General features: G+C 37.7%; 1 protein-coding gene and 1 pseudogene across 14 annotated transcripts; one reads left to right on the plus strand and one right to left on the minus strand.

The window, feature by feature from the left end:
• Positions 1-22,376: 22,376 nt before the first annotated feature.
• On the minus strand, positions 22,377-25,104 carry LOC145807852 (pyruvate kinase, cytosolic isozyme pseudogene; annotated as a pseudogene).
• A 1,718-nt stretch (positions 25,105-26,822) lies between these two features.
• Positions 26,823-51,827, plus strand: LOC145807462 (glutathione gamma-glutamylcysteinyltransferase 3-like). Of its 14 annotated transcripts, none has more exons than XM_082905680.1 (10): positions 26,823-26,900; positions 28,656-28,711; positions 31,696-31,878; positions 36,629-36,781; positions 47,020-47,071; positions 48,637-48,858; positions 49,004-49,492; positions 50,910-50,981; positions 51,107-51,166; positions 51,310-51,827. In XM_082905680.1, the coding sequence occupies exons 4-7, from the start codon at positions 36,681-36,683 to the stop codon at positions 49,118-49,120; spliced, it is 492 nt and encodes a 163-aa protein (XP_082761806.1). In that variant the 5' UTR covers positions 26,823-26,900; positions 28,656-28,711; positions 31,696-31,878; positions 36,629-36,680; the 3' UTR covers positions 49,121-49,492; positions 50,910-50,981; positions 51,107-51,166; positions 51,310-51,827. The 14 variants fall into 14 exon arrangements, with proteins under 14 accessions (XP_082761806.1, XP_082761804.1, XP_082761799.1 ...); XM_082905678.1 differs by having other exon boundaries at positions 50,926-50,981; XM_082905673.1 differs by having other exon boundaries at positions 51,107-51,827.
• The last annotated feature ends 20,262 nt before the right edge of the window (positions 51,828-72,089 follow it).

Here is a 72,089-nt window from a genome sequence, read left to right on the forward strand (position 1 = left end):
AAATGGGCTGTTAAGCACTGAAAGTGGCATTCGGCCACGAAGTGGGTTTCTCAGACCCCAGTGTCCCTCAAAAGGGAGAAAATAGGAAGTATGCCAAAAACCAGAGCAATAGGAGATGGTTAAGCGGTCCCGAACCGAGGCACACGGCCTACGGTCCCGAAAACCGGGAACCGGACTCCGAAATGGGCAAAATGGCCTACGGCCACAAAATGTAGCCTACGGACATTGAGAGATGGTCTACGGGACCTCTCCCTCCCCTCAGGAAAAGAAACAGAGAAAACTGAGTCTGGTTCGCAAACCGAGACAAGGCACAGAAGAGGGTTCGGAAGTCCGGAGGCAGGGCTTACGGCCGCGACTCTAAAACTTCTGAACGAGCACATTATGCAACATCACCAAGCGCTCAATCGGTGACGTCTGAGTCTTAAGGTCGGTCAAAAATGGGGTGTCTACACCTACCAAAAATCATATTAATCGGATATCAACAACTATATGATCAATAACCAAAAATATAAATAATAAATTTTTCTTTTGAGAAATAGCATAAACAATATGCTATTCGATCATATAGTTATTGATATCCGATTAATATGATTTTTTGTAGGCATAAAGTACTCAACAAACCCTACAAAATGAACGGTTTAGATCATAAAAATAAGGCCATAATACACTTCAAACGGAAGCACCACGGTCACTGCTGTGCTTTAAGCATAGCAGAGACCCCTGTTCCCTATCCTAGACCTTCACAATTAACATTGAGTGATTCATGGTGAGAGACTTGTGGGAGTGTATGGTTCATGGCGGAAAATGATTACAGTAGATAAAAAAAGAGGCAACGAGAGGGAATGATAGATGAGAGAGGTGGCATTGGTGATAGAGGATGGTTGTGGCATTTTAGAAATAGGGTTTGAGTAGAAGAAAATGAGGGTATTATGGTATTTTTATTCTAGGACAAAATTATATTAATGAAAATTTTCATTAAGTGTGTGAATTGAATGGAACTAGTGTATGGAAATAGAATTACTCATTTATTCATAAGGATAAACCCGTATAAAATGACTAAACTACCCATATATATATATATATATGCCATATACGTATACACTGATGCCCCTATCTCTCGAGTTAAGATCCTCTAGAGTAATACCCTACAATGATTTCCTTAGTGAAAGAGAGACAGTCGACACATGGCCCACTCACCAACCATGGGCTGAGATTTAAAATCACCAAAACAATGTCGTTTTGGTGAGTAAATTGAAAAAAAAAATTTCAAATTTCTTTTGTTCTGGGTTTTACTTTTATCACCGACCCCCTCTCTAAACCTAACCCCACTCCGGCACAGCCTTCCTCGCTGGCAATCTTTCCGTTATCACCCGTCCATCTTCAACGATCTGTCGCCTCTTTCGTCCTCGTTGTCTGTGTTAGCTTTTGATAAAACTCTCTTTAGAATGAACTATATTTTGTATTGATTTTTTCTAACTTATTGATTCATATCTTTTGCCCAAAGGCTTACATCTTTTTATATAAAGAAGGTTATACATAAGTTCAATGAATAAGATCCATGAACCTAAACAACATTGTAATTAACTAGGTACATGAATATAATCTAGACAATGTACTTAATAAATATAAAATACATGAATATAAAAATACATGAATACAAAGAATGTATGAACTCAATGTATCCAATGCATGCAATGTATCCAATGTATCTAATGTAAATATGGCATTAATTTTAACACTCCCCGTTAATGCCATACTGTGTGACACCCAACATTTCTCTTAAAAATTCAAATTTGTCCCTTGGTAGAGCTTTGGTGAAGATGTCTGCAACTTGATCTTCAGTCTTGCAATGCTTGATTTGAATCTCATCATCTTCCACAGCTTCTCTAATGAAATAATGTTTGATAGCAATGTGTTTGGTACGAGAATGGTAGACAGGATTCTTTGTCATAGCAATAGTAGATTTATTATCACACATAATTGGAGTAGCTTCACCTTGCTTCTCACCAAAATCATCCAAAATTCTTCTTAGCCAAATTGCTTGTGCAGTTGCCAATGATGTTGAAATATATTCGGTTTCAGCAGATGATTGTGCCACAATTTGTTGTTTCTTGGATGACCATGAAATTATGCCCGATCCAAGAAAAAATGCATACCAAGAAGTGCTTCTCATATCATCAACACATCCGGCCCAATCACTATCACAAAATCCAATTAACTTTGCATCAAGCAATTTCTCATAAAAAAATCCATAATCAAGTGCACCTTGAATGTATCTTAACACTCTTTTTGCAACCCCAAAATGAATTTGGCTTGGACTGTGCATGAACCGAGACAATAAACTTGTAGCATATATGATGTCCGGTCTTGTAGCAGTTAAATACAACAAACTTCCAACCAAACTTCTATAACAAGATGCTTCAGCTTCTTTGCTTCCAACTTCCTTTGACAACTTTTCATTCACAATCAAGGGAGTAGCAAATGCTTTGCAATTCTTCATTTTAAATTTCTCAAGAAGTGTTTGAGCATACTTCTTTTAGCAAAGAAAAACACCACCATTGTTTTGGAAAATTTTAATGCCTAAAAAATGATGCAATAGTCCCAAATCACTCATTTCATATTTCTTCATCATCTCCCTTTTAAAATCTTCAATCAATTTTTCATCACTTCCGGTAAAAACCAAATCATCAACATAAAGTGAAACAATGACAATACCGGTTGTACCTTGCCTCTTGATGTACAAAGTTGGCTCACTTTTGCTTCTTTGAAAACCCTTTTCATTGAAGTAAGCATCAATTTCACTATACCATGCCCGGGGTGCTTACTTTAGGCCATATAAAGCCTACTTCAACTTGTATACTTTATCTTCTTTGCCTTTGACAACAAATCCTTGAGGTTGATCAACATACACCTCTTCTTCTAATTTTCCATTTAAAAATGCTGATTTACATCAAGTTGGTGCAAGAACCAACCCTTTTGAGCTGCCAAAGCAATGATAGCTCTAATTGTATCAAGTCGAGCCACAAGAGCAAAAGTTTCTTGGAAATCAATTCCAAGTTCTTGTGAATACCCTTTTGCCACAAGTCTTGCTTTGTTCTTTTAAATAGAGCCATCCGAATTGAACTTTGTTTTGAAAATCCACTTCACTTTTTTTGGGTGAATAAGACATAAAAAAAATCCACTTCACACCAATTATTTGAAAATCCACTTCACACCAATTATTTCTTTTTCTTTCGATTTCTCCACTAACTCCCAAGTCTTGTTCTTCTCAATCACATGAATTTCATCTTCCATGCTTCATCTTTAATTGCCGCTTCAAAATTTTCAGGTTCAACAATGCATAAATTGCATCTTGCATACATATCACTAAGACTCCTTATATTTCTTGGAGTTGAACTTGGAGATGAAGAACTTGAACTTGAACTTGAACTTGAATTTGGAGAAAATTGTGAACTAGCAATTGGTGACAATCTTTGTGGAGATTCAAGAGTTGCAACATCTTCAACCTGTAGACTTTCTGATTCTTCATTGAAAGAAATGCTTTGATCTTGGACTTTCTTTTCCTTCCAATCAAAAGACGCCTTCTCATCAAAGAGAACATCTCTACAAATAATCACCTTTTTTTGATCCAAACTGAAGAGTCTATAGCCTTTGGATTTTGAGCTATAACCCACAAAGATGCACTTCTTACTATTTTCATCAAGCTTGTGCCTCACTTCTTTTGGAACATGAGCATAACAAATGCAACCAAACACCTTCAAGTGATTCACCGATGGTTTCCTTCCACTCCAAGCTTCAACTGGAGTTTTGTCCTTAAGAGCTTTTGTAGGACATCTATTCATCAAGTAAACTGCTGTATACACGGCCTCACTCTTTTGGGTAGCCCCTTCTCATGTAGCATAGACTTGGACATCTCCTCTATGGTTCTATTCTTTCTTTCCGCCACACCATTTTGTTGTGGAGTGTACTCAACAGTCAATTGCCTTTCCATTTCAATATCTTCACAAAATTTCATAAACTCATTTGAGTTGTATTCTCCGCCTCTATCACTTCTCATCAAACAACCACTTTGTCTTTCAACAAGATTTTGAAATTTCTTAAAGATAGAAAAAACTTCACTCTTTTGTCTCATGAAATACACCCAAGTCATTCTAGTAAAATCATTAACAAAGATAATGAAGTACTTGTTACCCCCATGAATTGGTATATCTATAGGTCCGCACACATCGGTATGGACAAGCTCCAATGGTGCTTTAGCTCTCCATGCTTTCTCTTTTGGAAATGATTCCCGGTGATGCTTTCCAAGTGCACAACCTTCACAAATATGTTGCACTTCATGAATGGTTGGCAACCCAAAAACCATATTGTTTTGTTGTAGATGCTTCAAGCTTTGAAAATTCAAGTGCCCAAATCTTCTATGCCAAAGCCATAAATTATCAATCACATCCATCTTCAAAGCCGCATTTTTGCTATACCGGAAAATGAAAGGAAAACTTCTATTTTTCTCCATCTTGATTTTTGCTACAACTTGGCTTTTCCCCCATTTGTCAAAAATTTTGCAAAAATCGTCTTCAAAGTGAACAAGATATCCATGCTCCATAAGTTGTCCAACACATAGCAAATTTTGCTCCAAGTCTAGAACTAAGAGAACATCAGAAATGAATCTTGTACCCATCTTGATTTCTATAGCAATAATACATTTTCCTTTTGTTTGGACTAAGGCACCATTCCCCATTTTTACTTGAGAACTGGAGGAAGCATCCATTTTCACAAAAATGCTTTCATCTCCTGCCATGTGATTGCTACATCCGCTACTGAGAAACCATACATCCTTGGTTTGATCCGATGCCTTGTGACAAGCATAGAACATGTGCCCTTCACTTTCTTGCTCCTTGGAAAAATTAGCTTGTTGAGTGCTCTTGACCAGGCAATCCTTCTTGACATGCCCAAATTTGTTGCAATTGTCACATTTTAGCTTTCCTCGAAACCAACAATCTTTATCAGCATGATTGCTTCGGTTGCAAATTCCACACTTTTGTTGAGTGGACTCTTCATTTTCCTTTCTTTGAAAATTTGACCTTCATTTTCCTCTTGCATTTCTTGCTCTTCCGGTTGCATTTCTTCCTCCTCCTCTTTCTCTTCCTTAGGAATTAGAGGTACTAACATTAAGCTTGGATTGAAAGGCACTTTCAATTGACTTTTCAGATTGCCTACTCAACCTTTGCTCAAATGCTTTAATTGAACCCATCAATTCTTCAATACTCAAATCAGCAAGATCTTTAGTTTCTTCAATGATAGCAACAATGGGATTGTATTTCTCCGGTAAACTTATCAAAATTTTCTCAATAACTCTTTGATTAGTAATATTATCCCCATAAATTTTCATTTGGTTTACAAGTTCCGTAACCCTAGAAAAATAATCCTTCAACAATTCCATTTCCTTCATCTTTAAATTTTCAAAATCTCTTTTCAATGATTGAAGTTTGATGGTTCTTACCTTCAAGTTGCCTCTATACTCTTTCTGAAGAATATCTCATGCCTTCTTCGCTTTTGTCGCATTGATAATTCTTGGAAAGATTGCTTCTGAAACTCCTTGTTGAATCAAAGAGAGAGCCTTTGAATCTTTCTTCCTTTGCTATTTTAATTGGTTCTTTTGGGGATTTGTCAAACTTCCTTCATCTTCAGGTTCCTCGAACCCATTCTCAACAAGATCCCAAAGCTCTGTATAGACAAAAATAGTTCTCATTTTCACATACCAAAAATCAAAATTTTCATCATTAAAGATAGGAGTAGATACATTTTGGTTGTGAGGATTCGCTATGGACGTCGGTTTGTTCTTCTTCGAGGCTTGTTTTCCCGTATCCGATCTCTACGCCTCGCTTGCTCTTGACCCAACCAAAGCTCTGATACCACATATGTTAGCTTTTGATAAAACTCTCTTTAGAATGAACTATATTTTGTATTGAATTTTTCTCACTTATTGATTCATATCTTTTGCCCAAAGGCTTACAGCCTTTTATATAGAGAAGGTTATACATAAGTTCAATGAATAAGATCCATGAACCTAAACAACCTTGTAATTAACTAGGTACATGAATATGATCTAGACAATGTACTTAATAAATATAAAATACATGAATATAAAAATACATGAATACAAAGAATGTATGAACTCAATGTATTCAATACATGTAATGTATCCAATGTATCTAATGTAAATATGGCATTAATTTTAACAGTTTGCCACCCACATTGTTTCTCTCTTCCTCATTTTCGTTCTCCTCCCCTTAGAGCAATGGTGCCTTTTGCGGTATAGCAGAAAGAAGGAAGGGACTTGGATTCTCTGCCAGCATCGCCGGATTCCTCCCTCTCAGACGCCGAAGCCATCTCCAGCTTCTTCTTCTCCTTCTCCTTCTTCCACTAACTGTCGCCCCACCTTCCTCCACCAAAAAATCTTCAACTTCAAACCATCTCTTAATTACACACCACCAGTTTGGTTCAATCCTTTTAAAACATTGATTTCTGACTCTTTTCAAACACCGAAAATGAAAAACTTTGTGAAATACCCAAATCAAATTTCTGAACATTCCACGTATATCATTCACAAATCCAGAAAAACAAAAGAAAATAAAATTTGTCAAATAGAAACTATTTTCTCAGTGAGTATCCAAGAAACAAAAATTTGACAGATCCTGAAACACTCAAAACCTCTACACCCAAAACCTCTACACCCAAAATAAAAATTCTGAAACTTTTTTTGATAGCTTTGTAGGTAAGGTGAAGGATGGTGGTTGGGAAACAGGCGAGGATGGTGGTTTTGGATTGCGGATGGAGGGCTGACGACGTGGGGGTGCCGTCCGAGACTATGACGGTGGAATGGAGGGACAGGGTCTGTGATGGAAGTGCAATTTGTTCGTCCGTTTGGCTGGTTTGGTTTTTGATTTTTTTTTAAAAACGATGTTGTTTTTCTATTTTTAATCTCAGCCATTGGATGCAATAGAGAGATGACTCTAAAGGGTATTACTCTAGAAGATCCACACGCCTCTCTCTCTCGAGCAAGGATCTTCCCCTTCATCTCTCTCCTTCGTTCCCTCCTTGCAGGGGCCTTCGGGTCCACTTTGAGACCCAATTTTGATAATCTGAACCGTTCATATTTTAATATTTATTCAGTATATCATACCTGTAAAAAATCAAGTTGATCGGATATTAGAAAGTATGCGTTCAGAAAATTGGGACTACAAACTATTTTTTAATAAACAGTTTTCCGAACACATACTTTCTGATATCCGATCAACTTGATTTTTTACAGGTATGATATACTGAATAAATCTTAAAATATGAACGGTTCAGATTATCAAAATTGAGCCTCAAAGTGGGCTCGAAAACCCTGTAAGGAGGGAATAAAGGAGAGAGATGAAGGGGAGGATCCCAATTCCTCTCTCTTTTCCCTCTATTCTCTCTCTACCTCACTGTTCGTGGCCAACTTTTCGTGCACTTCTCCGAGTTCAAAAATCTCCTCCGTCTATCGTCGGCGACGCCTCTCCTCCGTTCACCACAGGAGACGCCTCTCCTCCGAGCTTAAGAGTAGAAACTTTTGTAGAGAAGACCATTGATGCGATGAAGAAAAGCATCAATCTCATTCAAACAACTGCCGCCGATTCAACGGCGGTTTTGGAGACCACCAACGCTGCCACCGCACATCTGATCACGAATGTCGCGCCGTCGCCTCTTCACCTCCTCTCCAGATCTGATCGGTCGGCTTCTCTCTCTCTGTTCTAGATACGTTGCTGATCCACAGCCACTCTCACTTCGTCAGTGTGCGCAAGCTTTGTCGTCCAGACCCACTTCCAATTTGACTCTCCATAGCCTTCGTCGCTCCTCTGATAAAATCTAATGGCTGGATTTCATGGGCCATAAACCCTACTGCCACTGGAATGGTTGGCTGTCAGGCTCTCATCGCCTTCAAAGACTCGAACAGTGCGATGACTGTGAAGACCTTCAATATCAGTTCCTACAGGTTCATCGTGCCTTCGAACCTTTTTTTTGCTGTTACGGCTATATCTGTCGATTCATCAGGAGGTATGATGAGGATTTTTGCAATGTTGACTTTGTCAAACAAGACGTCGACGACTCCGAACCAAGTCCGGCAGGTCAAGCCTGCGGTTACTGATGGTTTTCCGAACAAGCATGATTTTCAGCCTACAAATCTCAACTCTAAGGAACATGAACCTCGCGACCATGCATTTCGATTCAGGAACCGGAGATTGATGAGGATTCACAAAATCCTCGGCATTGCCATCGATGAGGCTCGTGAAGAACGAGCTTAGCGCCAAACCTTACTGCATGAGGCTAGAGTTTTGTTGATTCTGCTGCTCATTTTGATTTTTATGATGATGATGATACATATCTGAATTCATGAACTCTCTTGGGAATCAATCTTTTGGAATCAATCTTATCAAAAAATCATAAGTAAAACATGTATTTTTATAGATACATGTATTACCTTTATATATGCACCAATTAATTCACACACATTGATGGTCATGGAAACTTGTTGAGGTTTTGGTTTCAGATGTACTGCATTTGCTGAAAATTTGGTTTCTACAACGATCTAATTTAGTTATATATTCTTTTTGTCTGTTTGCTGAGAAAATTATACAAATAAATTTGTACAAATAAAAATTGCACAAATATAAAAATTGGTCTAGAAAAATTTGGATAGAAAATTTGTATAGATAAAAACATGAACAGATAGAAAATTTACATAGAAAAAAATTGAATAAATACACAAAAAATGAACAGATAGACAAAAAATTTGAATAGATAAGTATAAATTTGAACAAATAGTTAACGAAAAGCCAAACAAATAAAAAAAAGGTCAAGGGATATAATTAAAAATAAAATGTCTTCTAAAACTTCTCACCAAACTATTTCACAAATGATGGACAAAAAAAAAAAAAAAAAACCACTGGACGTAATGCCTTAGACAATTGTTAGAGTGGATTTTCCCCTAATTTTTTCTAAAATTTTCTTAAATTATAATTTGTAAAATTTTTAACTTATTTAAAACCCCTAAATAAATATAGACAAAATAATTGATTGAGGCCGAATTGTGTAACACTGAGGCTGATAATTAAGATCTCTTAATCCTACGTGCCTGCCAAATTATATATTTTATGCATATTTGATGTCAATCAGACTAGACACCATGGAAGCATAAAATGAGCAAAAATAGAGAAATTGGAGAGAAAAATGTTTCTCACACGTGCGGTCTTTTCATCACAACTAAACAGAGCCTGAAAAAATTGTACGTGTAGAGGCCCATTCCTACACGTGCGGAACCCTCTCTACACGTGTAGTGGAATTTTCCACATGTGCAGGCATATCTCGAAAAGCATGCCCGATGTTTTGAATGTGAGAAAAATAGCAGAGGTATAAAAAGACAAAGAAAAGGCTGGATTAGGGTTTTGAAAATTTCAAAAGAGATAAGAAGCTAGAGTTTGGAAAAAAAGGATTCTCAAACTTCAAGGTAATTTTCATGGAGGGTTCTTCTTCTTTTACTTCTTCACACTCCTTCATAAGTGGCTAGGCTCCTATTTCTAGGGTTTTAATGAAACTCTAGCCAAGTAAATAGGTTTTCTTTTTGGTTTTCTTTTATGTAATGGTTTGAATAGTTGTATCGTTCTCAAAAAGTTTTTTAATATATTTTCCATTATTTCTTCAAGTATTTTGCTTTCTGTGATTGTTGAATACTTTCCATACAATGGTGTTCTATTGTTTCATGTTCAAGATATGAGACGAGCCATACTACAAGGGACAAGTCGTGTTACTACCCTAATTTAGAGCGAATGACTCGTACTACTTGAGATGGTTCATGCCTATACACTGAACGTGTTGATTCTCTTGATAATGCTTCGAGCTTGTAGTTGTGAAGTATTATTTAGTTCGAACCGTAACATAATTAAGTCTCAAATTGAAGCCTTATTTATGTAACTGGTGGTGAATGCATTACTCTAGGTTTTTTTCAAAATCAGTAAATTCCAATTTTACTTTTAATTGCTTAGTTTAATCTCTTAGTTTATTTTAGTTATTACTAGTTTATGAATCATCATCTTTTTAATCAAATTGAATTAGGAATTTAACAATTAAATTAGTTTAATTTCCTATTTGTCTCTGTGGATCGATACCTAGACTTACCATTATTCTAAGGAATTTGGTACAGTTTAGTGTTTATTTTTGGTGTGTGAAATAACCCATCAAGAATCTCATTTTTTTTTTTTGTCTTAATTATAATTTTTGAGGACATATTGGATATTTGTATTATGTGACAACTTATTTAATTAAACAAGTTCAACTTTTTTAGAAATTATGAAAAATTACATCAAATAGATTTAAAACTTATTTAAATTTTTTTGAGCTAATAATTCGAAAAGTTTCAATCATAAAGCCAATTTAAGTGATATCAAATTGACTAACACATAATTTTTTAGGGCATATTGGATATTTGTATTATGTGGCAACTTATTCAATTAGAGTGATTCTACTTACACCATTATTTTTCATCTTTACACTCTCAATCTCATTATACCATTAAAAAAAAATATGTGATTCTTATTACACTTATTATATTACCAAAATTAATCCTAAAGTAGATTCCTTAAGACATTTTTATCTCTTTACACCAATAGTTTTTTGAGGGAATAAGAGAATAGAGAAAGATGCAGGGAATACAGTGAGTGAAACCCACAACGAAGTGTCTGTTCTCACATAGTGCCAAACAATTACATTCCTCCGGTGTTATGTTGTCGGAAAAAATATATTTCTCTAACTTTTTGTTGCTATACATTTACAAGTCACTTTCTTCCAAACAATGATTTTTAAATTTGTACCAGGCTTGTTCGGTAATATAATGCTAATGAATTTAAATTAACCAAGTACCATGTTACCAGACAAACTTTTTTTTTTTCCAGCAATATGTTGCCGTTCAATTGGATGATAACAAGAATTTAATTCGGAGCCACTTGTGAAGTGCCTGTTCAGTGATACATTGCTGTACAAATTAAATTATTTTAGTGTTATGTTGCCAAATTATAGTAAATTTATCTAGCCACCTGTCGCTGAACGTTAAAAGATTTATTTTTTCCTTCAAACATCCATAAAAAATCCATAAATCAATACGCATCCATAAAATCATATATGAAAAAGTATCCATAAAAATATTCATAAAAATATCAAGTATACGAACATTCATAAAAATATTAATAAAATCTGCCATTATTTACATCCATCAATCAAACATGTTATCACAATTTGTCTATATTGATAGTTTCGATAGTTACTACATCGGGGTTGACAAGCGTACGAAATTGATGAATACGGGTAGTATATGTTTTCTCCTATCCATTAGTACACGGGTAATGAAAATAAATCCAATTATTTGCCATATGATGTCTTTATAACAATGAAAAATTCAGTCTTCTTCTTAACGTCAGAAGCGCATTTAATTAATGCTTGACGACTACTAAAAATCTAAAGATAATAAATACATTTATACATCAAATTAATAAAACTCAATACAAATTAAAAATAAGAAAAAATCGGATTCAAAAAAAAACTTAACAAATCTCGTTTGTAATGAATTCATGGGAGTCCACTAATAATGCAATACTTGCATTGTTGCAATGAGTAGACGCATAATCCTTCCAAGCAAAAATATATATAAAATATAAAAAAATGAAACTAAAAATATATGGTAATGAGTAACCGAACAAATTAAAAACATCCGGCCTAGGGTTACTAGAAATATATCTTTTAGTCGACAGTTGGTTACAAATATATATATTTTACTCGACAATGTAATATTAGACTATTTTATTTTGTTCGATTTCGAAACATCAAACAAAAGTCGAAGAACAATTTAGAAAAACGAAACAAAAACCTATCAAACAAATAAAAAACCACATAATTTCACTTCTTCTTTTTTTATGGTTTTTCACTACCATTTTTTCATTCATTCCTTTTTCTATGATTAAAATATTATATTCTCACTTTTTGAAAAGAGATTTGTAAGAGAGAAGAAAAATTGAGAAAGAAAAAAGAGGAGTAGGGATTAAAAACTAAGGGGTGTAAAGAGATAATAAAATATATTTAATTTTAGTGTTTTGTCTTAAAGGTAATTTCACACATGGATAAAATTGGAAAAAAAAAAAAAGAAAACCTCATATAAGGGTGTAAAAAGATAAAGTAGTAATGTAAATAGAATCACTCTTTAGTTAAACAAGTTCAACTTTTTTTAGAAATTACGAAAAATTACATCAAACAGGTTTAAAACTTATTTAAATTTTTTTGAACTAATAATTCGAAAAGTTTGAATTATAAAGTTAATTTAAGTGACATCAAGACACCTCCATTTTATTTTTAGGAAACAAACAACCCATGGATTATTTTAATTAAAAGTTAAAAAATTATTAAAAATGTCAAAAAGATTTAGTTCATACAAAAAAAAAAAGTATAAGATTTTTTTCTATTCACTTTACTTTTTGTGCAATTTTTGTAAAAGGTAAAAAAATTATTTTCAAATATCTTGTTTAGTTTGGAATTTTCAAAAATAGTTTACTAAATTTTTAGTTAGTATTTATATATTTTTAATAATTTTTAAAGCATCGAAAAGATTAATAAATCTCAGTATGTGAAGTGATTAATCATTTGTAATGTGATGTCAAAACATAGAAGCACTTACTATTTAGCAATTAAAAAAGTAATTCAAGTAATAAATTCAAACTTCAGAGGCTTTTCGAGAATTTTTTATTTAATATAATTAGCCGAAAAATAAATCTTCTAACTGTTCTCTTATACAATAATAAAATTATTTGAATTAATTGAAATAAATTTTTGATATTATTAAAAACTGTTAATTGATTTAATGATTTATTAATAAAAATGGACTATTTGTTATAAAATTAGAAACTTTAAGGGACATGATGTAATTTTTAAAATTATAGAAGGCAATTCGTATTTTAAGTAAACATTAACAGGGTGTATTTGTAATTTATCCTAAAAAAATACAAAAAATAAAAATTCAATTTTTTTTAAAAATAAGTTAAACCTAATTTTTAAAATTTGAATTCTCTCAATTTGACTATCTTAACTTCAGTGACCGTTTGAACTTATTGGCCTATTTTGAAACCAATCTCAGGTGATCTTAACCATTTCAATTTTTAAAATTCAGTGAGTAGAATATTCCTAAAAAAAGCAAGATGATCGAACGTTAATAACTATATGTTTAAATCATATTTATATTATAAAAAATAAATAAATATTCTTAAAATTATATTTATCATCTATTTTTTAAAAAAATAAATATGATTCCAACATATATCCAATATTTTGATTTTTTACATTTATATTATACTTAATGAGTTCTAAAAAATAAATATTTTATAATATGAAAATTAGTCCCAAAATAGGCGCACTAAATATAAACATTCCTTTAAATGGAATGACTAACTTGGAGAATCAATCCTAATTTTTTTCACTCCATATTTTTTTAAAAAAAAGAATAAATTACAAATATACCCCTGAAATTTATTTAAATTATAAATTATCCTTGTGGTTTTAGAAATTATATTATGCTCCCTAAAATTTCTAATTTCATAACAAATATGTCATTTTATTAATAAATTATCAAATTAATTAACAGTTTTTAATAATGTTAAAATTTTATTTCAATTAATAATTCAGATAATTTTATTATTGCATAGGTGAACAGTTAAAATTTTTACTTTTTCAATTAATTCTGTTAAATAAAAAATTCTGACAAGAAAATATTTGTAATTTTTCAAATCACAAAAGATAATTCATATTTTAAGTAAAACTCCAAAAGTGTATTTATAATTTTTTTTTTTAAAAAAAGAAAAAGTACTTAAAAAAAGTCACCTATCAAACAGATAATAATTTTTACATTTTCCATAATTTTGGCTTTTCCCCTAATTTGAAACCCTTTAAATAATGACGAGGAGGTGAGGGAATTTGAAAAGGGAATTAAAAAGGAAAAGTAAAAATATAAGTAAATTATTTTATTTATATTTTACTTAATTTCATATATATATATATATATTTTTTTTTTCAAATTATTTCATAAATCCTTTCACCGAACACAGGATTAAGACGTCAAAAAAAAACCAGAGGGGTGACGCTCTTGCGACTGTGATTCTCCGGTCTGGTAATAAGCGAGTGCTGCTGCTGGTAATTTTTGTTTTCACCCTCCGTTTGGTTGCCTAGAAAACCAAAAGAAAAGAAGCGAACTTTTCAATTATATTATATGATTTATTTCTGAATAAACACCGTCTAGAATCAGGGAAATGTATTTCTGCATCTTCTTGCACATGTTGTGATTGATGCCTATATCTATCTGTCTATATATATGTGAGCGACTGAGATGACGTGACAAATTTTTCTATCCTATATTCGAAAGTGTGAGCAGAATTTGAACCCAATCCTTAGATTTCATTAAACACTTCTACCATTTACACTATATATATATATAGGGAAATGATTTGGAGCCCTAAAAAAGCTCCCCTTAATTCCCAAAACGACGTCATTTTGGGGATATTTTATTTATTATTATTATTTTTTTTTTGCCTTGGTCTCAATTTTCGGGGGATTAGGGCTCCCCAAATTAGGAGATGTAGCACGGCCCATATATATATTATAATATTAATTTTTTTATTATTTATTTTTATACTTTTTGAATTACACACGCATCCCATGTCACCAGGTAATATATATACACACACATTTTATGTTGTGATTGTGCCTTAATTTAAAATACATAACAACCTTAACAATTAAAACAATTTTATTTATTCTAATTTTTATTTCTTTGCTTGACCCAAATCATCTAATATCCCTAACCTTTGCAATCAAAACAATTTTGATAATCAATAAATCAAATTATATAAGATTTCATACTTTTGTAGAAAACAAAAACACAATATACTAGAAAATGAAATAAATGTACTTGTTATAATTTGATAACCAAGGACGATTTCTTTGTAGACGAGATGATATTTTTACTGCAAAGGAAGAAAAGGGAGAGGGATGCAATCAAATGAGTTGTTTTGTTTTGATCTGCTTGATATACTGACAAAGTGAAGTGCACATTGCTTTTGATTTATTTTGACGCGAAAGAGAAAAAAAAGAGTTATATAAAGAGAATTTTTTTTTTTTTTTTTTTGTTGATATGACTAAGACAGTTTTGATGAGCTTTTATTTAATGGTAGAGACACTTTATGAGTACAACATAGAGAGATGGAAAGAGAGTTATATAATGAGAGAGTTTTTATTTATTTTGTAATGTAGAGAGAGAACCTGCTAAGAGAGTGGTATAAAGAGGGCTTGTTTTGTCTTGACGAAGAGAACGAAATAAGTGTAAATATAATGATGAGACCCTTTTTGTATCTGATGATAGGTTGTTTTGCTTTATTTTTTATTTGATGAAGAGACTAGTATACCTGATGAAGTGTGGTATTCTGTTTTGATAATTTAAGATTTGACCATTTTCATTTATTTACAAAAAGTTTTTTCACTACTTCTTTGGTTTTTAATAATTATTTTGATTGATGGTTTCTTTTTGGGAGTTGTTATTCGCACTTCACTTTTTGTTATTTGTACTGCACATTGTGTCTTTGAAAAAATGGAGTGTATGCAACAAAATAGTTGAGTGTGAATAATAATTCCATTTCTTTTGTGTATATACACATTCAATTTCTTTTTGTGTATATACACATTGTAAAGTGAAGATATAATACGTAAGGTCTCCTTTACTTGGGGCCTTAGGCAAGCACCAAAGCTGCTTAGCCCTTGAGTTGCTACTGCTAGCAAAGCTGATTTTCAAGGGTGAGTTCTATCCATGGGTTGTATCATTTGGTGTCAAAGCAAACCACTACGGAGGGGGAGACCTATAGGCTAGATTAAAGAACCTTAAGCCTTGTTTGGGGTGTACTAATAAGTATACACTTTTTATCTTTTTTCCATCATATCACCTTTCTATTTTTCTGCACATCTTTTCGTACAAAGTCAAAAAATGCACTTATTTAGATCATTCCAAACCACCCCTTAGTATTATGTATGGACATGGTACTATAATTTAGGAGACTGTGATGGGATAAGTAGTTGGATAAGAATAACATGCTACGTAATTTAAGTTCTTCATTTTTCTGATTGCATTAGGGGATAATCATAAGACAATGTTTCACCAAATTTGGAGCAACCTAAGCTGTGTATAGGAATTTAGCAAGTGTGGACTGTAGCGTACTTTGTTATTAGAAGTTAACAAAGGATGTGATGCGAATGATGTGGATATATAAAGGGTGTGATCTTAATCTTGTCACTATGTATTTTGTTTTTTTCCTTATCCTTTCAGCGATGAAAAAGAGAACCCTTCATATAATTCTTTGATCGTGTAGTTTAAAATTGCGGGCATTTATGTTAGTGGTTAATGTAAAAATAAATTGATGTATATTATTGATTGATTGATTTAATTTCTGTATATTACAATTCCTATATATAGAGGAGAAGATGGTAGTGGAGTGTGTGATAGTGGAGGTGGATGGTAGTGGAGTGTGTGATAGTGGAGGTGGTAGGTGTGGAGAAAGATAGTGGAGGTGGTAGGTGTGGAGAAATTCTAACAGCCCCCCGCAAACTCAAGGAGGATAGAAACTAACCAACTTGAGTTTGGAGAGAGTAACAAAACAAGAAAATACATAAAAATAAAAAAGGAGAGGTGACACTGTATGGTCGTGTCAGACCATTGGTGAAGACACTGGATGGTGGTGTCATAATGGTGTAGAGGACACTGTATGGGGGTGTCATAACGTTGTAGAGGACACTGTATGGTGGTGTCATACCAATGTAGAAGACAGTTTATGGGGTCATGTTGGACCGTTGTAGCAGACAATGTTGTGACAGTTGTTGTGACAGTTTACAGAGTCTTGCTGGACCCTTGTAGAAACTAACCGGAATCAATGTCGGAACAGTTTACAGAGTCTTGTCGGACCCTTGTAGAAACTAACCGGAATCAATGTCGGGACAGTTTACAGAGTCTTGGCGGACCCTTGTAGAAACTAACCGGAATCTGTGTCGGGACAGTTTACAGAGTCTTGTCGGACCCATAAAGGAGCTAACCGGAATTAATGTCGGGACAGTTTACAGAGTCTTGTCGGACCCATAAAGGAGCTAACCGGAATCAATGTCGGGACAGTTTATGGGGTCATGTCGGACCGTTGTAAAAGTTGCACCCTCAAAAGATGTGCCCAATTTTTCAAAAGGCGTGCCATCAAAAGGCGTGCCCAATTCATCAAAAGGGGTGCCGGACATGATGGCGAGGCACGTGGGCGCCTTGGCGTGCGTGCCCGTTTGTCGGCTGTCAGCAAGTGGCGCGCGATGCGCGGATCGGCCCTGGCTATTTAACCAAGGGTGAGGCAGAGGCTGTGCAAACCAGTTTGAAACCTCTGAATTTTGGCAGTCTGAAACACTCTGTAAACCCTGCTCTGAAACACTTAGCAACCCAAAATATGGCCTCTTCTTCCCGTCCAGCTACCCAGAACCTGCTCACGCTCTTTCCAGAACTGAACGAGCCCACAGGAGAAATAACTGGTGCGGTGGCCAGTGAACCTCAACCAAACACCTCTGGTTTTGCTCCATTGAACTTTCCGATGCGGTCGGTGGAGCAAAAAATGGCGGTGCAAACTGATATTGAGGCCAATCAGTATACTCTGAAGTCATGTGTGGAAACCATGACTGCGGTCACAAACTTGTCGCACCGGCTGCAGAGCAGGACAAATGAGCTGCAACAGTTAAACTCCCAGCTGGCTCTGCTCCAACGCATGTATAAGGATGCGCGAGCAGAGATAAGTGTGCTAAAGACAGAAAACAAGGAGCTGAAGCGGAAGGCCACCGTGATGTTCTGATTTGGAGGTCCACCATATGCTGTAGTGGAGGAGCAGGGAGGAGGAAACTTGCTTGGTGGTTTGGGAAACACGGAGGCAGCACCGGCAAGGGCCGCCCAGGACGGAGGCAAGAAGAAAAGACCGGCGGAATAGGCGAAGAAAAATCCCACTGTTCCGATATGTGTTGGTTTTGTTTTGTTGTGTTTTTTTTTTGTTTTTTTTTGTTTTTATTTTTATTTTTATTTTTTTTTTTTGTGGTGTAAAATGGTGATCGGGGTGAACCCCGACATGAATAAAAGAAGTTTGATGTGCAGTTCTTCTGCTTCCGATTTTTTTTTTTTTTTTTTTTTTTTTTTGAAATGAGAAGTGGTTGGAATGGACATATATATAGAGATATATAGAAAATAAAAGATAATGGATGAGATGGATGAATAAAATATGGTTGGATGTGCAAATTTGTAAATTGGTTGTAATGGGGTTTGGTATTTTTTGTTTGTGGTTTTTTTTTTTTTTTTTTTTTTTAATAAGAATAATAATAATAATAATAATAATAATAATAATAATAATAAAAATAAAAAAATAGGTATCATGGAGTGGACGGTGGGAAAAATATGAGTTAGAAAAAAAAAAAAAAAAAAAAAAGGAGGTGGTGGAATGATGGGTCAAAAAGTAGAATAAAAGAAAACAAAAAAAAAAGTTGCACATGGGTTGGTATGTGGAATAGCTCCTGGACCTACAGGGATGTCAAAAAGGTGCACATGAGTTGTAAAGTAAGGGGAAAAGTGGGTGCAAAAGGGGAAGTGGCTGCAGAAGAAAAATAAAAAAAGAGAGGTATGGGGGAGAATAGAATAAACATATACAAAGAGAGAGAGAGTAAAAGAAAAGAAAGGTAAGGGAAGCATCAGAGGACTGGACCAGGAAGGGCCAAGTGGAAATATATTTGAGTCTTTTGGAGTATTTGGCGGGACATTGTTATTCGCACCGAGGATTTTCATTCATGTGAAAGAGGATAAGGACTGCTTGTTGAGGATGGACCTGAAATGTCCTTTGCAAATACTAGTGGCGTCTGAAATCCATAAACACCCTCTTACATTCCGTAATAAGGCACCTACTCAAGTTATTGATTGCAGCATTTGTGGTCGACAGATCGAGTACCCCTTTCTTTGCTGTATAGACTGCAATAGTTTCGACATCCATGTCCATTGTCTTCCAACATTACCACTGATCGTCAAACATAGAGATCACATACATCCTCTCGCCATTGCAGTTTCTGAAAAGATGTGAGCTGTGCAACTTCCATGTTCATGATCATGGCATCTTTTCTGAGCGATGGTTAAGTTGGCCGACACCGGTTGTGGCGGTGGTATTCCGGAGGGGTTTTCCGGCGCTTCTGAGCTTTGAATGGACAGAACAGGAGAGAGAACACCAGTGGATGGAGTGAGAGGAGGTGGAGTTGGACTAGAAGACGACAAAGCAATGATGGCTGTTGGCTTCTTCCCTTCCCCGAGTCGCTCGAGCAACTTGAATTCCTGGAACCCACCTTCAGACAGTCATGGTCTGAGAGAGCCGAGAGGTAAGAGAGAGGAAGATGAAGTTACAGTCTGGGTATGTGTAGAGGTCCGGCGGGCGGCCAAGGCAAGGCTGCCGCCCGCCAGTGAAGCAGAATGAATAGGTTCTTAACCTTGCTCTGATACCATGTAAAAATAAATTGATGTATATTATTGATTGATTGATTTAATTTCTGTATATTACAATTCCTATATATAGAGGAGAAGATGGTAGTGGAGTGTGTGATAGTGGAGGTGGTAGGTGTGGAGAAAGATAGTGGAGGTGGTAGGTGTGGAGAAATTCTAACAGTTAAGGTGCTATATCATTCTAAATTTTTATTCTCCCTCATGGTACTTCATTTCTGGATATATGCAATGCAGAATTCCTAATATATTATGGTTTATGAGTTGTTAAGATATTTAAATTTATTGTTTTTCTAATCATATATGTTTCAGATAGCTAAGTTATTTTAAGCTTTGGCACATGTCCACCTAATGCATGGATATTTTAATATGAGTGGAGAATTCACGTTGGATACAATCTCTTTCACATTAAGAAATCTTAACAGGGTACCTAATCACGATAACAAGTGAAATTCCATTGTGTTTGGGTGGTTTTGACGAAGGATGGTCAACCCCATGGTTTCTATATGAAGCTCAATGACCAGAAAGTGGATCATTGTGAGATCTTGAGTAAGATCAACTATAATGCCTATCAAGTGCACTTGCCTCATATGAATACTTCCAATACCTTAAACGTTCAAACATTGAGTTCCCCATGTAATAGATTAGTTGGTGGTGTTGCTGCTTGTAAAATTTAATGTATAAAAAGAAATAGAGAATTGTATTATTGATTGATGTATGTTATAAATTACAAATGGTGAGGGGGTTCCTTATATAGGAGATGTAGTAGGTGAAGTGGGTGGAGTAGGTGTAGTAGGTGGTGGAGTAGGTGAAGTGGGTGGAGTAGGTGTAATGGAGTAGGTGAAGTGGGTGAAGTAGGTGGTAGGTTTTAACAGCCCCCCGCAAACTCAAGGGGGATAGGAACTAACCAACTTGAGTTTGGAGAGAGTAACAAAACAAGAAAAAAGACTAATACATAAAATAAAAGAGGATAGGAGACACTGTATGGTCGTGTCAGACCGTTGGTGAAGACACTGGATGGTTGTGTCATAACGTTGTAGAGGACACTGTATGGTGGTGTCATAACGTTGTAGAGGACACTGTATGGTTGTGTCAGACCGTTGGAGCAGATAAAGTCTGGACAGTTGACGAGGTCACACCGGACCGATGGAGAAGCTAACCGGAATCAATGTCGGGACAGTTTTATGTGGTCATGCCGGACCGTTGTAAAAACTAACTGGAATCAATGTCGGGACAGTTTTATGTGGTCATGCCGGACCGTTGTAAAAGCTAACCGGAATCAAATGTCGGGACAGTTTATGGGTCATGTCAGACCGTTGGAAAAGCTAACCGGAATCAAATGTCGGGACAGTTTATGGGTCATGTCGGACCGTTGTAAAAACTAACCGGAATCAATGTCGGGACAGTTTTATGTGGTCATGCCGGACCGTTGTAAAATACACTGGATGATGGTGTATATAGGCTGCCCAAATATATATACATGGATATATAGATATCGAGCCCTCAAAAGTCGCGCCCTCAAAAGGCGCGCCCACTTCATCAAAAGTCGTGCCCGACAGAAATCATCGAGCGGCGAGCCATCAAAAGGCGCGCCCAATCCATAAAAAGGTGTGCCGGACATTATGGTGAGGCGCGTGACTACCTTGGCTGGCGCGCCCGTTTTGTCGTCTGGTGTCAAGTGGCGCACGAGGCGCGTATCTACCCTGGCTATTTAAACCAAGGTTGAGGCGGAGGCTGTGCAAACCAGTCTGAAACCGCTGAACATTGGCATTCTAAAACAACCTGTAACCAACCCGTCTCTGAAACACTCAGCAACCCATAACATGGCCTCTTCTTCCCGTCCAGCTACCCAGAACATGGCCTCCTCTTCCCGTGGTCTGCTCACGCTCTTTCCAGACCTGAACGAGTCCACAAGAGAAATAACTGGTGCGGTGGCCCTTGAACCTCAACCAAACACCTCTGGTTTTGCTCCGTTGAACTTTCCGATGCGGTCTGTGGAGCAAAAAATGGCGGTGCAAACTGATATTGAGGCCAATCAGTATACTTTGAAGTCATGTGTGGAAACCATGACTGCGGTCACAAACTTGTCGCACCGACTGCAGAGTAGGAAATGAGGTGCAGCAGTTAAACTCCCAGCTGGCTCTGCTCCAACGCATGTATAAGGATGCGCGAGCAGAGATAAGTGTGCTAAAGGCGGAAAATAAGGAGCTGAAGCGGAAGGCCACCGTTATGTTCCGATTTGGAGGTCCACCATATACTGTAGTGGAGGAGCAGGGAGTAGTGATCGTGCCCAGTGGAGTGGGAAACACGGAGGCAACACCGGCAAGGGCCACCCAGGACGGAGGCAAGAAGAAAAGACCGGCGGCAGAGTAGAGAAGAAAAATCCCGCCTGTGGATGAGGTTGTTGTGTGTGGGTTGTTTTTTGTTTTTTTGTTTTTTTTGTTTTGTTTTGTTTTTTTTTTTTTGTGTTTAAGAAATAATAATGAAAAAAGGTTTCGTGGCCCACGGTTTTGTGAAAACCTGCAATGGGTTTGGTATTTGTTTTTGTATTTTTTTTTTTTTTTTTTTTAATAATAAGAATAGATTAATGGCGAAAGCATGTGCCTCGGGGGATTGGAAAGTGAAAAAAATGAGAGAGAGAAAGTGGGCTACATGATGAGGAGGATGATAATAAGAATAAAACGAATAAAAAAATTGGTGTGGTGTAAGGTGGTGGCTGTATTTGAAAGACAAAAGGTAGTGGAGGTAAATATTAAAAGAAAAAGAAAGGAAAAGAGAGGGTTTAAAGGGAGAGAGAGAGAAACAATGCCCGAGACAGAGAGAGAGATTGAGTGGGTGCCCCCTATGTGCGTTGCAGAGAGAGACCCAGCTAGATTTCATCAAAGTTGATAACTCCCTCCTGGTTCTCAACCTTGGACATCAATTGTATATGCTTGGCATGAATCCCAAGAACCTTTCGGACATTAACAAGATCCGAGCCCTTGCGCACAAAAGAGAGAGCAATCATATCAATGTTGTTAGGAACACCCCATTCCAGGATGTCTTCCTTGTCATTCTCTGTAAGTGTAGGAAGATCCACCACAACACCAGGAAGATTCACATTCTTCCTCTCACCTAAGACAGCAGTGTTCTGGCAACAGCATCTCACTGTTCCAGCAGCTGGATCACAAGACAAGACCGTAAGACTGGTAGTGCCATCTGCACATAAGATGGTATTCCCAGGCTTCACGTCGACAGGCAGCTTTTTGTAGCTGATGGAGATCATCTCTGCATCCCCTTTTATGCTGTAATCAGTGGAAATAGTAATTTCCTGACCCTCCTTGAGTTGAACAGGCTTTGCATCCTTTAGGAAACCAGTTCGAATCTCAGGTCCCTTGGTGGTCCACGGTGGTTCACAGCGGTCGACGACGGTGGAGCAACAGTGGTTCTCCGTCTGTGTGTGTGATGGCCGAGAAGAGGACTGGTGTGAGTTGCTTGCTGCTATGGCTTCTATGGGTGGTAGTGAGGATCGGTGGTTTTGGCGAGGTGGTGCTGGTCGGAGTCTCTGCAAAGCGAGGGATTGGGGCGAGTTCGAACACCAAGAGAGGACTGAGAGACTAGCCCATGTGTGTGTGTCTGTCTTTCTCCCTGAATTTCAATACAGAGAGAGAGAGTTGAAGATGCAGCGGAGTGAAGGTATGTGTAGAAAACTCCAGCGGGCAGTGAAGGCAAGGTTGCCGGCCGACTGCCCGCCGGTGAGAAAGAAATATAGGCCTAAATCTTATAGCTCTGATACCATGTAAAATTTAATGTATAAAAAGAAATAGAGAATTGTATTATTGATTGATGTATGTTATAAATTACAAATGGTGAGGGGGTTCCTTATATAGGAGATGTAGTAGGTGAAGTGGGTGGAGTAGGTGTAGTAGGTGGTGGAGTAGGTGAAGTGGGTGGAGTAGGTGTAATGGAGTAGGTGAAGTGGGTGAAGTAGGTGGTAGGTTTTAACACTGCTTTTATTGATTGTTTCTAGTAGTTGCTTCTTTGTTTCGTCCCTCACTTGAGGACAAGTTCTTTTAAGAGTGGTGTCCTGATGTAAGTAAAATGTGCAAGGCATACGAGTGGGAGTTAATGTTAGTTGGTAGTAAGAACAGTAAATTTGAATAACAAAAACTACCCTAGATTGTTATACTATTATTACAATATTGATAAAAACTATATAAAATAAAGTAGGATTTTAATTGACTGGAGCTACTTACTAGTTTAATTACACATATATACATAGATGCTTAGAAATTTGAGAACTTTGTCCTTTCTTTTTTTTTTTTCTTTTTTTTTTATGACGTATATGTCAGCTTCGTTTATCAGTTTGAGGTGGATTTAGTGTGATAAGTTGTGCGATGCGATTGAGCTTGCTTTTATCAATTGTAAATTGAGAATCAACTTTCACTTCTCTTTTCTCTCTTCTCTCTTCTCTCTTCTCTCTCTATTATTATTATTATTATTATTATTATATATAATATATGTCACCCTAATGTCTTTTCTTTTTGAGATAATGGATGAAGAATTGTTGAAAACCAGCTCTCTATTCCCCCTACAAGAGAAGAGAGAGGGAAAGAACCTTGCCCAAACCAGCAAGAGAAGTACTGTTATGAAGTTCTCTTCCCAAGAAGATCATTTAGAAACATGTGTTTTATATATTTTTGCTTTTTCGTTTTTTTGTTTTTTTCTTACATATTTGTTAGAGTCAACAAAGCCTTAGTTACTGAAGGAAATAAATTTAATTTTGATTCCCCAAATACATTTCTTTCTCAATTCTTGATGCCCCTCGTCCGCATGCAATTCCTATGTTGTAAGTAGGTAATTGAATCATGGCTTCATTTTCAGTATAACAGCCTTTGGACAAGATGTTGTCACTTGTTACCTTTCTGGTTCCACACATAATTGTTAGGCTCAAGCTATATGTTATTCTAATCAGTTGCTTTGTTTCTAAAAAAAAATTGTTGAGAGATCAAGAATAAAAGTTAGTATACGTGTTGGAGGAGGATATTATAAGGGCTAGTGCTGGTTTTTATGAGCAGCATTATGTATAGTCTGGTAGTTGGAGACCAACATGTGATCTACAAACAACTAAAATAATGAAAATAATTATTAGGGTTTAGGGTTGTTACTATGAGAGTCGTAATATTAGTTTATATGTAAGGGTAATTTAGCGTTTGTTTCGTTATAGTTTCCTAATTGGGATTTAGCTTTTGTTATATATACTAGTGTTTGTAATCTTATTAGATTAATACAGAATATTGTTTCTCTTCTTTCCGGTGTATCCCCCTAGAAAAATTATACGGTCAGGTTCCTAATTACTTATTGTTATGTGTCTTTCTTGGTGACTCCCTCATCTCTTAGTGTAGAAAGAAACAGTTTGTTGTGGCCCAGCCAAGGCCAAATATCGTGCTGTGGCGCATACCATTGTTGAGATAGTCTGGCTTCATTGACGTCTTTTTGATTTAGGTGTTATCACTACTTCTCCTCTATGAAGCATGGGTGCCAGTATGGATATGGGTACAGGTACGATATGGGTATGCCGATATGCTAAAATCTAAAAAACGTAAGGTACGGGTACGGTTAGGGTACGTCAAATATATATATATATATTTTTTAAATTTATAGCTAAACATCTCACCTACAAATCAAAGTTCAAAACAATAGCTATAAAGAGAAATTATAAAACCCAAAATAAATCAATATTCAACAATACAAATACAATACTATACAACAATAAATGGAAGAGGGCAAAGTTACTCAATAACCGTGTAAAGAGTTGGTGGTTCTAAATTACATAAATTTTTTGAAGATGATTAAGGAGATATAAGGCTATAGACTTGCATCAAATTCCCACTTTTGGAAAGAAAAAATAAATAAATAAATAAATTGTTGTGGAGTACCCATGGAGCATCCACCCCACACTCATTGAGTACCCACCGCATACCCATGGCATACCCGGTATGCATGTAGCTGTATCGGTATGCGTACCCGCACCCGGTACTTGTACGGCAACATTTGTGGAGTACCTGAGCTTCATAGCTTCTCCTACTCCCCTCTACTGTGACTACAGGATTGCCATTCAGATAGCGTACAATTCAGTTTTCCATGAGCACCGAGTGGACTAAGTACATTGATTGTCACTTTGTTCATGAACACTTTCAGTTGGGAACGATTGCTCTTCCCTTTGTTCCCTCTACCTTGCAGCTACTTCTTCTCCAAAACTCACACTTCTACTCGCTTTCGGTCCTTATTGGACAAACTCTCGAGGCCCTTGGGGCTCTCATCATGAGTTTGATTGGGGGGGTGTGTGTGAGAGAGTTGTAATATTAGTTTATATATAAGGGTAATTTAGTGTTTGTTTCGTTATAGTTTCCTTATTAGGATTTGGCTTTTGGTGTATATACTAGTGCTTGTAATCTTATTAGATTAATGCAAAATATTATTCCTCTTTTCTAGTAGTTGCATCTACATAGAAACAACTAAAATAATGAAAATAATTATTTTGGGACAAAAATAATTAAAAAATGTGACATCGTGGCATGACTGATATGTATCCCACCGTGTCCAAGGTGTCTCACACGTGTCGGATATGGCTACAAAAACTAAGTTGACATATCCGTACTGCATAGGTGATGAGTCATACTACAATGTTCTCATTCTTAATCTTATTACACTTTTTTTTCCACGATTTTTCTAGTAGTTTTAGTTACATCTACATACAAACAACTAAAATAATGAAAATAATTATTTTGGGACAAAAATAATAAAAAAAATGTGACATCGTGGCGTGACTGATACGTATCCCATTGTGTCCAAGGTGTCTCACACATGTCGGATATGGCTACAAAAACTTAGTTGACATGTTTGTACTTCATAGGTGATGAGTCATACTATAATGTTCTCATTCTTAATCTTATTACACCTTTTTTACCACGATTTTGCATAATAAGATTTTTTTTTTACTTGTTGAACTGTTGTTATTCTTTCAGGCTTAATTCTTGTGTTTATGTCTTTTGAGCAGGCATTGGCTTTTGAAAGAGAACTCACACCCTTATGGGCATTGGTGATAATTTGCTTTTAGTTAATATTGCATTGTTCTATGTCTTCTTTGCTACTTGTTAAGAGGGTGTATACAGTATCTCTGTTTTGTGACCAATGCTTTCAAATTTTTTACAGGTGCTCCAGCTAGTTCGAATATGAGGAGGTCAATTATACATCTTTTGTACTTGTGACATTGCATTTGGTACGCTAATGCTAGTTTTTTGCTGTATTTTTTTGTTGTATCTTTTTTCCAATTTCTTTTCGTTGTTCTTCTACCCCTTAAGTTCTTTGCTGCAGATCCAGTTTAATCACTATCTTAATTCTCTGACCCAGAGGCATACCTTCGTAACCTAACCCAATTCGAGGTTGTTTGGGAAGTGCTAAATAAGTGTACTTTTTGACTTTTTACGAAAAGATATGCAAAAAAGTAGAGAGGTGATGTGACTCAAAATAGATAAAAAGATAAAAATGTGCGCTTTTTAGTATATGCCAAAAGGATTAATACTGCCACTCCATATCCTAAAAAATGTTGCTGTTTCCATCACTGTTTTACCTGAATTTCATGTCGTTAAACTGTACTGGAACTGGCACTGTCAACTGTTTACAGGGGCTGTTTACAGCACCCTGAACAGCTTCATATTTTCTTTCTTGCTTCAATATAACCACACAACTTTTCTTATTGTTATTCTCTACAAACCATAGTAGTAGGAAACTGCTATTGGGGCCTTGCTCCTCGCTCCAGAACCTCGCCCCTTCCCCCACCCCCACCCCCGCTTCCGCTCCCGCTCCCAATCTTAAACTCTTCTATAGGGCCCTCACTCTCCGTCTCCACTCCCGCTTCATGCAACTATGCAACAAACACTGAATCCCATGTGCTTTTACCCGTGATTTAACTATAAACTTGTTATAGTCAGCCCTAATAAAGCCCCTCCGTAGCTACCATATGTAAATTTTGGCATTAATTCTTGTAGGAGAGTGTTTCATCACACTTATCCTGCATCACTCCCATGTCTTGTTCTCCTTAGGATGATTGGATAAAGATTTTGTTTGGCCTAGCCACAGAATAAACAGATCATAATTTATGGACTCTTCCTCCCCTTCCTAAATCAACTGCTTCCACTTTTGCAAGTGTGCTCCTCCCTCTTTTGGATACCACCTTATTCAGATTTCCACTTTTTGCTTGGCTGTGTTTGGTCTATTTTATCTCCTTGTTTGAGTTGTCAACTTGGAGTACTAAAAGTTGTACCTTTCCCTGTAGTAATAAGTGTACTACCTCTCTATTCTATTTTTTGCATTTTAGTATGAGGGGTTAGCACTTGCCAAGGTCTTAATTGATATATATATATATATATATATATTATTTTATTTTCATTGCCAGATTATTGCTGTTTTTTGTGTCTTTATTCATGCATACTTGGTCTCACCTGTATTGAATATAGAGCACTGCTGGGACCCCAGTGGGGGTGACCCCCAGCACCCCCACCTCCACGTGGGGGGCTGTGAGAGCAGGGTCAAAAAAAAAAAAAAAAGACAGTTTTCAGCCAATCAAAAATCAGTGGGGGTGGTGGGGGTCACCCTCACTGGGGGTCCAATGCATTTTCCATTGAATATACTAGGATCTACTAATGTGTTTCGCACTCAATCCTTCAACATTGTTGTCTTTTGGCCTGATTATGGACGTTGAGTACATAAACCACTCAAATTTGAACAAATTTTCCCATAATTTTTATGTGTAGATCCATCAGCTGGCTGTATGCTTTATGTAAACATTGCTATCTTTCACATGTTGCAATTGCTATTTACAAATCCACACTCTTGTTAGCATTAATTGAATTTTTAGAAGATTAATCCCTTCTCTGATTTATCATGCGTTATTCACTAGGTTTTAAGCTCACATATCCTTTTGCCTATGTGACTAACTCTCTCTCTCTCTTGTTGGGGTTGGGTGGTGGTGCAGGCAGTTGGAGATGTTGTTTTGAATTTTTGTTGGATTCTAGTGACACTTTTGAAAAGGTGTCAAAATTGATGTATTATTGATTGATATTGATCTTCATATTATGTCTATTACAAATGGTTCCTTATATAGATGTAGGTGTAGTGGATGGTGGTGTAGTGGGTTAGGTTTAGTGGAGTAGGTGAGGTGGTAATGGTGTAGTGGGTTAGGTTTAGTGGAGTAGGTGAGGTGGTAGTGGTGGTAGGTGATGGTAAATTCTAACAGCCCCCCGCAAACTCAAGGAGGATAGAAACTAACCAACTTGAGTTTGAAGAGAGGAACAAAACAAGAAAATACATAAAAATAAAAAAGGATAGGAGACACTGTATGGTCGTGTCAGACCATTGGTGAAGACACTGAATGGTGGTGTCATAACGTTGTAGAGGACACTGTATGAGGGTGTCATAACGTTGTAGAGGACACTGTATGGTGGTGTCATAACGTTGTAGAAGACACTGTATGGGGGTGTCATAACGTTGTAGAGGACACTGTATGGTGGTGTCATAACGGTGTAGAGAACAGTTTATGGGGTCATGTCGGACCGTTGTAGCAGACAATGTTGTGACAGTTGTTGTGACAGTTTACAGAGTCTTGCTGGACCCTTGTAGAAACTAACCGGAATCAATGTCGGGACAGTTTACAGAGTCTTGTCGGACCCTTGTAGAAACTAACCGGAATCTATGTCGGGACAGTTTACAGAGTCTTGTCGGACCCTTGTAGAAACTAACCGGAATCTATGTCGGGACAGTTTACAGAGTCTTGTCGGACCCATAAAGGAGCTAACCGGAATCAATGTCGGGACAGTTTACAGAGTCTTGTCGGACCCCAAAAAAATACACTGTATGATGGTGTATATAGGCTGCCCAAATATATATATATATGGATATATATAGTGAGCCCTCAAAAGTCGCGCCCTCAAAAGGCGCGCCCACTTTATCAAAAGATGTGCCATGAAAAGGCGTGCCAGTTTGTCGGGCGTCAAGAGGCGCGCGATGCGCGTGGCTGCCTCGGCTATTTAACCAAGACGGAGCCCGAGGTCGAGGCAGAGGCAAAAACAAAACCTGCGAAATCCTCTGAAAAATTCTTCGTTGTGCTGAGAGAGAGAGTCTGTAACACTCTGTTGCGAGTGATATTCTGTAACACTCTGTTGCCCAGAAAATGGCCTCGTCTTCCCGGAGTCTGCTCACTCTTTTTCCAGACCTCAACGAGTCAACAAGAGAGAAAACTGGTGCGGTGGCACTGGAACCTCAACCAAGCGCCCCGGAGTTTGCTCCGTTGAATTTTCCGATGCGGTCTGTGGAGCAAAGAATGGCAGTGCAGTCGGATGTGGAAGCCAATCAGTATACATTGAAGTCATGTGTGGAAACCATGACTGCGGTGACAAACTTGTCGAACCGGCTGCAGAGTAGGGCAAATGAGGTGCAGCAGTTAAACTCCCAGCTGGCTCTGCTCCAACGCATGTATAAGGATGCGCGAGCAGAGATAAGCGTGCTAAGGGCTGAAAACAAGGAGCTGAAGCGGAAGGCCACCGTGATGTTCCGATTTGGAGGTCCACCATATGCTGTAGTGGAGGAGCAGGGAGGAGGCAACTTGCTTGGTGGTCTAGGAAGCACGGAGGCAACACCGTCAAGGGCCGCTCAGGACGGAGGCAAGAAGAAGAGACCGGCGGCAGAGTAGAGAAGAAAAATCCTGCTTGTGGATGTGGTTGTTTTGTGTGTTTGTTTTTTTTTTTTTTTTTTTTTTTTTTTGGATGTAAAATGCTGATCGGGGTTGATCCCGGCATGAAAAAAAAATGACAAGTTTCTGGAATGAAAACTGAGGTGGGTGTGAATGGATTTTTTTTTTTTTTTTTTTTTTTTTTGAAAATAAGAATAATCATAATAAATAAAATGAAGTGGTGGAAGCCAGTGAAATCCATGAAGGCTAGTATAATATTTGGTAGTGGAATAAAATAAACATAGATATATATATATAGAGATATATTAAAATAAGAGAAAATGGAGTGGGGTTGATTAAAAAATGTTGGCATCAGAAAGTGCATGTGGGTCTGTCAATCCCGTGGGTGTGTGTATTGGGTGACCTTTTACAGTGGAGTCACATGGGAGAGAGAAAAGCAAGACACATATGCATGTGCTCTCTCTGCCGATTTTCATGGAGCAAAATTCATGATTATAAATTGCTTTTGCTAGTGGTAGGGCCCACCAGCACAGTTCATGGACCATTCTTTTGATTATACAACATGGAGCATTCTTCTCTTGTCCTTTTTTGACCCAGTCTAGGGTATCTTCTTGTGTGATAGCAGTGCTGGCTTGTGCCATATTTCCAGCTGTGCGAACTGCTAGTTTGTTTCCGTCTGTTCTTAGCAACTTAGAAACTTTTGTGCTGAAAAACTGCGACTGTGGAACCGCGCTGCCAAGATGAAAGCAATTGATCCTCCGAGCTAGGATGTAGGAGGAGAGAGAAACACCGAAGCGAGAGACACCAAAAGAAAACCTGAGGGAGGAGAGAGACGCTATTGTCCTGCAACAATGGATGCACGAATGCTACGTCAACAGCTGCTTCGCTCACACCAGCGAGGTTTTCTCTTCCGCCTAAATTGGGCAGGCTTCAGCACAGGTGATAGGCGTGTGGATACTGGTTCAGATCTTTCTGTATTTGTAGGAGATTTGGCTATGAAAATGAGAGGTCAAGGGCAACGATGGGAAGGTATGTGTAGAGGTCCGACGGGCGGCCAAGGCGAGGCTGCCGCCCGCCGGTGAAGCAGAATTAGTAGCTTCTCAACCTTGCTCTGATACCATGTCAAAATTGATGTATTATTGATTGATATTGATCTTCATATTATGTCTATTACAAATGGTTCCTTATATAGATGTAGGTGTAGTGGATGGTGGTGTAGTGGGTTAGGTTTAGTGGAGTAGGTGAGGTGGTAATGGTGTAGTGGGTTAGGTTTAGTGGAGTAGGTGAGGTGGTAGTGGTGGTAGGTGATGGTAAATTCTAACAAAAGGTCATAGCTGAAGGACTTGGATTCAGTAAACTTGCTTTTTTGGCTCATTGCAATGGAGCTAAAGTTGAAGTTTTTCAAATGAATCTATGCACTATTGATGACTTTCGCAATTATGTCTTGAAATGTGCAACTTCAACGGATTATTATATGGTCTCATACTTTGATAGATCCCATTTCAACTAGGTATGCATCTTTTGTTAGATTAGTATATTATTAGTTGTATTATTATTCAAGTGTAATTATTCTATGCCTTAGGGCTCTGTTGTAATTATTAATCTTCATTAATATAAAAAGGGGATGATATCACAATCATTCCTTAATTTTGGTATTCTCTAAAATCATCATGGTATAAGAGCCAAATCCTAAAACCTAAACCCATCTACCTATATAGTCCCTGTTACCCACCAGAGCCACCAGCCACCGCCGGAGCCACTAGCCGCTAACCAGAGACAAGTTCTCTCTGTCGGCTCAAGCCGACCCACTTTGAGGGGCTTCGGCTCAAGCCGAGAAGGACCCAAGTGGTTTCAGGTGGGTTGATGTCTGTCTAGGGTTTCGGCTCACCCTTGTTGGTCGAAATGCCTTGATCACCTACAAGACTATAAACCTATTTGCACTGTTGATTCAGTCAGGTACAGGAAGTTCATTGCATAGGAAAGGGTCTTTAAGTTTCTAGCATGTCTCAATATGGAGTATGATCCGGTTCAGAGTCGAGTTCTGGGTATGGACACTCTTCCTTCACTTCAGGAGGCATTCGCCTATGTACAAAATGAGGAGAGTTGTCGGTCTGCTATGATGTCACCTGTCTCTACTGACCGCTCAACGTTACTGTCTACCCCTAGAGATGGCCTTAGTCTGACTCCCATCCCTCCGTCTACTGTCAAGGAGTTTATCTTATATGATTACTTTCGCAAGTCGTGGCACACTCGTGAGACGTGTTGGAAGCTTCATGGGACTCCATCCCGGGGGTCGAGATGATCGGTCTGGTTCTAGAGGAGGTCGGTTAGGCCAGTCTAGAGGACAGGGTTCTCATCCACGGGCTCATCAGTCTAGTATCGTTGATACACTTGATTCTACTTCTGCTTCTGTTGACCAGGCTTCTGATGGTCTTTCTAGCATGACTACTCATGAGCTTGTGGATGTTTTGCGTCACTTGCTGGACCGCCGGTCTTCTACTGCTCTCAATACATCTTCCTCATCGTTTGCCACTCAGGTAACTTAGCCTATTCTCCTCATGTTTTCCTTTCTCATAAGTCTTTGTCCTGGATTATTGATTCTGGTGGCTCCGATCATATGTCTGGATCCTCTGACCCTTTCTCTGCCTATTAACCCTCTTCAGGTCAAAGCAAAGTTAGGATTGCAGATGGTACTGTTTCTTCTATTTCTGGGAAAGGTTTAGTCCATGTCACTCCTACCATACCTCTATCTTCTGTTCTCCATGTTCCCAATTTTTCTGTTAACCTGTTATCCTTGAGTCATATTACACAAGATTTGAATTGTAGTGTGACGTTTTTTCCAGATCATTGTCTTTTTCAGGACTTCACAAGGAGGACGATTGGCAGTAGTAGTGCAGAAAATGGTCTCTACTTCTTGGATCAATTGGACAAGTTTGTTCATTCTTCCACCACGAGTCCTACTACCCAAGATGGTTTATGGCTATGGCATCGGCGTCTTGGGCATCCTTTTTTTTATTTACTTAAGCATTTATTTCCATCTGTTTTTGCAAACAATAATGTGTCTGAGTTTCTTTGTGAGTCTTGTCAACTTAGAAAAAACACAGAGCTTCTTTTGCTCCTAGTTTTAATAAAAGTTTAGTTCCTTTTTCATTAATACATTATGATGTGTGGGGTCCATCTTATGTTATATCTGTGACAGGTCATCGATGGTTTGTTACATTTATTGATGATTTTTCTCGTACTACTTGGGTGTATCTTATGAAAGACAAGAGTGAGGTTTTTTCTGTGTTCCTCAATTTTCATAAGATGGTTTGTACTCAGTTTGGGGCCACTATCAAAATCTTTCGTTCTGATAATGTTGGGGAATACATGGATTTTGGGTTAGGGCAATATTTTTTTGCTCATGGCATTATCCATCAGACCTCTTGCACCAATACCCCTCAACAAAATGAGGTGACGGAACGCAAGAATCGTCATCTTCTTGACATGGCTCGGTGCATGTATTTTTCTATGAGTGTACCTCGGTCCTACTGGGGCGACGTTGTTCTCACCCCTGCCCATCTTATTAGTCGTCTTCCTACCCAGGTCTTGCAAAAACAAGCTCCCCTTCAAGTCCTCCTAAGTTCGGAGTCCTTATTTTCTATTCCTCTAAAAATATTTGGTTGTGTCTGTTTTGTCCACAATCACTCTCTTACTCATGGTAAGTTGGACCCTCACTCCCTCAAATGTATTTTCCTTGGGTACTTTCCTACTCAAAAAGGGTATAAGAGTTATCACTCTCCTTCTCGTAAGTGGTTTGTATCCATGGATGTCACCTTCTTTGAGTCTCAGTTCTATTTCTTGTCATCTCCGATGTCACAGTCCTCCCTTCAGGGAGAGCGTTAGTGTGAAGTGATTCTTGTGATTCCTATGGTGGAACCTGTTGTTCTTGCACCACCGCCTCTTACGGGGACTACAGAACCGAATGTCACCAAGGATAGGGAAGGACAAGTTTATGTTAGGGACAAAGACAGATAGAAGGTTAACCACTTCTGCTCACCCACTGCCATCTCTTGCTTCTGATAAGAGTCTAGATAACTTTGAATCTCTTGAGTCCGCTGATCTTGATACTCCTATTGATCTTGATGTTCCTATTGCTAAAAGAAGTGGTGTGAGATCTTGTACTCAACATCCTATCTCTAATTTTGTGTCCTACTCTCATTTGCCGTTCTCATATAGAGCTTTTGTGTCAAATATTTCCTCTATTCGCATTCCTAACCATTTTCAGAATGCTCTTGCTACCTCTGAGTAGAAACTTGCCATGATTAGGGAAATGTAAGCACTTAGGAAGAATGACACTTGGGAATTGACTGAGTTACCCAAGGGCAAACGACATGTGGGATGCAAATGGGTGTATACGGTGAAACATAAAGCGGATGGTTCTATTGAGCATTACAAGGCTAGACTTGTGGCAAAAGAGTTCACTCGGACATAAGGCGTTGACTATCAGGAGACCTTTGCACCCGTGGCTAAGATGAATTCAGCCAGAGTACTTCTCTCTCTAGCAGCTAATTTAGATTGGCCACTTCATCAGTTAGATGTAAAGAATGCCTTTTTCCATGGTGACCTAGAAGAAAAGGTATATATGGACATTCCTCATGATTTTGAGGATCATCAGACAGAGGGTAAAGTATGCCAGCTTCGGAAGTCATTATATGGTCTCAAATAGTCTCCAAGGGCTTGGTTTGAGAGATTCACTCAGGCTATGCTTAAATATGGCTTCAAACAGATTCAAACAGATCACACCTTGTTTGTGAAACATTCCTCACGTGGTAAGACTACAGTGCTTATTGTTTATGTGGATGACATGGTTCTTACAGGCAATGATAGTGAGGAAATACCTCTATTGAAGAAATATTTAGTAAGTGAGTTTGAAATCGAAGACATGGGGAGCTTGAAGTATTTTTTGGGAATTGAAATTGCTCACTCCAAGGATGAGATATTTATCTCACAAAGAAAGTATGTGCTTGACCTGTTGAAGGAAATTGGGATGCTTGGCTGCAAGGTCTATGACACTCCACTGGAACCCAATCAGAAACTGCGGGATGATGAAGGAAGAGCAGCTGTTAATAGGGGGAGCTATCAGCGATTAGTGGGTAAGCTCATCTACCTATTTCACTCCCGTCCTGATATTGTTGTTGCTGTCATTGTGGTTAACCAGTTTATGCATGCTTCTCATCAGATTCACTTTGAGGTTGTTATGAAAATTTTGAAGTACTTAAAGTCTGCTCCTGGTAATGGTCTTTATTTTTTAAAGAATGATCATTTTCGTGTGGAAGCTTATACTGATGCTCACTAGGCTGGATCAGTAACTGATAAGAGATCGACTTCAGGGTATTGCACCTTTGTTGGAGGCAACCTAGTTACTTGGAGGAGTAAGAAATAGAATGTGGTTGCCAAGTCAAGTGCAGAAGTTGAGTTTAGAGCTATGGCACAAGAAGTGTGTGAGCTCTTATGGATCAAGTTATTGTTGAGTGGTCTAGGTATTGATCAAGCGGACTCCATGCGGTTATACTATGATAATAAGGCCGCCATCAACACTGCTCACAATCCGGTTCAACGTAACAGGACAGAGCATGTTGAGATTGATTGTCACTTCATTAAGGAAAAACTTACTAGTGACACAATATGTACTCCATTTGTGCAGACTAGCGAACAACTCGCTGACATCTTCACCGAGGCCGTTGGGAGTAATCCATTGCATGACATCCTAAGCAAGTTAGGCATGAGAGATATCTTCACACCAGCTTGAGAGGGAGTGTTAGATTAGTATATTATTAGTTGGGTTATTATTTAAGTGTAATTATTCTATGTCTTAGGGCTCCCTTGTAATTATTAATCTTCATTAATATAAAAAGGGAATGATATCACAGTCATTCCCTAATCTTGGTATTCTCTAAAATCATCATCTTTAATTTGTTAAAAATCTATTTTTAATTTTGAACAGTTTTCTTTTCGTTCATTTTTTTTTTTTTCACTACCCAAATTGCAACTTACAATAAGATTTAAAAATCTGCTTCAAATACTTTTGGGCTGAGTTTCTTCATGACTAACAATATTCAATGTACACACGTTGAATGTCTTGCTGGTCACGGAGTTATCCCATAGTATGACACTAATTTAAAATCATGTTTGTTTACCTGTTTCTTTTTCTTCTGCTTTTGATAAGTGAAAAGTGTTTCACGTGAAAATTATGTCTTATAATGGCAGATTGGTGGCAGTCATGTTTCTCCAATTGGCTTATATCATGATGGACGGGATTTGGTACTTGTCATGGATGTTTCTCGATTCGAGTATCCTCCTTTCTGGATTCCACTGACAATTCTTTGGCAAGCCATGACTTCAATTCACAAAGCAACTGGAAATCACATGGGGTATGGATAATGTTTACCAAACCCTATTGATGTTAAACATTAATCTCATTGTTCCATTTATCTTCTATATTTGATAAAAAAAAAAAAGTGAAATATTGATGTTAAGAGTATGGAGTATAGACAGAGTGAACCAACATAGCAATTACTTTCTGCATGATCCCCGTTATTCATAGCTTAAAGCACAAGCATTGATGTAGATCAATAAGTTACCTGGGCAATAGCCACCAATTGTGAAATGTGTTAAAGATGACCTACAATTTATTGAAAATAAGGTACCGATGATCATATTGTTCAAATAATTTAAGGTATTGTTAAAACGGTGGTCAACTTCCAAATTTACATTTGATGAACTGATACAGTTAAAGAAACTATGACTAGTTTGCTTGGCAGAAACTATGCTAAGTTGAGGAGCAACTTTGATGGGAATTGTCGGTCTTATTTTTATTGTTTTTAATGAAAATAATGTGTTGTATGAAAGAAGGAGCTTTTGTGAGGATTATTTTTGGGGTTATTCCTGCTAATTATTAATTAACAGACATCGGTGTGAATACAAATGATAACAAACATGCTCCTGGAAGTTGGCATCCTGTGAAGTCTAGCATACCTTTTAAGTATGAGTCACTTAAAGAGGAGGTGGAAGAATAACTATGGGGCCAAATTTTGGTTTGTAATTTCTTTCTGGTTTGGATAGGCGGTTTTAGATATCTTAGTTATGTCTATTTGTTTTTTTTTTTTTGGATAAATATCTTAGTTATGTCTATTCAACAATATTTTGATGAGATAATTCTGGATGCAGTCCATAAGATCTGATTACATCAGTTTTGGGAATCTAGCTACCTGTACCCACATCTGTTCTACGTCAGTCTCGAAGTAGAGTGAAATATTGTCTATCTTGAGGTGTTAAATATCCTTGCTTATGGTGTTAAAACATCTATAACATCATATCCTTACTCAAAAGACTCTAATATTCCAAAACTTATTTCAAGGATGGATCACCTCTACCTGCATACCAACTATACAAAACAGACAAAATTCTACCCTTCAATATAAAATTAGGTTCATCCACCCTATCAAAAGTCCTCTGATTGCACTCTCCCCTAATAATTCATATCAAAGCTAAATGCACCAAAAACCAATCTTTTTTTCCTTCTCTTCCCCACTCTAGCCCCCCTTCCCAAATTCGATAAAATCCAACACATTCCTAGGGAATTCCCACACTAAACCATAGCCAATAAATAAGGAGACAACTGAAAATTCCCCATCTTGCTTGCACATATAACATCACTCAACATGAATTGGCCGCCTCCTAATCAAGTTATGAATGGCAACTATTTTTATACGCACTTCCATCCATACAAGACAGAGCTTTGGAAACCCAAACTCCTTTCTAAGGAAAGGACAAACCTTTATGAACTCAAAGCCTTCGGAGTTAAATCTTGTTCACCACAGGACATCCTCTCCCTCTCCTATATGTGGAATAGCATAAAAAATACCTGGAAGATTCCCAAACTCCTTCGCCTCCCAATCATTCAACTCTCAATGAAAAGCAATATCCTCAAAAACTTGAGTGCCTTCCTCTTAAAGATATTCTCTAACTACTCCCCTATTAACGAAAATATGAGCAAGAATAGAGAAATGCTCTTCCAGCTTGTCCTCTTCACGCCAAAGATGACTCCAAAAGCAAACTCTTCACCATTCCCAACAACAAATATGACTTGGAAAATCTTTTTGAAGTGTCGTTCCATATGACATAGCCAAAAAGTATGGACACAAACATGGACATGTGACCTGACACAAACACACCAACATGGAAATTTTCAAAAAGTGTCAGAGATGACACATGAGCAATGCGTACAAAATATATAATTTTATATATTACTTATATGTCATATATAGGGATAGATGATTATTATATGTCAAATATGAATATTTAATTCAAAGATAATAAATTTTAAAATTTGAAGGAGGAAAATAGGTATAAATTTAAATTATTTTTCTTTTCTCATTTGATACCAAGTTAGTTTATTCAAACTTGTAAATGTGTGAAGTGTTGGGAAGTGTCCAATGAGTGTCGTGTCAATGTGAGACCCGGTGTTGGACCTGACACATTATCTTCTTAGAATGTCCATGGTTTTTTGGGACATAGAAATCTCCATCGAAGACCAATCCCCCTCATACTTCCATATTTTGATTTCACCACCAATTAAAACTGTTAAAATCCACCTACTCTCCACCTACTTCACCCACTTAAACCTACTCCACTAAACCTAACCCACTACACCACTACCACCTCACCTACTCCACTAAACCTAACCCACTACACCACTACCACCTCCACTTCACCTACTCCTTACCTACTACACACTCACCCTTTTCTATATATAGGAATCATGAATCATTGTAATAGAAATCAATAACACAAATCAATATCTCAATCAATAATACATCATTTTTAACATGGTATCAGAGCTATAGGTTAGCTCTTGGTGAGCTTCACCTTCCGGCGGGCGGCAACCTTGCCTTCACCGCCCGCCGATCCCCTAACCTGTTACATAATCAAATCTCAAACAGACCTGATTCACACCTCCCAAAACATCTCATTTCATTCATCTGTTTCGTACCCTGTTGGCCTTCTTCCTTACCTTGCCGATCGGCGCCACCGCGCTACTTGCCTTGCTGTCACCGCCGTTAGACTTTCCGGCGTTGGTTCTCTACTCGCCGGCCTACTACTCACCGTCCCCCTCCGCGGAGACCAGTCGGCATACATCGCCGGAATCTGACTTCCGATCCTCGTATCAAAAAATCCCCAAGAAAACATTGTCGTTGTTCTTCGATCCAGTCAAGAAAATCACCGCTGGCGATTGCGAGGGAAGCCACCCATGGGAGTAATGTCCTTCTCAGTCCTGTCGAACTCGGTGACAGCAGTGTGGGACTCCTGCCCAGACTTTCCAAGCTTGTAAGCATCCACAGGAACTTGTTTCTCAAAGAAGCCATAAGCATAATCCACTTTCTGAGCAATAGTCCCACCATTGACCTGGATTGCCATCAGATGTACCTGCTTCTGCTTCAGTCCCTCCTCGGCCGCTGCTGGCGATTGTGTTGAACATGGCTTTTCTCTCACTAATCTCACCGAAGCATCTCAGATCTGCATATGATGATCTGTGAGATGACAAATAAAAAATAATAATAATAAAATAAAAAATAACAAGAACAAGAAGAATCTCTCTCTTCTCTCTCTGCAACGCACATGGGTTGGTTTGCCCTTTTCATCATTAATATCACACTCTCTTCCACTTTCTTTTCTTTTCTTTTCTTTTCTCTTTTTCTTATCACTCACAAGACCACTCACATGAACCACCCACTATCTCTTATAATAATTTATCATTTTTTCCACTCAAACCCTCGTCATTATATATTCTATCTATATTTTAATATATAAACATATACATGTATATACATTGAATTCAATTTCTTTTCTTTTTTTCTCTTTTCTTTTCTTTTCTATCTATACATATATATTCTTATTATTATTATTAAAAAAAAAAAAAAAAAAAAAAGCCAGCAGAAGAAGATGAACTGCACACCCTCAAACTCATTTCATTTTATTCATGTCGGGGCTCACCCCGATCACCATTTTACAACCAAAAAAAAAAAAAACAAAAACAAAAAAAAAAAAAACAAAAAATCCCACAAACAAACCACTCACACCCACAGCGGGATTTTTCTTCTCTACTCTGCCGCCGGTCTCTTCTTCTTGCCTCCGTCCTGGACGGCCCTTGATGGTGCTGCCTCCGTGTTTCCCACTCCACTGGGCACGATCACTACTCCCTGCTCCTCCACTGCAGCATATGGCGGCCCTCCAAATCGGAACATCACGGTGGCCTTCCGCTTCAGCTCTTTGTTTTCCGCTTTCAGCACGCTTATCTCTGCTCGCGCATCCCTATACATGCGTTGGAGCAGAGCCAGCTGGGCGTTTAATTGCTGCACCTCATTTGTCCTACTCTGCAGCCGGTTCGACAAGTTTGTGACCGCCGTCATGCTTTCCACACATGCCTTCAAAGTATACTGATTGGCCTCCACATCCGACTGCACTGCCATTCTTTGCTCCACAGACCGCATCAGAAAGTTCAACGGAGTAAACTCCGGGGCGCTTGGTTGAGGTTCCAGTGCCACCGCACCAGTTCTCTCTCTTGTTGACTCGTTGAGGTCAGGAAAGAAGGTGAGCAGTCCACGGGAAGACGAGGACGAAGCCATTTTTCTGGGCAACAGAATGTTACACAGTATCTCTCTCAGAAATCTCTCTCCGAAAACAGAGTGTTACAGAATCTCTCTCAGAAATCTCTCTCAGAATATCTCTCGCAGGTTTTTTGCCTCAGCCTCAGCCTCCGTCTTATAGCCGAGGCAGCCACGCGCATCGCGCACCTCTTGCCACCAGCCGACAACCGGGCGCGCAAGCCAAGGCGCTCACGTGCCTCGCCATCATGTCCGGCACACCTTTTGATGAATTGGGCACGCCTTTTGATGGCACGCCTTTTGAAAAATTGGGCACACCTTTTGAGGGTGCAACTTCTACAAGGGTCCGACAAGACTCTGTAAACTGTCCCGACATTGATTCCGGTTAGCTCCTTTATGGGTCCGACAAGACTCTGTAAACTGTCCCGACATAGATTCCGGTTAGTTTCTACAAGGGTCCGACAAGACTCTGTCAACTGTCCGGACATTGATTCCGGTTAGTTTCTACAACGGTCCGACATGACCCCGTAAACTGTCTTCTACATCGGTCCGACATGACCCCATAAACTGTCTTCTACATCGGTCTGACACGACCATACAGTGCCTGCTACAACGGTCCGACATGACCCCATAAACTGTCTTCTACATCGGTCTGACACCGCCATCCAGTGTCCTCTACACCGTTATGACACCACCATACAGTGTCCTCTACATGGTTATGACACCCCCATACAGTGTCCTCTACAACGTTATGACACCACCATCCAGTGTCTTCACCAATGGTCTGACACGACCATACAGTGTCTCTTATCCTCTTTTATTTTTATGTTTTGTTACTCTCTCCAAACTCAAGTTGGTTAGTTCCTATCCCCCTTGAGTTTGCGGGGGGCTGTTAAAATCCACCTACTCTCCACCTACTTCACCCACTTAAACCTAACCCACTACACCACTACCACCTCACCTACTCCACTAAACCTAACCCACTACACCACTACCACCTCCACTTCACCTACTCCTTACCTACTACACACTCACCCTCTTCTATATATAGGAATCATGAATCATTGTAATAGAAATCAATAACACAAATCAATATCTCAATCAATAATACATCATTTTTAACAAAAACTGATACAGTAAAGAGCAGAATAAGAGAATGAGAAGATAGAATGTATGGCTATTGAGAGAGACCCAAAAAGTAGGGTTGCCTCTCATTTACACTTGTATTTATATTAAAAGGGTTAATTACACACACCTTGCTTGAGGTTTCTGGCAATTACAAGGTTGTGCCCTGAACCCAATTGTAGAGGTCAACCCACTAGTGAGGGGAAAACAGAGGGAGAGAAGGGCAGATTGAGAAAGAGAAACATCCCTATTGGCTACCCACTGGAACACACTGCAACTCGCTATTGCTACCACCCAATAACCAAACCACCATATTCCATCATCACTGCAATCTATCACCATTACCCCCACTACAAACCCCCATAACCACTAACTACGACCTGTCATGCCCAATCTTCCAAACATAGAAATTATTTGAAGCACAGTGCAAGCTATGTGTATTCATACATACATACATACATTCAACTACAAAGACCCATTCCCAATCCAATAGGGAAAACATCTTTCAAGCAAGATGAATTGATGAAGAAAGAGCAAAATCTACTTGTAGAAATCAACCTAAAAACCAAAAACCACCAGTTATGAATCCCACCATAGACTATAATTCCGTAACTGATTGCATTTACATGCTTAAGGGTTTCATTTTTTTAGATGAAGGATGCAACCAACAATTACTGATCTACCAAACCTAAAAGCATCATCACTTTAATTTCACCATTGCAATTTAAGGACCCAAACCCTTAAAACCCACATGTTCTTGTGGAAATATATTTAAGAGAAAAGAAGTGGGAGTATACATGAAGGGACCTACCTCCCTTTCTCTCTCTTTCTCTGTCACGAGTGGTTGATGGTAAAATGTTAGCTTTCTCATTATCTTCCATGTAGGCACTGGTCATTTTTGTACGTCACTTTATTTAACTGCTATTTCTTATTGAGAAAGTGTTAATGTACACTAAACCTAACCCACTAACCTAACCCACTACATCCACTCCACTAAACCTAACACACTTACCATCTCCACTACCACCCACCACCTCCACTACCATCCACTACCACCACTCACCTACCTCACACCTCTCCTATATAATAGCTTGTAATATACAAAATCAATATACACAACAATCTTGTAATACATCAATCAATAATATACATCTCAATTTTTTTCACATGGTATCAGAGCGAGGTTAAGAACCTGGTCATTCTGCTTCACCGGCGGGCGGCAGCCTCGCCTTGGCCGCCCGCCGGACCTCTACACATTCCCTAGCTTCCTCTATCTCAGTCACTGTCCTAGACGCCCTGAAAGATCAATCCTCTGAATCCCCTTCCCGGATGATGCTTCTTGCACAAAATCCCAACCACCTCCTCATTCACCTCCCTTGCACTTGGTTTGGTGTCTCATACACCACTGATCACAACCACAGAGTCAATTCAATTCCATCAACCATGCCTTCTTCTTCACTTTCACCATCCTCATCTCAGACCCCCCAATACCTCCAAGAGCTTCTCGAATCAGCTCGTCCCTTCCTCCGCGGCGAGCTCGAATCCATCGACACCAACCTCCCCTCCCTCCTCGCCGTCCTCCGCTCCGTCGGTGCCGGCGAGTGCTGGCACAAGCACGGCAGCTTCCTCAACCGCCTCATGGTGCCCTTCGGAGGCAGCACAATAAAGCAGAGTCCAACGATTATAGGCCACAGCATCAGGATTACCCCCCATGGAAACAAGAAATCGAAGAACCTCAGCATGCCCATGAATTGCCGTAACGTGAAGAGCAGTTCGCCCCTGCGAATCAATTGAATTCACATCGATATGTCCAAAACCCAGAAACAATAACTTCATTAAATCTGCTCGATTGATCGCTGAAGCATCGTGTAAAAACCGATCAATCGAATGGTCAATTACAAACCCAGATTCAATCAGAACCAGAACCTGAACCGAATCAATAATATCAGCCCTCAGATTTGTTAGCGGCTTTGGCCGTTCCACCATTGGAACCTGCGCTCTCGTTTTATCCACGGAGCTCGTCGGGAAACGCTTAGATGCTCAAAGCTGCACCAGCCCTCTCTCTCTCTCTCTCTAAACAGAGCTCTCTCTCTCTCGGCACCTCTCTCTCTCGGCAGTTTTGACAAAAAAAAAAAAAAAAAAAAAAAAACACCACACACACAGCACATGCATACACAAGCACACACACGGCACACACCACACAACCAGCACATGGGGGCACCAACTCAATCTCTTTCTCTCTCATATTTTATTAATCTGTCTTCCTCTCTCTGTTTCTGATGTAGACCCTTGGAGCTCGATTATCTCTCACATTTAGTAGGGCACGCACGCTCAATTCACTTTTCATTGTTTAATCACACCCATCCACTGCCCATTTTATTTTTTTAATCAAACTTTATTTTTTATTCTAAACCTTCATTGATGCTCTCAGACATCATGTTGTTCCCCACTTTTTATATATATATATATATATATCTCTTTTTTTTTTATTAAAAAAAATAAAAAAATAAAAAAAAACAAACAAACAAACAAACAAAACAAAACATCAAACAATTTCCAAATTTGCACAACACCCCTATTTTCTTCATCTCCGGGATCAACCCCGATCATAATTTTACACAAAAAAAAAAAAAAAAAAAAACACAACAATAACAAAAAAAAAAAAAAAAAAAAAAAACAACAACAACAACAACAGCAGCTTTGTTTTCTTTTCTGCAGCCGGCCACCAACCGACCTCACTTCTTCGCCTATTCCGCCGGTCTCTTCTTTTTGCCCCCGTCCTAGGCGGTCCTTGACGGTGTTGCATCTGTGTTTCCCACTCCACTGGGCACGGTCACTCCACCATACTCCTCTACTGCAGCATATGGCGGACCTCCAAATCGGAACATCACGGTGGCCTTCCGCTTCAGCTCCTTGTTTTCTGCCCTTAGCACGCTTATCTCTGCTCGCGCATCCTTATACATGCGTTGGAGCAGAGCCAGTTGGGCGTTTAATTGCTGCACCTCATTTGTCCTACTCTGCAGCCGGTGCGACAGGTTTGTGACCGCCGTCATGGACTCCACACATGCCTTCAAAGTATACTGATTCGCCTCCACATCCGTTTGCACTGTCATTTTTTGCTCCACCGACTGCATCGGAAAGTTCAACGGAGCAAACCCAGTAGTGTTTGGTTGAGGTTCACTGGCCACCGCACCCGTTCTCTCTCTTGTTGACTCGTTGAGGTCGGGAAAGAGAGTCAGCAGACCACGGGACGACGAAGCCATTTTCTCTCACAACAGAGTGTTACAGACTCTCTCTCTCAGCACAACAGTGTTACAGCCTCTCTTTCTCAGCAAAACGAAGAATTTTTCAGAGGTTTCTCTCAGTTTTTCCGTCTCAGTTTCTGTCTCATCCGCTTCAGTTTATAAAGACCATGACACAGAGGCAGCCACGCGCATCGCGCGCCTCTTGATGCCAGACAAACGGGCACGCCAGCCAAAGCACTCACGTGCTTCGCCATTATATCTGGCACGCCTTTTGATGCATCGGGCACGCCTTTTGATGGCACGCCTTTTGACAGATTGGGCACACCTTTTGAGGGCACGACTTTTGAGGGCTCGATATCTACATCCATGTATATCTTTTGGGCAGCCTATATACACACTCATACAGTGTCTTCTACACCGGTCAGCTTTATCCATCCCTTTTCAACCTCAAATAGGTTTTTATCTTCACACCTATTTGAGTTTGAGGGGGGGTTATACACAGTATCATGTATAAGTCGCTCATGGCGCACTCCCTAAGTCGCCTCCTCGGTGCACCACCACAGCTGCTACATCGGTCCGACATGACCCCGTAAACTGTCTTCTACAACGGTCCGACATGACCCCATAAACTGTCTTCTACAACGGTCTGACACGACCACACAGTGTCTGCTACATCGGTCCGACATGACCCCGTAAACTGTCTTCTACAACGGTCCGACATGACCCCGTAAACTGTCCTGCTACATCGGTCCGACATGACCCCGTAAACTGTCTTCTACAACGGTCCGACATGACCCCATAAACTGTCTTCTACATCGGTCCGACATGACCCCATAAACTGTCTTCTACATCGGTCCGACATGACCCCGTAAACTGTCCCGACATTGATTCCGGTCAGCTTCTACAACGGTCCGACATGACCCCATAAACTGTCTTCTACAACAACGGTCTGACACGACCACACAGTGTCTGCTACAACGGTCCGACATGACCCCGTAAACTGTCTGCTACAACGGTCCGACACGACCATACAGTGTCTCCTATCCCATTTTTAATTGTCAGCTTATTTTTCTGTTTTGTTACTCTCTCCAAACTCAAGTTGGCTAGTACCTATCCTCCTTGAGTTTGAGGGGGGCTGTTAATGTACACTAAACCTAACCCACTAACCTAACCCACTACATCCACTCCACTAAACCTAACACACTTACCATCTCCACTACCACCCACCACCTCCACTACCATCCACTACCACCACTCACCTACCTCACACCTCTCCTATATAATAGCTTGTAATATACAAAATCAATATACACAACAATCTTGTAATACATCAATCAATAATATACATCTCAATTTCTTTCACAGAAAGCCAGTTGGTATGTAGAAAAATTTCATATGTTTTTCCACTTCAATAACTTGTGGGGCTTGTCATCTTTTTGTACACTATTATTTACATTCCTTTTAATGGGTAAGTAACATTATTTACATCCTGTTTCAGATTCAGAGAGCCTATTGGTTATAAAGATGAAGTTCATATGTTTCATCCACTTTATAAACTTGCACTACTGCACTACTTGTATGGAATCAATACACTTGTTTTCTGCAATTTTAATTCTTGTATTTCTGTTTTTATAGGTTTATGGTTCTAACATGGCTTCCCTATGATCCTTGCGTGCTTTATACACTGGTATGATGCTTGCTGCAAGATCTTTCGGTTTTAATTACATGAATTCATTATTTGTCTTTCATTTATAAAATAGTCATTATTTATGCCTTTTCTTGTTGCACTTGTTTTCCACGTGCTGTTTTATTTTGAACTGACAATAGTCAGGAATTGGTTTCCACTTACTGGGATTGGCTTAGAATCATGTTCGTTGATTTTGTTATTTAGTTTATTGGTTGCTGTTTTTAGGATTGAGGAAAATTTTGATCCCAGTGGAACTACCAATTTTCAAAGAATTCTTCTTAAGAATGCCCATATAAATGAAGTACTTCTACAAGCATTAACGATTCTTTTCTCAAAAAATTCCGCAAAGACTTTCGTCAAATCAGATTTAACATCTCAACAATCTCAAAAAACTGCCATAGAAAGTCCATCTGGCTTCAAAGACTTGTATCTTTCACACTCAAAGGCTGCCACTCTAAATTCCATCTTGTCAAAAGTTCTTTCCAACCAATTAGTTTTATTGCTATTCTCAAATGGAGACCATTCCAAACCTTCAGGGACAACTTGAGGTGTTCAAATAATTTCTCAACAGTATTGGCGTCAATCCTCCACATGGATAAGATCAACAGTACAAACCGATCATGCACTTGCCTTAAATCTATATGAGTATGTGGCTTAGCTTAGGAGCCAATCCCAATACTCACACTCACCACAAAGATCACCAAGGGATTTGTAAACCTTAAAAGAATCACCAAGAAGCTCAAGATATGTATGTATGCGGATTATAAGCCAAAACTCACTTAAGCTCTCTCTCTCTCTCTCTCTCTCTCTCTCTCTCTCCCTCTCTCTCTTATGCATGTATGTTCTAACATAGAAGACGAAGCATCTATATGTCAGAAAACAGAACCAAAAGGATATAGAAAACCAAAATCACAAGATTTTGATTCAGATACATTAATACTAGGTCATACTGACAGCACATTCCAATGAAGAAGCCGCACATTCTAACATAGATCCTACTATAATCCAACTTTACTTTTCCATTGAATAGTGCATTCGAACAAATCAAACTTGTGATTGGACAAGCATTCTATTGACTTAAATAAACTGTTCCAATCGAATGCTTATAATTTGTGTTCGAATGCTCAAGGAACCACATTCTATCTTGCACAACCTTTGTGTTCTACAATGTCGCACTTCGGAGATAATGCACACAGGCTTTGCATTTCTATTATGTGCACTTCAGTTATGAGCATTATAGGTATAAAATGCACTCATGCATTTACATAGACACATTTAGTGGGTTGAGTGTTATAGCAGTTCACAACCAAAATCCCATCGTAGTTGGATTAAGGCATGACCGGCCCATAGCCATAGACTACCGAGTCCCACCTATACCAAGTGAAAGGTGCATTTGAAATATATGAAATTTATTGAAAATATATGTTTAGTGGACATTTGATTTTTCCTAATGAGATCTTCTTGGGATTGTTATGATAGTGGTTAGCTTTCAGTTTTGGCATTTGCATTGCTTTTGTGGTTTTGTGAATAAACATTGGACATAAATTGTTGTGGACTTTGTGCAGAGCTGTCGTGATGAGAGTTGGATCAGGACTGCAAATCATCTTTCACAAATACCCCTTCTAGTAGAGTCAGAGGATGTAAAAGATGTTAATCAAATTCTATCCGTCCTATTTATGTCAGTCTGTACCAATTTCAGTGTGTTTATAAAGCAAGTTGCTGAAGCCCAAGGGAAGGACGGGCATGTTCATTCAAGCGAAAGGAAGAGGAAAAGGCTTACTACCCAGGTGTCATTTATCTTCTGCTACATATGCTTCGTGTTACTTTCCTGTTGAAATTGAAACCTCTTTCCCTTCTCCCTTGTTCTCTCTAACCTCTCCCATTTTATCTGAAGATTATCTTATAATTTAGCTTCTTGTTTTTGGGTTTCAGGACCAGTTATTAATGCAATTACGGGAGACAGAATTGCATAAGCGAGTCAGCAAATGGATGGATTCTATGAATTCTGATAGCGGATTTGTGACAAGTTCTGGCAATCAGCATGCTTAGCTTGAGATTGCAGCAAATGTGGCTTCTTATGGGGGCAAGCATTCAACATTGAACCCTGGTTCTTCTGGTCGATTATACTCTACAGATTCAGCGGGTTCTTCAAAAGGCAATTATGAAAGTGTCTCTGTTGAAATGAGTGAGCCAGTTACCTGTAGCAGGGAGCAAGGGCCTGGTAAAATGATCCAAACTATTGATCCAAGTACGAGTGGCTGCAGTGTAAACAATGGCCATTTAATTGTCAATGATGCTCTAACAATGTTGTTGTTGGCCCTGCCCTCTCATATGTGGTCTGGAATTAAGGAACCAAACCTATCTGCAGAGTTTAACAGCCTTGTATCAATTGAGAGTGTTCCTCACATACTCAAGAAAGAGGTAACAGTTCTTCCTTTTCTTGTGTCTTACTTTCTTTGATATTATATCTCACTTGCATTAATTGGTTCCTTACTGTGTTCTATTATGTCTATGCTGGAATAACAAAGAATCTCCAACATTGTGGGGTTGCTTGAATCTTCAAATATTTACAAATGATGTCTAGCAAATACGAAATTTTCAAAGAATTTTATGCAGCGCATTCGGAAGGTCCCCTATAGATTAATATATATTGCAACAGGAAGCATCTAAACTATACATTGAAAAAAGATTAACCTCCTCTCTATGGTGGTGTTTAATAAAGTTGAAAACTGAAAATTAAGTATTAAAAACTGAATCCTAAATTTTTTAAGTTGAAAAGATGTTTGATAAAAATTTAACTACTGAATTAAAAATAAATTATTTGATATATATAAGATAAAATTTAAAATTTATTATTAAATTATATATTTTAATTTTTTTATTGTGATGGTGGTGGTGGTGGTGGTGGTGGTGGTGGTGGAGGAGGAGGAGGAGGAGTAGTGGTATATGAGAGAGAGAAAATTAGGTGATGTTTGTTACAAAAAGCAACTGGGCTGACATCATCTAATGTCATCCTTTATAAAATATATATATATATATATATATGAATCTTATTCCCTATTGTGTTTCTGTTTCAGAATAGTAACCAATAAGAGTATTTTTTAGCAATTTTATGATTAAAAGATCTTGATGGAAAACCTCTTAAACTTGACTAATAAAATCTGTGAATTTTAATTAAAGTGTTGTATCTTGATCCGCCAGTTTGCTCAAGGCCCAAATATTTCCTGGGCCTAGGTTTAATTTTCTGGCCCATGACTTGGCTGGGCCCAGCCCAAATTTTGGCGGAAGCCCGCGCAGCCCAACATGGGCTGGCCACACCTCGAACCCAAGTGAGGCAGGTTGGGTCAGACCAAATTTACACCCCTAAGTGAAATGATACAAAACCGTAGTTTAAATCAAAGTTCACAGTATGAGTTGTTTTTAGAATATTGATTTGATAAAGTCCTTTTTCACTATAAATGGTAGGCAACCTTTAAAGTGCCACTGTTAGAAAATATGTTCATGTTGTACTGGGTTTGTATTGAAACTATATGTTTTATATCAAGCCTATATATATACTTAGCCTTTAAAATGTATACTAAAATTAAATGTATAAATGCTAAATGCCTAGGTGGTTTAGAATGGCAGTCCCTGCAAAATGAACTTCATTGTTTTCCTCAGTTTTGATTTGCTTTCCTTAGTTTTATTTTCTGATTATTGTCCAGTAATGATCTTTAATTACCTGGAACGATGAAATATGTTGTTGCTAATAAAAAAAAAAAATGGCATTAACTATGTTGTTGCCTTTTTGCTTTATGATGTGTGAGTATTCATAATGTATAACCCATTTTCTCATCAGCTAGTCGCATAATCAGGTAGTTGATATCAGGAGGTATAATCTAGAGGCCGATACTTCATCTTATCATTGCAAGTAAGTTTTGAGACATAGTGATTGCTTTATTATCATCCTCCATTTACTTTATTCTTCTGCCATTTATTTGTGTTGCTTTTTGTTTTTCCCTTATTTGTTTTGATAATGATTCCGGCATTGTACAGCTCATACCCCTTGACTCCGTTGATTCATCCTTGGCAGTTGGGTTTTACTGCAGGGACAAAGTTATGCATGCTGGCTGGCTGTTCTTGATTAAATTCCATACATTTATTTTATTATTGCTCAAGGATTGAAGCTTTTTTTGACCATGACATTCTTCTTTTTTTCTTTTTCTTTTTTTTTTTTCTTTTTTTTCCCGGTTTGACAGATGATTTTGATGATTTTTGTAACCGTGCTTCCAAGCTAGCTGATGAATCAAAGGGTGTTCCATTCGCCAAGGGCAGCCAATCACTATGACATGCTAAGTGACACTAGTCGGAATCAACAGGACGAGTCTTTTGACATTGTGCACGGTAATAATTCAGAGGGCGGAATACAAGAAGATGACTGTGATTGGCAACTCCTTTGACTGAGATGGTTTGTATTCCGCATCTGAAACTAAAAGTTGCGGTTTTGGGTTGGAATCTAGCAATCAATGCACTCTCAACCTGTACACAACTCCACAATGCCTCTCTCATTAGCAGAACCACAATCTCAATTGGGTTCACGTGTGTTTGTTATTTTATCCAAATTGTTGGATTATTAAATGTGTAGAATAAATTATTCAACCTATTCATATGATTTACCATACACGGATGTTGTAATTTAAAATGCAGCTATTTAACTTATTGTTTCACAATTCTAAGCCATTTAAGTGCCGATTATTTGATTGAAAGTTTTATACCATTATATGAGTTGTGGCAATTTTTTTCGTAAATGGGTACTTGGATGCTGTGGTATGCCAGTTCTGGGGCTTGGTTCGAGTTATAGAAGTTGAAGTGAGTGTTTTCATCGGATTTTCAACTACCCAATACTCAATAAATCTAGGAATTGATCTATTGAGGTTTTTATTGTTTAAAATTGGCATTGCAAAGGTAGATTTTCATTACTGAAACAGTCTATTAATGTTTGGATTTTTCTATTTTTTAGACTTTTTTTTTATTTTTATGTGAAGTGAGGCAAAAAGAGAAATGGAGAGGAGGATACATTTTGATCAACATTTGGGAACTATTAAAAAAAGGTTTTGGGGTTTAAACTTTTCAGACACAAGCAGATTGAAATAAATAATTTCCAGAAAATCATAGCCTAATTATAGATCACTACATAAACGCCCACATAGTGAAATCATACAAGACAATACGGAAAAAGTACCATGATACGAACCCATTACTCAAATACAAAAGTACTGCCACCTAATTTATTTGATGCACTTGTTATAAATTAAAAGTTAAAAATGAAAACAAAAGTTAAAATTACCACTCATCTAACTTTTAGATAATTAGTTTTTCTAATTTATTTAAACTATTTTTACTTAATAAATTGTAAATTGAACATGCACTAAACAATTTGACACAAAATTTTAAAATAAACAAATTATAAATGACTCAAATAAAATGACTCAAACAATTTGTCCTTTTTTTTTTTCTCTCTCTCTCTTATATGGTGCTTACAAGAAGTTCTATAATCTTATGTCTTTAAAATACTATTATAAGGATATCAAAATTAACATTATATTTATTTATTATCAAACTAGCATTGATCTAATGTAATACACCAAATAAACAAAATTGTCAAGCTATATTTTATAAATTTTAATTAAATTATTTATATGTAAGTCTATATATATAAATAAAATATCATTTAAGAAGTCAAATATATCTGCTCCAGCATTGAGGGCAGAAGCATGTCTCATTCCTCTTCCTTCACAGGTGTTTTGTTTCGTTCTCGTACGGATTTCGCCAATTTGATTTCACATATTACACTCATTATATTTATTTGATGGTTTTTTTTTAAATTATAATTTTACTTGGGTAAATTACATTTACCTCCCATGAGGTTTCTGACAAATACAGGAATCTCCCGTGTGGTTTGAATAATTACAATAACCTTTTCAGCTTTACCGGACAATGTCAAGATTTTCCTTTCTGTCAAATTGTTCCAAACGGTGTTACTTTTTGTTATAGTAAATTACCTTATTGCCCTTCCTTTTAAAATATTAAAAAATATTTTTGGATTGGAGGACAGGTTTAGAAGAAACAAACAGTGTTTGGAACAGTATTTTTTGATTTATTTTTTTAAATAATAAAAAATGTTTAAAAAATTATTTTTTTATTTTAAATATATAATTTTTATCTAAATATTTTATTTTATTTTGTAAATATTTTAATTTTAATATTTTAAACTCAAAACACAACTTCACACTCAAATCGTAACCAAATACATAACTCAAAACTCAAAACTCAATTCAAACATTATTTTCAAACCTCATAACCAAATACATAACTCGACACTCGACACTACTTTCAAAACTCTACACTCAAATCGTAACCAAACGCGTAACAAAAAAAATTAAAATATTTAAACATATATTTATAAAATAAAATAAAGTATTTAAAATAAAAACTATATATTTAAAATAAAAAAATAAATTTTTAATTTTTTTTTAATATTTAAAAAATATATTTAACATAAGTTTGTATTTTTTTAAGTTTGTGTTTGGTTATGAGTTTTGAGTTGTGTATTTGGTAAACTCTATGAGTTTTGAAAATTTCTAATTGGAATTGTGATTCTAAAAGAAAATCAAACATGTTTCTAAAAAAAATCTTTTTTCGGAACATGTTTTTACTCAAAACTTAATTCAAAAATTATTTTCAAAACCCATAACCAAACACAAACTTAAAACTGAATTTAAAACTCTTTTCAAAACTCAAAACCAAACTTTTTCAAAAACTCTATTTTAAAAGAAAAAAAATTCAAAAAAAAATATTTTATTTTTGAAAATTATTTTTAGAATCATGATTTGAGTGTGGAGTCGTATTTTGAGTTATGAGTTTTAAAAAGAAAAAATTTGTTTGGTAATAAATTTTGAAATTTTTTGAAATTATTTTTTTAGGGTAAATATTTTATATTTTAAATATTTATTTATTTATTTGAATGTGCATTTTATTTCATACATCTATGTGTTGTATTTTTTTTTAATATTTTAAATATATTTTTTAAATTAAAAAATTTTAAAAATTTATTTTTATTTTAAATATATAGATTTTATTTTAAATATTTTATTTTATTTTATAAATATATTTTTAAATATTTTAATTTTTTTGTTAGGCATTTGGTTACGATTTGAGTATAGAGTTTTGAAAGTAGTGTCGAGTATTGAGTTATATGCTTGGTTATGAGATTTGAAAATAATTTTTGAATTGAGTTTTGAGTTATCTGTTTGGTTACGATTTGTGTGTGAAGTTGTGTTTTGAGTTTAAAATATTTACAAAATAAAATAACATATTTAAAAATATTTAAATAAAAATTATATATTTAAAAAAAATTTAAACATTTTTTAATATTTTAAAAAAATAAATCCAAAAATACTGTTCCAAACACTGTTTGTTTCTTCCAAACCTGTCCTCCAATCCAAAAACATTTTTTAATATTTTAAAGGGAAGGGCAATAAGGTAATTTACTATAGCAAAAAGTAACACTGTTTGGAACAATTTGACAGAAGGGGAAATCTTGACATTGTCAGATAAAGCAGGAGAGGTTACTGTAATCATTCAAACCACAGAGGAGGTCCCTTTATTTGTCAGAAATCTCAGGGGAGATAAATGTAATTTACCCATTTTACTTTAATTTACAATTATCAAAAAAAAAAAACTTCAAACTTAAAGATAGACCAGAATTTAAACCGAAGGATAGACAAGAGTTTAACTAATATAAACAGGTTTCATTAATATAAACAAAGTTGTAACTGAAATAAACTTAAACCTAAAGATAAACAAGAGTATAAACAAAACTTAAATTAAACTAACAATTCTTTAAAGAGAATTTTTTATTGAAAACTTAAATAAACTAACACCTAAAATAAACTGAAACTGCTTCAAATCAAAGATAATGACTCACTCACTCAAATATCCACCACCATTTCCAAAACTGCCATTTCCACCATTTTCAGAGTCCGATAGTGATGGCAGAGACGGAATGAAAGCTAATGATGGAGAGTGTCATGGTGTTGCTGGTGGTATGACTGCATTAGACTTCCCTCTAAGATTGTCGAGCTTTCCATCTATGACATTCATTTTTTGAGTAAGATTGTCGAGCTTTCCATTTATTTTCTCAGTGATGTTGTGAAGTTTTCCATCAATTGCATCCATTTTTTCGGTGATGTTGTGAACTTTCCCATCCATGACATCCATTTTTAAGTAAGATTGTTGAGCTTTCCATCTATTTTCTCAGTGATGTTGTGAAGTTTTCCATCAATGGCATCCATTTTTTCGGTGATGTTGTGAACTTTCCCTCCATGACATCTATTTTTTAGTCAAGTTGTCAAACTTCCCATTTGTTAGACTTATTTATTTTGATGATTTATTTAACTATGTTTTAATTTATTTGGAAGAGAAAAATAGAATCAAAATTTATTTTGATGATTTATTTTAAAGAGAAAAATAAAACCAACATTTATTTTGATGATTTAATGTTTTAATAAAATCAAAATTTATTTTGTCCCATTATTTCTTACCTAAACCTTTATCCTAAATATTGTTAGAATATATTTAATATTTGATTAAATCAGGAGTTCAAACAGCCAAAACAAATGTTCAAACAGCCTAGCACAGCAGCAGGCCAAAAGGTTCAAAAGGTTCAAGTGGAAGATATTCAAATTTGTAATGATGGAGTGAAAGAAATTCAAATTGGTAATGATGGAAGTACAACGGTTATAAACGGCTATAAATTCAAATGAGTACAACGGCTATAAACGGCTATAAATTCAAATGAATACAACGGCTATAAACAGCTATAATTTTCATTATATATACCAAAGCCTCTAATGTAAACAAGTTACAAAAACCTGAAAATATTCTTTATTCTATAATCACTCACATCTATTCTCATAAATTATACACTTAGCCTTATAGCATTAAGCTTATCTTTCTTGTGTGAGATTTACAGAAAAATCAAAACTTCATTTTATATATCTATCTTTGAGAAATATTTATTGTAAGCTTTCTTTGAAAGCAAAAATACCATTTCATCTTAAAAAAGTGTTGCAAACACTGTGTTCTCGAAATCTTGAGAGTGATTGTGAATCACCTAAGATTTGTAAGGGTTTGGGCTTGTGAAGTCTGTGTAAAATCCGTGGAGGATTGCTCCATTTGTAAAGAGGTTGCCAGCACCCCTGTGAAGCTAGAAGATAGTGAAAAATCTCAAGTGAAGCTTGAGGAGTGGATGTAGGCTTGGTTGAAGCCGAACCACTATAAATCTGTTTGTCTCATCTTCCCTAATCTCTTTACTTTCATACTACTGCTATAGCTATCTAATATTCATGTGTTAATCATTTGATTTACCCTGTATGTTTGTTATACTTCATTGTTATTTTGCTTGATCATTTACTGCTAAGTTCATCATTGTGCTTGTTAATTATTTGTTGTACTAGTAGTTAATTTTATTGTGGTATTATTAATTTTATTTTGTAGAAATATAATTCACCCCCCTCTTAGGTTGCTTTTTGGGTAACACCATTCATGTCCTTGTCCATGCTTTTAATGTATGACAGAATTTTCGTAATAGTCCTCATCTATTACTTGGCATCTATGCCAGTCATGGATTTAATCACCTCTATTGATGCCTCTTTAGGAGACTTGTCTGCGACAGAAAGGAAAGTGGCCAAACTCTTCAAACTCATATCTCCAATACCCTGAACAATCATAACCTTGGAGAGAGATTCCATTGAAGACGAATAGAATTCACCTTTCTTCTTTTCATTCTCTTCCTCAACTTTCTTCTTTTCATCAGGCTTCTCTTCTTCATTCTTCTCCTCCTCATTTTTCTCCTTAACAACAAGCTCCTTTTCATCTTTTATCTTCCCATCAGTTTCCTTCTCAACCTTCTCTTCATCAAGTTTCAGCTCATCATTTTTCAAAGTTTTTTTAAAGAAACTCATATTGCTCTCCATACATAAATTTGTTTTGTTATGAGAGTAAAAAGAGAAGAGAAAATAGAACTCTTGTATTCAATTCATTAATGAATAGGTACATACTCCTTTATATAGGAGAGAAGATAAGTAAATACAGAGAATATACTATATAACAGATATATACAAAGAATATACTAATATACAATATTAACACCCCTCCTCAAGCTCAAGGTGGTAATGCAGATATCAAGTTGAGCTTGGAAAGTAAATCAGAAAATCGTCCTGGAGGATGAGCCTTGGTGAAGATGTCAGCGGTCTGACCAGTAAAGGTAACGAAGATAAGACAAACAATGCCACTAGTAACGTGTTGCTGGATAACGTGACAATTAATCTCAATATGCTTGGTGCGATCATGGAAGACATCATTATGTGCAATTTGAATAGCACTCTGATTGTCACAATAGATGGTAGTGATAGTAAGATGGGGAATTCCCATATCAGTAAGAAGCTAACGAAGTCATACAAGCTCTTGAGTAGTATCCGCAAGAACACGATACTCAACCTTAGTACTAGAACAAACAACAAGAGTTTGCTTCCTGCTACGCCAGGCAATGAGCGAATCACCCAAGAAGAAGCAGAATCCTGTAGTAGAACGGCGATTAGTAGGTTCACCAGCCCAATCTGCATCAGAAAATGCATGTAACTGTAGAGAAGTGTGTGCTGAGTAGTGAAGACTATGGAATATAGTGCCTTTTAGATAGCGTAAAATGCAAACTAGAGCATCATAGTGCGGAGAGCGAGGAGCAGCCATGAACTGACTGACAATGTGAACAACATAGGCAATGTCTAGACGAGTAACCGTGAGATAGACAAGTCGACCAACTACCTGACGATATGAAATAGCATCAGCTAATATGTGACCATTAAGAGGTGTGAGACGAGTCTGAGGATCAACTAGAGTAGTAGCAGTCTTGCAATCGGTAAGACCAGCACGAGTCAAGAGATTAGAGATATACTTGGGATGGGTTAGAAAGTAACCAGAAGGTCATGAGAAATTTACAAGCCAAGGAAATAGCTAAGCAAACCCAAATCTTTCACCTCAAACTGGTGATTGAGGAACTGTTTGAGACTAGAGATACCCACTGTGTCATCACCAGTGATGATCATATCATCCACATAGAGAAGAAGAATAATAATACCACACTATGTCTGACGTATAAACAAGACAGAATCATAGGCACTTGATGAGAAGCCAAAGTCATGAATAGTATAACTGAACTTGGAAAAACCAGGCACGAGAAGCTTGTTTCAAACCATACAAAGCACGGCGAAGTTTGCAAACTTTGATGGATGGAACAGAGGAACCAGGCTGAGGTTGTATAGAAACTTCCTTAGTGAGATCACCATTGAGAAATGCGTTTTTGATATCCACCTTATAAAGACTCCGGTGGCGAGCAGCAGCAACTGCTAATAAGCTGCGAACTGAAATAAGACGAGCAACATAAGCAAATGTTTCCTCATAGTCAATCCCATACTCTTGAATGAATCCTCGGGCAACAAGACGGGCTTTGTCACATTCAATGGAACCATCAGAGTGAGTTTTTATCTTATAAACCCATTTACAACTAATAGCAGTCTTGCCAGGAGAAAGATCAACCACGTCCTAAGTATGAGTTTTATCCAAAGCCTGCAGTTCATTAGTCATAGCTTCTTGCCAAAGAGGGTTAGAACAAGCCTCACGATATGAAGTAGCTTCATGAAACAAAAAAACAGTGGAACCAACAATATAATCACGGAGAAAAACAGAAGGTTGTTTTACCCGAGTCGAATGATGATCTACTAGAGGAGATGGTGGTGGGGATGGAGAAAGCTCCATAGGAGATGATGGAGGAGGCTCCACAGGGGGTAATAGAGAAAGCATAGGACTATCATCAGATACAAAAACCTCATGATGGATGGTAGGCATAGGCAGCTATGAATGCGTTGGACCGGAATCTGCATCAAATTCAGGAGACAACAAGTCTATAGAAAGATCAGTAAAAAACAGAGAATGGGTGGACTATGGTAGATGAAACTTAGAAAAAGTAGAGAACATTTTGTGTTCCCAGAAAACCACATGACGAGAAATACGAAGACACTTGGAGACTGGATCCCAACAATGATACCCTTTATGTTCTATACCATACCCCAGAAAACAGCAAAGACGAGAATGAGGTTCTAGTTTAGTGTGTTCATAAGGTTGAAAGAGAACAAAACAAGCAGAGCCAAAAACTTTATAAGTGGTATATGTAGGAGGAGAACCATACAGACATTCATAAGGAAAAAGATTGGTAATGAGAGGAGTAGGCATACGATTTATGGTGTAGACAGCAGTGAAAGCAGTTTCCCTCCAAAACTTTTTAGGACATGAAGAAGGGATAAAAAGGGCTTGAGTAGTGTCTAGAATATGACGATGCTTTTTTTCAGCGCGACCATTTTGTTGGGACATGTTTGCACAAGAATGATGAGATTGGGTATCATGTGCCCGAAGAAAGGAAAGAAAATCAGAATCCAAGTATTCCATAGCGTTATCAGAACGAAAGATTTTAATAGTTTGAGAAAACTGAGTGTGGACCATGGCAGAGAAATCATAATAAATCTGTTTAAGTTCAGACTGATTTTTGAGAAGAAATATCCAAGTATAACGAGAAAAATCATCAACAAAAATCACAAAATATCTAAACCCCCCCCCCCATGGTCGGGGTGGGAGAGGGTCCCAAAATATCTGAATGCACAAGAGCAAACGGGGTAGTAGAAATAGAATTACTTTTTATTAAAAGGTAATGCAGGCTGTTTAGCAATTTGACAAGGTAAACAATCAACATTTTTAGAACTAACACGACCTAACCGACCACTAGAAACCAAAGTTTTTAAGACTAAAAGAGACATGTCCTGAATGATAATACCAAAGGTGAAAAGAAGACATAGAAGTAGAAGCAGTGGAAGAGGCAACAGAAGCAACAATGAATGATGTAGATGGAAAGCGAAGATGAAGAAGCTCAAACAGATGTTCATGCCTACAGCCTATCCTAAGGATCTGTTTCGTCTGAGGATCCTGCACCAAACAACCATTAGCAAAAAATGTAACGGTGAGACCAAATTCACACAATTGACCAATAGAGATAAGGTTTAATTGAAGAGCAGGAATGTAATAAACATTAGAAAGAGATACAGTGGAAGTAGAAATTTGACCAATGTGACTAACGGACATATGAGAACTATCAGCAATATGTATAGGGGAACAGAAAAGGATGATGAGATAAAAGAAAATATAGTAGAATCAAAGTTCATATGATTATAGCAGGTGGAATGAAAATACCATGAAGGATTACCCGATGTGACTGAAAGGGAAAAAGAAGGAAGAGTAACGGATTCGGTAAGCACCTGTTGGATAATGGACTCAACATCATTCATAGAAAATGATGGAGCAATAGGATCCGTAGAGTGGGGAGTGCAAGAACTCTCTGATGCAACAGCAGCAGCAGCAGAACGAGAACCATGAGTAGATTTAGACTGATGCCCAAAACGTGAAGACCCTTCCTAGATGAAGAAGTAGGGGGAGCTCAAGGACAATTGCTTTGAGATGACCAGGAGCAGTCTTGTGGCAAGTTAAGCATTCACGAACTTGGCACTGAAGTAAAGAATAATTGGCAGGTAGGCTATGATTGCGACAATAAATGCATGAGCTAGGAGGCTGTGAAGATGAAGAACCTCGTGATGATGGCATAATAAGAACAAAATCCAAGTGTTGAGTTTTGAGCATCCTAAAACGAGTTTCTTTTGACAAGAGCTCGGTAATGGCTTGCTCCAAAGTTGGTAAGGGCAGACGATGAAGCAAGGAAGCATGCATAGGTTCAAAGGTGCTATCAAGAGCTATAAGAAACTGCAATAGCCGTTAATGATTCCTATGAACAATAAATAACTGTGCATCCTCCGAATGTGCCCAAGTAGGTTCAGAAAAAGCCAACTAGTCCAAGACAAATGACATCTGGGATAAAAAATCATTAATTAACTGACTAGGCTCGTGGCGCATGTGATGAAGAGTTTGTAGGAGTTGATATTGGTGAGCATGTCCAGTAGTCTAATAGCGTTCCTTCAAGAAATTCCAAATTGCCTTAGCATGAGAGACAATGGAATTATCATCCTGAAAGCGTCCAAACTGAAGGTTAATGGAAGGAACAAAAGTAGCCCGGAACCATGTAAAAATCTGGTAGTTCTTCCCTTCTCATTCATCAAGACGCTCATTGAAAACAAATGCAGTCTCTTTTTCTTCCTGGACGGGTTTAGAAAGAGAACCAATGATAATACACCAAAGTCGCTTCATTTTGATGAATCCAGAGAGAGCTGGGCCCAGAGAACATAGTTGGACCCATTAAGTGTAACGGAGACGGAATGAATGTTGTCAAAATGATCGATGATGCTCAAACAGGGCAAAAACAAAGAAGAAGGTGCTTTGTAGAGGCTAATTTTGCCAAAAAAGAACACACCAGCAGATTCATGAGGCCAGAAACAATTGGGATATGGCTGAACAGACCAAAAACACGACCAGAAATACAATGAATCGGCTGGTCAAAGTGGGTTGACCAATCTGGTCAACTAGGCTGATGTCACAGCAAGAGAGATGACATCAGCACTCGCGAAGCACGATAGCAAGCAGAGCAGCAGCGGCGCACAAAACCAGGGTTGACGTCAGCTAACATCAGAAATACGTGGCTTACATTAGCAGATGAGGCCGCGGTGCACGATAGCATGAGAGAAGTACAGGAGGCACGCAGGGCGCGTGGGAAAACGGTACAGCATGTGGCCAATATTCTGGCAGTGCGTGGGTCGTCGGATGAAAATGAGTCTGGTGGCGTTGGCTTCGTCCTAAAGAGATGAAGAAGCTGGTATAGTCCAATCGTCGAAACATGAAAAGACTAGATACACAGAAACCAAAGTGAGAAGGAAACAATCTGCCAGATAGAAAAAAAAAAAAAAAAAACTGTGATGTAGAAGAAGAGGAGGCTAAGAGAAAACCCTAGGCTTTGATACCATGGTATGAGGGTAGAAAGAGAAGAGAAAAGAGAACTCTTGTATTCAATTCATTAATGAATAGGTACACACTCTTTTATATAAGAGACAAGATAAGTATATACAAAGAATATACTGTATAACAAATATATACAAAGAATATACTACTATACTTTATTAACATGTTTAACTTCATCTTCATCTTCTATATATAGAAACAATCGCATTCTTCAGATGAAAATTCAAAAAAAAAAATGTCAGAAAAATTCACGTAAATCGAAAGAAAATGAAAAATAATCATATCATACCTTAAAACTTTGCAGCATTCAAAGCTCTTCCAAAATGGTGCTTACTAATGGAGAAGGTGGTAGCAACGAGAGAACCTCTCTTAGCCATTACAAGAACAGACTCTGAGAATAATGAAAAGGCTAGCGAGAGACAAGCTTATATGCATAGTATATATATACTGACGGTGGTCAGGGTTTGCAGTGGAAAGAGATGGTGGGTGAAACGTACGGGAGGGGAAATGTAGGGAAGTGGGAGGAGATTTGCAGGTGAGGTACAACTTATAGGAAGCTCAAAAAAAGGTACAGGTCTACTACATATAGAATATATATATATATATATATATGTGCACACATATTTTGAAATATCCTCCAATAGAATATCTTCTTACTTTTAGGTTTTCAAACATTTGTCTAACAACAATTGTATATAAAAATCACTTCTTTTTTTTTTTTTGTAGTTTTTGTTTCTTTCTCTATAAGCTGATAATGGAAAATGTTAGCGGAAGGGACCCACAACATAGTTATTGGATGGCATTGGCACTTTGGTATTTCAATAGTGTTGTGATTGGTGAGAGGGATGTGATTTATAAATTTATATTGGGTGATTAGAAAATATGAAAAATTATGAAAATTTATGATTGGTGAGAGATACCGCTATGTGATTGAGTGATTAGAAAATATAAAAAATTCTGAAGATTTATGATTGGTAAGAAATACCGTCACATAATACCCTAACGCTGTGTTTGGTTAGGGGATTTGGGAAGTAATTTGGAAAAAAAAATGAAAAAAGTAGGTGAAATGTGAATAAAATATACCTATATTTCACCTAGTTTCACACACCTTTTTCTTTTTCATTTCCAAATCCTTACCCAAATCACCCAATCAAACACAATATAAGAGTATCAAATAATTTTTTCCAAGTCTGGAGTCCTTTCTGTCTCTCATGACCCTTGTTGTAACTAGGAATGGTAATTTAAACCCGGCTTGATGGGGACCCGTCTCGCCTCGCCTGGCCCCGTCCCGCCCCGAAAAGCCAGGTTTTTCCTAAAAATTACCCCCATAAGGTCAGGGCTGGTATTGAAAAATATATCCCCAACGATTTTCGAGCAGGGGACAATGATAGGTTCCCCCGCCCCACCCCAATCCAACCTGAATTATCCCCGAACCATCGCCGTATATATATATATATATATTTAAGGTTTTTCCTTACTTCACTTCTCTCACAATCTCACAGATCTCAAATCTCTTCCAAAACGGTGCTTAATAATGGAGAAGACGGCAGCAACGAGAGAACCTCTTTTAGCCATTACAAGAACAAACTCTGAAATTAATGAAAAAACTAGCGAAAGACAAGGCTATATATATAGTATATGTATGCTGATGGTGGGGGCAGGGTTTGCAGTAGAAAGGGAGGGTGGGTGAGACGTATGTGAGGAGAAAGGTGGAGGAGTGGAAGGAGATTTACAGGTGAGGTACAACTTATAGACAACTCAAAAAAAGGTACAGGTCTGCTACATATATATACATATAGAATATATATATATATATATATATACGCACACATATTTTGAAATATCCTCCTATAGCATATCTTCTTACTTTTAGGTTTTCAAACATTTGTCTCACAACTGTTGTATTAAAAAACTTAATATTTTTTTTTTTTGTCGTTTTTGTTTCTTTCTCTATAAGTTGATAATGGAAAAGGTTAGCGAGAGGGACCCACAATGTAGTTATTGGATAGTATTTGCACATTGGTATTTCAATAGTGTTGTGATTGGTGAGAGAGATGTGATTTATAAATTTATATTGGGTTATTAGAAAATATGAAAAATTATGGAAATTTATGATTGGTGAGAGATACCGCCACATGATTAGGTGATTAGAAAATATAAAAAATTATAAAGATTTATGATTGGTAAGAATTACCGTCACATAATGCCCCAATGCTGTGTTTAGCTGAGGGATTTGGGAAGGAATTTGGAAAAAAAATGAAAAAAGTAGGTGAAATGTGAATAAAATATATCTATATTTCACCTAGTTTCATACACTTTTTACCTTTTTATTTCCAAATCTCTTCCTAAATCGCCCAACCAAACACAGTATAAGAGTATCAAATAATTTTTCCCAAGTCTGGAGTCCCTTCTGTCTCCCATAACCCTTGTTGTAACTAGGAATGACAATTTAAACCCGACCCGACAGGGACCCGGACCACCCCCCCTCGATAAGCCAGGTTTTTCCTGAAAATTACCCCCATAGGGCCAGGGCTGGTATTGAAAAATAGATCCCCAGCGATTTTCAGGTCGGGGACGATGATAGGTTTCCCCGCCCGAATAATCTCCAAACCATCCCCGTATATATATATGTTTAGGGTTTTTCCTTACTTTACTTCTCTCACAGTCTCATAGATCTCAAATCTATATATATCTCTCTCTCTCTTCCTCTCCCTAATGTTGTGTTTGGTTGTGGGATTTGGAAAAGAATTTGGAAAAAAAATGAAAAAAGTAGGTGAAATGTGAATAAAATATACCTATATTTCACCTAGTTTCACACACCTTTTTCCTTTTCATTTCCAAATCCCTTCCCAAATCACCCAACCAAACACAATATAAGAGTCAAATAATTTTTCCCGAGTTTGGAGTCCCTTCTGTCTCCCATGACCCTTGTTGTTACTAGGAATGACAATTTAAACCCTGCCCGACGGGGACCAGACCGCCCCGCCCCGATAAGCCAGGTTTTTTCCAAAAATTACCCCCCATAAGGCCGGGTTGGTATTGAAAAATAGATCCCTGACAGTTTTCGAGCCGGGAACGGTGATAGGTTCCCCCTCCCCACCCCGCCCCGAATTATCCCCGAACCATCCCCGTATATATATATGTTTAGTGTTTTTCCTTACTTCACTTCTCTCACAGTCTCACAAATCTAAAATCTCTTCCAAAATTGTGCTTAATAATAGAGAAGGCGGCAGCAATAAGAGAACCTCTCTTAGCCATTACAAGAACAGACTCAGAGAGTAATGAAAAGACTAGCGAGAGATAAGCTTATATATATAGTATATATATATACTGATGGTGGGGGCGCGTTTGCAATGGAAAGAGAGGCTGAGTGAGACTGTAGACACCCCATTTTTGACCGATCTTAAGACTCAGACGTCATCGATTGAGCGCTCGGTGATTGCGCATGTTGTGCTTGGTCTGAGGTTACGGAGTCTCGGCTGAGAGCCTTGCTTCTGGACTTCGGGACTCTTTTGTGCTTTGCCTCAGTTTGCGAACCAGGTTCTGTTTTCTCTTCCCAAAGGGAGGGACAGGTCTCGTAGACCATCTCTCAGTGGCCGTAGGCTACTTTTCGTGGTCGTAGACCACTGTTCCCGTTTGGAGACCAGTTTTTAGTTTTCGGAGACGTCGGCCGTGCGCGTTAGTTCGGGACCGCTTAACTTTCTCCATTTGCTCCGGTTTTTGGCACACACCTTGTTTCCTCTCTCTAGAGGGACACTGTGGCCCGGGAGATAAGCTTCGTGGTCGCACGCCACTTTCGATGCTTAACAGTCACTTTTCGGGGCACCCAACTGTGTGTTTTGGACCCCGAACCCTCGTTTTGCACCCGTCTTGGTTCATTTTTGGCATGGACCTTGTTTTCATTGTTTGGAAGGTGGAACAAGGGTGGGAGACCACCTTTTCTCCTTGGAGACCACTTTTCCCCCGCCGGTCGGTTTCCTTGACAGGTAACTGGTCTCCCTCACTTTTGGGCCACAATTGCTGGTCTCCCACCACACCACTAGCTTGCATTCAATTAGGAGACCACCAAATGGGCTGGCTGACCACCTTTCTTGAGTTTGAACCTTTTGAACTGGTCAGCCGACCAGGGGAAGTGGTCGGCCGACCACTTGAACTAGTCGGCCTGCCTCCCTCAATCTTGTCTCTGTGAGTTGTTGCCAGCTGTGCCAGCTGGAAGGCACAGATTGTATCCTCCATACACGTGTATGGAGGATATGCAACCTTGTTTAGCTTCTCCAAGAATCTTGACCCCTTTGATTTCTCTATAAGAGAGGGCCTTCCTCTCCTTTAGAGAGGTTCAAAATTTGGCTAAGGCATGTACATCTATCTCATTTTATATCTCTCCCTTTAGGCTTAGAAAGTGCTAAGTTCATGCCCCTTTGCACACTATCTCTTAGCCTAACACATCCAACACCAACCTAAGCTTCTTGGAGGGTCTTGATAGGTCCTAAGGAGCTGCATTTTTGGTCCATAAGCTGCTGGAGTTGTTGAGCTACAAGGGTAACACCCTATTCCTTCTTTTGAGCTTTATTTTGCTTCATCTTTTAGCCATACTTGCAAGAATTTTCAAGCTTTGGTGTAAACTAAAAAAAAGTCTTATTTTGAAATCCTTAACATGTTTGTTTAAGATAATTTTTCTGTTGGGGGTCATCTACCCCCTTGCATACTTCATTTGGCCTTATTTTAAGCCATGCATTAGGGCATTTGCATTGACCTTTGTTTGGCCTTCTAGCCACTGAAATCCAGTGGATTTTCAGTGGCTAGAATGTTATTTTGAGTGCCAAAATCAGAGAAGGGTGACCCTCTTTCCCCGTGTTTTGTTTCCTAGCATATTTGGCCTAACAAAGGAGCCCTTATTTTCATGCTTCCGAGCCATGTTTCAGGCCTTTTTTGGTAAGTTTTAGGACCTGCATAGGCTCTGTCTAGAGCTTGTTTTTCCATATTAGGTGTCCATCTTGCATGTGTAGAATAACCCTCTTCATAGCCTATCAAAAGAGCATGTCATTCTTGCATGCATTGACTATGTTTCAGTGAGTTTTTGGGCTTTACTTGGCATGTCATACCTCTGAATTTTTCTGGTTTAGTGACCTCTTGAATGCTTCATATACTTGTAGTGTAAACCCTCTTCACTAGCTTGTATCGCATGCTATTTTGGTCTTTGATTCTAGCACTTTTTGGCCATGCCTTAAACTGATTTTGTGCATGTTTTGGACTTCCTTAGCTTAGTTTTTATGCCGCATGGTCGAATGATGCTTGCTATGCATGGTTGTAGTGTAATACCCTTGCCTAGCCTTGAGTTTTGAAGCCTATTGCATGCTTATACTGAGGTGTTTTCATGTTTTGGGGCCATTAAGTATGTTATTTCAGAGCCTATACTTGTGTCATATTCCCATGTTTTCCATTCCTTAAAAGTGTTTGAGAGTTGTGCATGAATACCTCATTTATGGACCATTGCATGAGCTTCATTTCTATGCATTTCAAGCCATCATTTTAGACCATTTTCCCACTGTCTCGGACCTGCATAGGGACTGTTTGGGACTGGTTGGGTCATTTGAGCATTGCTTTGTGTACCTCTAGTGTAATGCACTTCACTAGTTTCGATATCCGGGCCATCTAGCATGCATCGTGTGAGATGTTTACATGATTCGGGACCATCTTGCATGTCATTTCAGAGTTGGAAAATGTGTGATTGTATGCCATATTTCATCCCTTGCCATGCTTTGGTAGAGTTGCGTTTGGTGCCTTAGGTTTGGTCCCTTGCATTTGTGCATGTTTGCATGTGCGTTGTTGCTTCATTTTCATCATGTATGGCCACTGATTTGAGTGTGGCTAAGGCCCATTCATTTTAGTTTAAGTCCATCTTGCATTATGTATGCCATATCCATGTTGTCGAATGCTTGATCGTCGCATTGTGTATGCCTTGTTCATGTCTTCGTGCATGTCCATCTTCGTATGTGCATTGCGTATGCCATATAGTTCATGTGCATTGAGTATGTCATTCTTAGTTCATAGCATTGTGTATGCTAGTTGCATGTTTGCATATCATCCCTCGCATGCTAGCATGATTAGGTTGCATTGCGTTTAGGTTTGCATGCTAGTCGTATTGTGTATGCCATGTATATTGCATTGTGTTTGGAATAGGGTTTAGTCCAAACACGGGAAACGAGGGACGTTTCGTATTCCAAGTGACGAAACGTGCCTCGATTCTCGGTCGCCGACACTCCGGATTACCCATGATGGAGTTTAGGCCTTGTTGTGTTTATATGTGCATTCATTTTACATCAAGTCGTGCAATTCGACTCTTCGGCCATCATGCATCGAGATGCGCGATTGGTGACACGAGGATCGAGGACTACACTCCTTGGAACTTGTGCAATGATGGAGAGAGTGGTCATGCACACATATGTTGAAAATACTTTGCCACGCCCATTTCTCGCTCTCTGTTGCAGCAAACCGAAAACCAGCAGCAAAAACTGGTCAGCAGCCTTCTGGAGCTTTGTACAATGTTCTGGGACCAGTTGCAAACAGAGGCAAACCGGGGCATCGCGATGGATTTCTCGACAAGGCAACTCGAACATACATGCATCCATTGTCTTCCAAAACAGAGCCGAGGCAGCCCACATTCATTTAGTTTACTTGCTTACTTAATTAATTTATTAATTAATTAATGTTGTGTAATATTTAGCTGCAATTCGTGATTCATTTCGGTTGTGTAACAACTAGTTTAATTAGCTTAGATTAGCTAGTCGGTGTTGTATTATTTATTCAGACCCTCCGAGAGATGGCAATGTTGTAATAAGTGTGCGTGTGTGTGATGTATGTCTTCCAACCCCACGTCTTTCTCCCTTTTATTTACCAGCTTATGATGGTTAGTTTTAGGGCATGTTTCAATTAGCATCTATATGGTCGCATGTTTGCATTCATTCATCTGTATTGCATGCAACGGGCTCGGCGTATCATGCTAACTGCATTGTATTTCAATTCCGAGTTGAATACGTGTATCAGTTGTTGCATTTCATATGCCATTTTAGAATAGTCGAGCCTATCTTAGTTGCATTTTTGCATGTGTTGCATTAAGCATTTCAGCGTAGTTAGGATTCATGCATGATTTCTAATTAGCTTCTTTCTTTGGCTTGGAGTACTCGGTAAGTATTTATGCTTTAGCATCCTTGCATGCGTGTGAGTGACTGCCATGATAGCATGCTTACCATGAGGCTATTTGCTTATGTGATATAACTGCCTAAATGCCTGTGGGTGAAGGTTGGATTATTTAAATTGAAATAATTCATTGATTACGAGTTTTAAGCCCACTTGAGAGTGGCAAATCACCATATTTTCTAAACCCACTTGAGGGTGGAAAAATTCACATTTTAGCCTACTTGCGAGTAGCAAACCGCTTTCAAAAACAAACATGAGATGTTTTGTTCCAACTTAGGTGATCCAATCTATACTTGTATGCTGTGCCAATCACATAGTAATTCTAGGCTAATAACCGGAATAAGAGCACATAATGTTTTCAAAACTCGATATCATGGTTAGTAGAGGCCGATCTTTGATCGGGCGAACGGGGGTGCTCACGAAGTGACCTTCCCCAATCGTACCCAAGTTCCCGAGCCGAGGTAACTTTGGTGATGACAGACACGTGGCCTTAGGCACAAGTCAGGGTTTCCTGAATTCTCCAAAAATAAAATATTTAGGTGGCGATCTTGTATCTGGCAAAGCAGTCCATGTTTGGCATTTCTTTCTAAAAATTAGTTTTTCAAAATGATTTGCCGGATTTGGACTCTTTGATGATTCATCGGTCTTGCATTGCACTCTGCGAGATTAGATACAGGACCGTGACATTGAGTCCTGAACTGTAGTGAGCCCAAATGAACAAAATGGGATTCCCTCCCGAGACGTTCGGGGACGTCTACAGAGACGTACGGGGGGGGAAAGGTGGGGGAGTGAGAGGAGATTTGTAGGTGAGGTACAACTTATAGGTAGCTCAAAAAAAGGTACAGGTTTGCTACATATATATACATATAGAATATATATATATATATATGTACACATATTTTGAAATATCCTCCAATAGAATATCTTCTTACTTTTAGGTTTTCAAACATTTGTCTAATAACAGTTGTATAAAAAAATCTTCTTTTTTTTTTTTGTCATTTCTGTTTCTTTCTCTATAAGCTGATAATGGAAAAGGTTAGCGGGGGAGACCCACAACCCAGTTATTGGATGATATTGGCACCTTGGTATTTCAATAATGTTGTGATTGGTTAGAGGGATGTGATTTATAAATTTATATTGGGTGATTAGAAAATATGAAAAATTATGGAAATTTATGATTGGTGAGAGATACCGCCACGTGATTGGGTGATTAGAAAATATAAAAAATTATGGAGATTTATGATTGGTAAGAAATACCGTCACATGATACCCTAACGCTGTGTTTGTTTGGGGGATTTGGGAAGGAATTTGAAAAAGAAATGAAAAAAGTAAGTAAAATGTAAATAAAATATAACTATATTTTATCTAGTTTCACACACCTTTTTCTTTTTTATTTCCAAATCGCTCAACCAAACACAATATAAGAGTATCAAATAATTTCTCTCGAGTCTGGAATCCCTTCTGTCTCCCATGACCATTTTTCTAACTAGGAATGGCAATTTAGACCTGGCCCGACGGGGACCCGCCCCGCCCTAATAAGCTAGGTTTCTCCCTAAAATTACACCCCATAAGGCCGGGGCTGGTATTGAAAAATAGATCCCCGATGGTTTTCAGGCCGATGACGGTGATAGGTTCCCCTGCCCCGCCTTGAATTATCCTCAAACCATCCTCGTATATATATATATATATATGTTTAGGGTTTTTCCTTACTTTACTTCTCTCAATCCTCGATCTAATCCTTTAACTTGGAAGAATGGATATGGATACCATATGAATGCGACGATACGACAAAAGTTTAAAAAATAAGATATGGATACGGTTAAGATACGTTTATAAAAAAAATATTTTTTAAAAAATTATTAGTAGCCAGTTACGCATGAGCTCAAAAATGTTGAGAAACCATACTGTAATTAAATAATACAAAATACTAATAACAATTATGTATTAATTTAAGTTGGTAGCTAGTTTAGTTCTTTTAACGTTTAATAGGTCATACAAATATTTCATTTCAATATCAAATCCAGTGTGTTTATATTACAATAATAGAACAACAATATTTAATTTTATTTTATTTTCTAATTGACGTGTATGACACAATAAGAATAAGTCAATATGACAAATTAAATTACTTTAATTCACTATGTTCTTCTTATCAAAAAACTAAGCAAAGTATTAATTTATTTTTTTATTTTTTTTTGTATTTATGCTCATAATTATATTATATTATAATGCCATGCAATAAATACTACAATTCAAATTTTGTGAAAGTAATACGGGACTTAAAATATCCGATTCTTCAAAATTAATGAAAAATTAATTAAGAAGTATCCGATATTTTTAGTAAGTATCCAATACATATCTGTGAGTATCCAAGGAGTATCGATATCTGATACGGATATGATACGGATATGATACGGATACGGATACGTTGCCTTTTTAGAAGTATCTGTGCTTTATAGTCCTTTAACCTTGTTGATTCTTGTGTTCCTTAATCTGCTCTTATGCTATCATTCAATTGAAAATTGAAACCTGATTCAATGGTCTATTATTGTGTCTTTAGATCTTTTTAATTTTTTTTGATTTAATGAGTTCGTTGGCTTGAGAATGCATGGTTAATATTCTATGTGATCTTTGTCCTGTTACCGATTTAAAAGTCAACCGGGATTTGGCTTCTCTCTACGTGATTGTGATGAAGTTAAATATATGGATGACTCAGTACTCTTGCACAATCAAATGATCTGATTGTTTAAATTTTGCTTATTAAATTTCTTCATAT

The sequence above is a fragment of the Camellia sinensis genome, chromosome 14, assembly GCF_055761805.1.
Source record: "Camellia sinensis isolate YWXY chromosome 14, ASM5576180v1, whole genome shotgun sequence".
Taxonomy (NCBI): Eukaryota; Viridiplantae; Streptophyta; class Magnoliopsida; order Ericales; family Theaceae; genus Camellia; species Camellia sinensis.

Bases quoted from the DNA above. Each gene is read 5' to 3' on its own strand.
- LOC145807462 (XM_082905673.1), top strand. From the start codon at position 36,681: ATGGATGTTTCTCGATTCGAGTATCCTCCTTTCTGGATTCCACTGACA. The intron at 36,782-47,019 runs GTATGGATAATG...CTGTTTTTATAG, and splicing joins GCAACTGGAAATCACATGGG to GTTTATGGTTCTAACATGGC. The intron at 48,859-49,003 runs GTGTCATTTATC...TTTGGGTTTCAG, and splicing joins GGAAAAGGCTTACTACCCAG to GACCAGTTATTAATGCAATT.